General features: G+C 44.5%; 1 protein-coding gene across 1 annotated transcript; it reads left to right on the forward strand.

Annotated features, from left to right (window-relative positions):
* The first annotated feature begins 23,928 nt into the window (after window positions 1-23,928).
* VAX1 (ventral anterior homeobox 1) lies at window positions 23,929-30,450 on the forward strand. The gene is made up of 3 exons (XM_053451359.1): window positions 23,929-24,250; window positions 25,711-25,898; window positions 30,055-30,450. The coding sequence occupies exons 1-3, from the start codon at window positions 24,007-24,009 to the stop codon at window positions 30,448-30,450; spliced, it is 828 nt and encodes a 275-aa protein (XP_053307334.1). The 5' UTR covers window positions 23,929-24,006.
* Window positions 30,451-51,241: the final 20,791 nt, after the last annotated feature.

Genomic DNA, 51,241 nt, shown 5'->3' on the forward strand with positions numbered 1-51,241 from the left:
GTGTATGTTGTGTGATATAGGAGTCAGTGTGTGTGTAGGTGTATATGTGTGTGTTATTGTGTGATATAGGAGTCAGTGTGTGTGTAGGTGTATATGTGTGTGTTATTGTGTGATATAGGAGTCAGTGTGTGTGTGTAGGTGTATATGTGTGTGTTATTGTGTGATGTAGGAGTGAGTGTGTGTGTAGGTGTATGTTGTGTGATATAGGAGTGAGTGTGTGTGTAGGTGTATATGTGTGTATGTTTCTATTTTGTATCTGTCTGTTAAGTTCCTACCAATAATACCAATAATAATATAGTGATAGTTAACATTTTTTGGCATCTTTCAGAAAGTGAAATAAAAAAAGGAATCACTTGACTCGGGCACTATCTATAACATACAGCTGAATACATAAAATAAAACACGTGAGACATGAGGTCGTTGGAAAAGTGTAAGGCCACAGCGCTTTATTACTGTGACAAATGAAGAAATAAAAGAAGATATGAGATAGGTTATGCATACATCACATTTTAAAACCAGATAACATTTTGTAGGGATATCCCGCCAAATACCATGCGGAGACCGCTGGGTCGGAACACCCTACCCTGTAAAGTTCCCCCAGGGACTGAACCCGTGGAGAAACTGAAATACACATAACTGAATGGAATAACAACCAATAAAACACAGCATACCTATCTCAAAACATCCGCCATAGCTAAAATAAAATTAAGAAGGAGACAAGTAAAAAAGGGGAGGGAGGGAGGGCGGGGATTCACTGCTTTAAGCGCTGGTCAAAGTATCTGACCAGCGGCGGGAAAAAGGGGTCACCTAAATAGACAGCCAAAAAACCCCACCCAACCAGCCGGGGAACCCCATAGGGTGTCCTTTATCTGACCCCCTAAGGACTGGCAACAAGCTTTCTGTTAGACTAGGCCCAGTCATGCAGCCCTTCCTCTTAATATCCAGGGCTTGACTTGACGGAAGTCGGGATGCATCTGGCTGTGGCTCGTCTTCCGCTGCCTCCTGCTGTGTCAAGTGTTTGCATCCAGTTCTCTGGATCTTCTTCAGACCGTGGCTTAGCTTTGACTCCTAGGTCTTACCCCTCCTGCTCTGACTCAGTTTATGAGTTTGTCCTTGGTTTCTTGTGTGAGAGCATGATGTTAGAGTAAGTGTGTGAGCGCATGGTGTTAGAGTAAGTGTGTGGGGGCATGGTGTCAAAGTGTGTGAGCGCATAGTGTTAGAGTAAGTATGTGAGAGTATAGTATTAGAGTGAGCGTGTGAGCACATGGTGTTACAGTAAGTGTGTGAGATCATGATGTTAGAGTAAGTGTGTGAACGCATGGTGTCAGGGTAAGTGTGTGAGCGCATGGTGTTACAGTAAGTGTGTGGGGGCATGATGTTACAGTAAGTGTGTGAGCGCATGGTGTCAGGGTAAGTGTGTGAGCGCATGGTGTTACAGTAAGTGTGTGGGGGCATGGTGTTAAAGTGTGTGAGCGCATGGTGTCAGGGTAAGTGTGTGAGCGCATGGTGTTACAGTAAGTGTGTGGGGGCATGATGTTACAGTAAGTGTGTGAGCGCATGGTGTCAGAGTAAGTGTGTGAGAGTATAGTATTAGAGTGAGCGTGTGAGCACATGGTGTTAGAGTAAGTGTGTGAGCGCATGGTGTTAGAGTAAGTGTGTGGGGGCATGGTGTCAAAGTGTGTGAGCGCATAGTGTTAGAGTAAGTATGTGAGAGTATAGTATTAGAGTGAGCGTGTGAGCACATGGTGTTACAGTAAGTGTGTGAGATCATGATGTTAGAGTAAGTGTGTGAGCGCATGGTGTCAGGGTAAGTGTGTGAGCGCATGGTGTTACAGTAAGTGTGTGGGGGCATGATGTTACAGTAAGTGTGTGAGCGCATGGTGTCAGGGTAAGTGTGTGAGCGCATGGTGTTACAGTAAGTGTGTGGGGGCATGGTGTTAAAGTGTGTGAGCGCATGGTGTCAGGGTAAGTGTGTGAGCGCATGGTGTTACAGTAAGTGTGTGGGGGCATGATGTTACAGTAAGTGTGTGAGCGCATGGTGTCAGAGTAAGTGTGTGAGAGTATAGTATTAGAGTGAGCGTGTGAGCACATGGTGTTACAGTAAGTGTGTGAGATCATGATGTTAGAGTAAGTGTGTGAACGCATGGTGTCAGGGTAAGTGTGTGAGCGCATGGTGTTACAGTAAGTGTGTGGGGGCATGATGTTACAGTAAGTGTGTGAGCGCATGGTGTCAGGGTAAGTGTGTGAGCACATGGTGTTACAGTAAGTGTGTGGGGGCATGGTGTTAAAGTGTGTGAGCGCATGGTGTCAGGGTAAGTGTGTGAGCGCATGGTGTTACAGTAAGTGTGTGGGGGCATGATGTTACAGTAAGTGTGTGAGCGCATGGTGTCAGAGTAAGTGTGTGAGAGTATAGTATTAGAGTGAGCGTGTGAGCACATGGTGTTAGAGTAAGTGTGTGAGCGCATGGTGTTAGAGTAAGTGTGTGAGCGCATAGTGTTAGAGTAAGTATGTGAGAGTATAGTATTAGAGTGAGCGTGTGAGCACATGGTGTTACAGTAAGTGTGTGAGATCATGATGTTAGAGTAAGTGTGTGAGCGCATGGTGTCAGGGTAAGTGTGTGAGCGCATGGTGTTACAGTAAGTGTGTGGGGGCATGATGTTACAGTAAGTGTGTGAGCGCATGGTGTCAGAGTAAGTGTGTGAGAGTATAGTATTAGAGTGAGCGTGTGAGCACATGGTGTTAGAGTAAGTGTGTGAGCGCATGGTGTTAGAGTAAGTGTGTGAGCGCATAGTGTTAGAGTAAGTATGTGAGAGTATAGTATTAGAGTGAGCGTGTGAGCACATGGTGTTACAGTAAGTGTGTGAGATCATGATGTTAGAGTAAGTGTGTGAGCGCATGGTGTCAGGGTAAGTGTGTGAGCGCATGGTGTTACAGTAAGTGTGTGGGGGCATGATGTTACAGTAAGTGTGTGAGCGCATGGTGTCAGGGTAAGTGTGTGAGCGCATGGTGTTACAGTAAGTGTGTGGGGGCATGATGTTACAGTAAGTGTGTGAGCGCATGGTGTCAGAGTAAGTGTGTGAGAGTATAGTATTAGAGTGAGCGTGTGAGCACATGGTGTTAGAGTAAGTGTGTGAGCGCATGGTGTTAGAGTAAGTGTGTGAGCGCATAGTGTTAGAGTAAGTATGTGAGAGTATAGTATTAGAGTGAGCGTGTGAGCACATGGTGTTACAGTAAGTGTGTGAGATCATGATGTTAGAGTAAGTGTGTGAGCGCATGGTGTCAGGGTAAGTGTGTGAGCGCATGGTGTTACAGTAAGTGTGTGGGGGCATGATGTTACAGTAAGTGTGTGAGCGCATGGTGTCAGGGTAAGTGTGTGAGCGCATGGTGTTACAGTAAGTGTGTGGGGGCATGGTGTTAAAGTGTGTGAGCGCATGGTGTCAGGGTAAGTGTGTGAGCGCATGGTGTTACAGTAAGTGTGTGGGGGCATGGTGTTAAAGTGTGTGAGCGCATGGTGTCAGGGTAAGTGTGTGAGCGCATGGTGTTACAGTAAGTGTGTGGGGGCATGATGTTACAGTAAGTGTGTGAGCGCATGGTGTCAGAGTAAGTGTGTGAGAGTATAGTATTAGAGTGAGCGTGTGAGCACATGGTGTTAGAGTAAGTGTGTGAGCGCATGGTGTTAGAGTAAGTGTGTGAGCGCATAGTGTTAGAGTAAGTATGTGAGAGTATAGTATTAGAGTGAGCGTGTGAGCACATGGTGTTACAGTAAGTGTGTGAGATCATGATGTTAGAGTAAGTGTGTGAGCGCATGGTGTCAGGGTAAGTGTGTGAGCGCATGGTGTTACAGTAAGTGTGTGGGGGCATGATGTTACAGTAAGTGTGTGAGCGCATGGTGTCAGGGTAAGTGTGTGAGCGCATGGTGTTACAGTAAGTGTGTGGGGGCATGGTGTTAAAGTGTGTGAGCGCATGGTGTCAGGGTAAGTGTGTGAGCGCATGGTGTTACAGTAAGTGTGTGGGGGCATGATGTTACAGTAAGTGTGTGAGCGCATGGTGTCAGAGTAAGTGTGTGAGAGTATAGTATTAGAGTGAGCGTGTGAGCACATGGTGTTACAGTAAGTGTGTGAGATCATGATGTTAGAGTAAGTGTGTGAACGCATGGTGTCAGGGTAAGTGTGTGAGCGCATGGTGTTACAGTAAGTGTGTGGGGGCATGATGTTACAGTAAGTGTGTGAGCGCATGGTGTCAGGGTAAGTGTGTGAGCACATGGTGTTACAGTAAGTGTGTGGGGGCATGGTGTTAAAGTGTGTGAGCGCATGGTGTCAGGGTAAGTGTGTGAGCGCATGGTGTTACAGTAAGTGTGTGGGGGCATGATGTTACAGTAAGTGTGTGAGCGCATGGTGTCAGAGTAAGTGTGTGAGAGTATAGTATTAGAGTGAGCGTGTGAGCACATGGTGTTAGAGTAAGTGTGTGAGCGCATGGTGTTAGAGTAAGTGTGTGAGCGCATAGTGTTAGAGTAAGTATGTGAGAGTATAGTATTAGAGTGAGCGTGTGAGCACATGGTGTTACAGTAAGTGTGTGAGATCATGATGTTAGAGTAAGTGTGTGAGCGCATGGTGTCAGGGTAAGTGTGTGAGCGCATGGTGTTACAGTAAGTGTGTGGGGGCATGATGTTACAGTAAGTGTGTGAGCGCATGGTGTCAGAGTAAGTGTGTGAGAGTATAGTATTAGAGTGAGCGTGTGAGCACATGGTGTTAGAGTAAGTGTGTGAGCGCATGGTGTTAGAGTAAGTGTGTGAGCGCATAGTGTTAGAGTAAGTATGTGAGAGTATAGTATTAGAGTGAGCGTGTGAGCACATGGTGTTACAGTAAGTGTGTGAGATCATGATGTTAGAGTAAGTGTGTGAGCGCATGGTGTCAGGGTAAGTGTGTGAGCGCATGGTGTTACAGTAAGTGTGTGGGGGCATGATGTTACAGTAAGTGTGTGAGCGCATGGTGTCAGGGTAAGTGTGTGAGCGCATGGTGTTACAGTAAGTGTGTGGGGGCATGATGTTACAGTAAGTGTGTGAGCGCATGGTGTCAGAGTAAGTGTGTGAGAGTATAGTATTAGAGTGAGCGTGTGAGCACATGGTGTTAGAGTAAGTGTGTGAGCGCATGGTGTTAGAGTAAGTGTGTGAGCGCATAGTGTTAGAGTAAGTATGTGAGAGTATAGTATTAGAGTGAGCGTGTGAGCACATGGTGTTACAGTAAGTGTGTGAGATCATGATGTTAGAGTAAGTGTGTGAGCGCATGGTGTCAGGGTAAGTGTGTGAGCGCATGGTGTTACAGTAAGTGTGTGGGGGCATGGTGTTAAAGTGTGTGAGCGCATGGTGTCAGGGTAAGTGTGTGAGCGCATGGTGTTACAGTAAGTGTGTGGGGGCATGGTGTTAAAGTGTGTGAGCGCATGGTGTCAGGGTAAGTGTGTGAGCGCATGGTGTTACAGTAAGTGTGTGGGGGCATGATGTTACAGTAAGTGTGTGAGCGCATGGTGTCAGAGTAAGTGTGTGAGAGTATAGTATTAGAGTGAGTGTGTGAGCGCATGGTGTTAGATTGAGTGTGTGAACACATGCTGTTAGTGTACTGGTGGGTGTTAGAGTGAGTGTGTGTTAGTGTACAGTGTGAGTGTGAAAGCCAGGTTTGAGTGGGGACTAGGGATATCTTGATATGGGCCGTTAGCTTTAGAACCCATAGGCTGCTGAGCAGACGCTGTTTAGTAAACGATGTCATGTAGGAAAACCTGTGCAATTTCCCAGAAAAAGTCATCAAAAATGATAAAATTCCACATCTGGCCCATGGGCCGTAGGTTTGATGTCAGTGGTCATAATGAGCTTATTATACTGTAAAGCGCTGAGCACATCTGTTAGCTCTAAATATATAAAAATATAGGTAAGATATGCGAGCGATGTGTCCTCATGTCCCCGCAGATAACCCGCAGACCGTGTCCTCTCTCCCTTAACCAATATTAATGGAAACTCTCCATTCTTGGCAATTATCATACATGATGTGAATCGTTCAAAGTGCCCAATAAAAATTAATTACAAAAAAAATGATTTCATGAGGAGTTACATAGTTACATAGCGAAAGTGTCCATCGTTCACCCCGCTTCGCATTCACAAATGGTTTTTACCGTGACCCACATCTCCCAGAACATTTCTTTCCTCATCTGTGATCCATTTGCGGGTCACTTTTATCCAAACCCCATCAGTGTGAAAGTCATTATGCAAACGCTGCACTTTAATGAGATTTCCCGTTCATTTTTCCAGAAATGTGTCAGAAGCTCAGTTTCTCGAGCCCTTTCCATTATCGATGGAGAAAAGCCTAAAATCCTTCCCCTTTAATTATTTATGCACCGTGATTTTGAACACTCTCATTTAATAACATTTAACAAAAAAGCATTAGAGCGTCTGCATCATCCATCAGCAAATAAATATCCCCGCTACGTGTTTAACTATTAATGTTAATATTCTTAGCATTTCGTATCAACATTTACTGGAAATCCGGCGTGAAACACAAAACGGATCATTCTAAAGAACATAGAACAATAAATACTAAATATGACTTTATTGGTGCAAAAATGTATCCATGTTAATAAAGTGCAAAAAAGACACACGCTTTACGTTGGATGTCCTTAGTCTGACAGGGGGTTGGATAATATTTCGGAGGCTCCCCGGTTTGGAGATGTGTCCCCTCGACCCCGTAAAGGCTGTCAGTTGTGTTGAGTTCAGAGTCAAAGTGAATTCCAGCTTTTGATGGCAGAGAGGAACCATTTGGCCCAAGGCCAGTCTTAGCGCTGGGTGAGTCAGGCAGCGCCAGGAGGGGGCGCCAGCGCCAGGAGGGGGCGGCAGAAGGGGGCGCCAGCAGTCACTAGAGAAAATACCTACAAAGTGTAATCTGTATAGGCAGAGCCGGCCTTAAGTGTTCTGGCGCCCTGTGCGGACTACTCCTCTGGCGCCCCCCCCATCCCAAAGAAAAGAAAAAAATCTCCCCCCTCTGCCCCTTCTCACTATCTACCACCTCTGCCCCTTCTCACTGCCTTCCCCCCTCTGCCCCTTCTCACTGCCCCCCTGCCCCTTCTCACTGCCTTCCCCCCCGCCCCTTCTCACTTCTTCCTAACCCTAACTTCGCTCCCCCATTTCGGGATTTAGGCGTAGGGGATGGCTTTTTTAAGTAAGGCTTTTTTATTTATTTTTAACAACTTAACAGGGACGGAGTACAAAAAGGAGGCATTGGATTGGGGTTTGAAGGATAAATGGCATCTGTGTTTCCCCAGGGGTGTTTTTATTACTTTTAACCCTTATCCCATGGGGCACAGGAAGAGAGGCGGGGGCACACGCAGTATGAGCATTGTTTGTCCAATGGGCTATTATAATGCATTTTTTTTAAGTTTTAGTTTTTTATTGAATTAGTCTATCTATTTTACTATTAAAAGGTACATTTTGGAGTTTCAGGTGAGAAAGCGAGTTGTCGTAGATCTGAAATGCATTCATTGCAACACATAAAATGTACATAAAAGTCACAAACGCTCTCATGAACCTGCAAACAACATTTATTTCAGTGAATCCGTGAGTTGTTCTGTGAGTGTGCGAGGGCATGCGACCGCTCCACTCTCACTCTTTCTAAATGTTTTAATAAACGTATCTTCAAAACACCATTTAAAAATATAATGAAAGTTTTCGGGGGCAGAATAAGTACAATAGTTTTGGTTAGAATAAAGCTACAGTTTGAGTACATTCCTTTCTATGTTTTTATCCAATACTCTTAGCCAGGTTCTATACACATAAATAACAAAATCTTGTCTTTCGAGCATCTGAAAATCTGGAATTTATAATGATTTATAATGGAATTTATAATAATTTATCATGAAATTTTCTATAATTAAAAGAAATTTATTATAATTTGTAATGAAATGTATTTTCATTTATCATGAAATTTATAAAAATGTATAATAGAATTTATTATAATTTATACGAGAATTTATTATAATTTATCATACAATGTATATTGTAATTTATAATGAAATTTATAATAATTTGTAATGGGATTTATTATAATTTATCATGGAATTTATAATTTATAAGGGAACCACATGGGTTAAAGAGATGATTAAATCCTTACTAATTCTAATAATAAGGTTTGTTTCTCAGAAAAAAAAGTCCTTTTATTTACCTGGGTCCAAAATTCAAGTAAAGAGTTTAACCCTAGGCTCACCCATGTTTAAATGCCCCCTTTGCCAGGCCCCCCTGGTTCCCCCATAAACTTAGTGTGTCTGAAAAAAGGGAACATATTGACATTTTATGTGTCGACCACTAGAGGGCAGACCAGGCTCACGCAGGATTTCGTGTCTGCGCAGCATGGCGCACGGGTGCCCCAGAGTGCCCGTTATATTTTACTGGGGCCTCTCAGCTTCACACATTAGTGCGACATGTCTGGCATTTTGTGTGCAAACAGAAACCATTATAGGTTTTCATGTTTTCTGACATTTGCCCATTTTACAGCATCCCCTTCAGAGCTACACCCTTTGAGTGCCAGAGGGGAGAGCTATAAACTGTCTAAATGTCTCAGGAGCTGCGCATCCAAAAAGTGCTGGGTCTGATTTTAATCCCCTAATCTATTCCTGAGAGGTAATCCCGAATCCCGCTGAGATCTACCTCTGCCCCGAAATCAGCGGGACAGTAGGGAGGAATGACTACAGCCTGCAAATGGGTTAAATGAGCTACAAATCTCTAATTGTATTTCACCCTGATTACAATTCCATAGATCTAAAAATATACATAATTAAAGTCAATATGTTTAGAGGAAGTTGTTTGATTCATCAGCATTTCTGCCAGAGAAGAAGAAACCTCCTGCAGGTTCTTGATTAACCCCATAAACATTTCCTCGAGGCGACTCATCAAGGATTAGTTTGTGTTGATGGCAATTTCCATAAGACTTCATTTTAGCATCTTATTAATACATATAAACACCATTCTTAACTCTGGCAGAGGATGGGTTAACGATGATAAATCAGTCCCAATCGAGAGACACAAATCAGTAACCAAGGCTGAGCAGGACTTGTCTTGTCTTTGGAGACTTTCCTGTCCACCGGCAGGCATGCACCTCAAGCATTTGGAAAAAGCTTGGCCCTCACAGGCCTCTGACAAATCTGATTAGTTTTTATTTTCAGGAAATCTTGAAGTTTGATGAGTTTTAACACAAGATTATTGTTAGCTTTATGTAACAGCGCCAAATGTAACAAATCCTTTACCGAAAGAACAGGATTAGTTATATGAGCCGGAGAGTATATAATATATAATATGAGGAATATACAGGTATATAACGGGTTATAAGGACGGGATTAGTTATACGGCCGGAGAGTATATAATATATAATATGAGGAATATACAGGGATATAACGGGTTATAAGGACGGGATTAGTTATACGGCCGGAGAGTATATAATATATAATATGAGGAATGTACAGGGATATAACGGGTTATAAGGACGGGATTAGTTATACGGGGGAGAGTATATAATATATAATATGAGGAATATACAGGATATAACGGGTTATAAGGACGGGATTAGTTATACGGCCGGAGAGTATATAATATATAATATGAGGAATATACAGGGATATAACGGGTTATAAGGACGGGATTAGTTATACGGCCGGAGAGTATATAATATATAATATGAGGAATATACAGGGATATAACGGGTTCTAAGGACGGGATTAGTTATACGGCCGGAGAGTATATAATATATAATATGAGGAATATACAGGATATAACGGGTTATAAGGACGGGATTAGTTATACGGGGGGAGAGTATATAATATATAATATGAGGAATATACAGGGTATAACGGGTTATAAGGACGGGATTAGTTATACGGCCGGAGAGTATATAATATATAATATGAGGAATATACAGGGTATAACGGGTTATAAGGACGGGATTAGTTATACGGCCGGAGAGTATATAATATATAATATGAGGAATATACAGGATATAACGGGTTATAAGGAGGGGATTAGTTATACGGCCGGAGAGTATATAATATATAATATGAGGAATATACAGGATATAACGGGTTATAAGGACGGGATTAGTTATACGGTCGGAGAGTATATAATATATAATATGAGGAATATACAGGATATAACGGGTTATAAGGACGGGATTAGTTATACGGCCGGAGAGTATATAATATATAATATGAGGAATATACAGGATATAACGGGTTATAAGGACGGGATTAGTTATACGGTCTGAGAGTATATAATATATAATATGAGGAATATACAGGATATAACGGGTTATAAGGATGGGATTAGTTATACGGGGGGAGAGTATATAATATATAATATGAGGAATATACAGGATATAACGGGTTATAAGGACGGGATTAGTTATACGGTCTGAGAGTATATAATATATAATATGAGGAATATACAGGATATAACGGGTTATAAGGACGGGATTAGTTATACGGGGGAGAGTATATAATATATAATATGAGGAATATACAGGGATATAACGGGTTATAAGGACGGGATTAGTTATAGGGCCGGAGAGTATATAATATATAATATGAGGAATATACAGGATATAACAGGTTATAAGGACGGGATTAGTTATACGGTCTGAGAGTATATAATATATAATATGAGGAATATACAGGATATAACGGGTTATAAGGACGGGATTAGTTATACGGGGAGAGAGTATATAATATATAATATGAGGAATATACAGGATATAACGGGTTATAAGGACGGGATTAATTATACGGCCGGAGAGTATATAATATGAGGAATATACAGGGATATAACGGGTTATAAGGACGGGATTAGTTATGCGGGGGGAGAGTATATAATATATAATATGAGGAATATACAGGATATAACGGGTTATAAGGACGGGATTAGTTATACGGGGCGGAGAGTATATAATATATAATATGAGGAATATACAGGATATACCGGGTTATAAGGATGGGATTAGTTATACGGAGGGAGAGTATATAATATATAATATGAGGAATATACAGGGATATAACGGGTTATAAGGACGGGATTAGTTATAGGGCCGGAGAGTATATAATATATAATATGAGGAATATACAGGGATATAACAGGTTATAAGGACGGGATTAGTTATACGGCCGGAGAGTATATAATATATAATATGAGGAATATACAGGATATAACGGGTTATAAGGACGGGATTAGTTATATGGGGGGAGAGTATATAATATATAATATGAGGAATATACAGGGATATAACGGGTTATAAGGACAGGATTAGTTATATGGGGGGAGAGTATATAATATATAATATGAGGAATATACAGGATATAACGGGTTATAAGGATGGGATTAGTTATACGTCCGGAGAGTATATAATATATAATATGAGGAATATACAGGGATATAACGGGTTATAAGGAGGGGATTAGTTATACGGCCGGAGAGTATATAATATATAATATGAGGAATATACAGGATATAACGGGTTATAAGGATGGGATTAGTTATACGGCCGGAGAGTATATAATATATAATATGAGGAATATACAGGATATAACGGGTTATAAGGATGGGATTAGTTATACGGGGGAGAGTATATAATATATAATATGAGGAATATACAGGGATATAACGGGTTATAAGGACGGGATTAGTTATACGGCCGGAGAGTATATAATATGAGGAATATACAGGATATAACGGGTTATAAGGATGGGATTAGTTATACGGCCGGAGAGTATATAATATATAATATGAGGAATATACAGGATATAACGGGTTATAAGGACGGGATTAGTTATACGGCCGGAGAGTATATAATATGAGGAATATACAGGATATAACGGGTTATAAGGATGGGATTAGTTATACGGCCGGAGAGTATATAATATATAATATGAGGAATATACAGGATATAACGGGTTATAAGGACGGGATTAGTTATACGGCCGGAGAGTATATAATATGAGGAATATACAGGATATAATGGGTTATAAGGACCGGATTAGTTAGAGGCTGTAGATCCAGTGAGAAATCAAAAGCCATTTTTGAGTCAGGAAGGAATTTTAACCCTTGGAAAGGCACAATTGGAAATTACTTCAATTTTTGCTTCTGGATTGAGAGCGAGGGAAGGGGGTCCTGATGGACTTTTTTTCAGTCTAGTTGCTCTGTTACTATGTGCTCCCCATGGTTATAGGGAGTATATATATATATATAGATATATAGATATAGATATAGATATACAGCCTGCCCAGGCGAGTAGAGTTTTCGCTCCCTCATTTTACGTTTCATTTTCATGCGATATCTCGGCTTCCTCGTGTTTCTGGCTTCTGTCTCCTCCTCTCCATTCATGGGATTAATGACCAAAAAGCTAAAAAAAATGCTTACAAGTATTTTCTTTGAGAAAATGGCATTTAGGTCGTCCGACCAGCTTTCCTTTTGCCCTCAATATCCTGGTCTCTACGGTTTTTCCTGGAAAATGAAAGTATTTTGCAGTCTGGCTTCCGGCGGCTTTCGTTTTTAGTTATAGAGAAATGAAAGTCATTATTAGAATTTTCTTTCCTTCTTTACTAAATCCATAAAGAAAGAACCCCAACGCGTGATTTATATTATATAACATTTCTATACGTCCTTGGCTGGGATCCGCTTACAATAAGCTTCGTTTTATAGAGAAAGCAGAAACTAAATGTGTTTTACCAAATCTTCTTCACAATTATTGTATTGTAATTAGTATCGTAACTTAATGTTCATTTTTACAAAAAAAAAAAATTAATCCTGAAAGCCGCCACAGACGCTCGGAGCTGAATTTCTGCCGCATTATGTACCGGAGGCCACATTATATACCGGAGGTCGCATTATATACCGGGGGTCGCATTATATACCAGAGGCCGCATTATATACCGGAGGCCGCATTATATACCGGAGGCCGCATTATATACTAGAGGCCGCATTATATACCGGTGGTCGCATTATATACCGGAGGCCGCATTATATACCGGAGGCCGCATTATATACTAGAGGCCGCATTATATACCGGAGGCCGCATTATATACCGGAGGTCGCATTATATACCGGGGGTCGCATTATATACCGGAGGCCGCATTATATACCGGAGGCTGCATTATATACCGGAGGCCGCATTATATACCGGAGGCCGCATTATATACTAGAGGCCGCATTATATACCGGTGGTCGCATTATATACCGGAGGCTGCATTATATACCGGAGGCCGCATTATATACCGGAGGCCGCATTATATACTAGAGTCCGCATTATATACCGGTGGTCGCATTATATACCGGAGGCCGCATTATATACCGGCGGTCGCATTATATACCGGCGGTCGCATTATATACCGGCGGTCGCATTATATACCGGAGGTCGCATTATATACCGGAGGTCGCATTATATACCGGAGGCCGCATTATATACCGGTGGTCGCTTTGCTTGAGTATCAGGTTTTGGATTTGAAAAATATCCCCAAAAATGAATATAAACATTCTGAGCCGTCAAAAAGAGGAAGAAAAAACATAAAGTCTAAATCTGCAAAAGAATTATATCCATATTTTTTCTATAGTTTTGAGCATCAGGGGGTATTTGGGTAGGAATACAGGATTGCGGTCATTTAGCACATAGTGGCTATTATTAAATAACAGAGCCGTCATTAACCAAGAGAACATCGTCACTTATTAGAGACTGGAGAGATAGTATTAGTATTATTATTATTATGATTATTATTATTATTATTACAGGAAGTTCAAGTACAGAAACCCAGACCCTGCCGGCAGATCGGCCCCCGGCGGCCCCCGTCTAGTCTGCCGTTTCTCCTGCTGTAAAGACTCAAACCTTAATCAGTCGTTGGAGATTCAGGAGCCGTATGTCTATCCCATGCATGTTTAATCCCCTCACTGTATTACCCTCTACCACTTCTGCTGGGAGGCTGTTCCACTTATCTACCACCCTCTCAGTAAAGTAAAATTTCCTTCCATCCCATCTCAGTCTCTGACTCTCTAATGTTAGATTCCGGCCTCTTTTTCCCTCCTGTCCTTTGTTAAACCCCTTAATGTATTTAAATATCTCTCCCACCCCCTCCTTCTCTCCTCTCCCCGTCTATTCAGACTCCTCAGTCTACTGCCCCTCCCCGGGGTATTACTTCTTACTGAATCCACATAGTTAATATCTACTGCCCCTCCCCGGGGTATTACTTCTTCCTGAATCCACATAGTTAATATCTACTGCCCCGCCCCGGGGTATTACTTCTTACTGAATCCAGATACTTAATATCTACTGCCCCTCCCCGGGGTATTACTTCTTACTGAATCCAGATCCTTAATATCTACTGCCCCTCCCCGGGGTATTACTTCTTACTGAATCCGGATACTTAATATCTACTGCCCCTCCCCGGGGTATTACTTCTTACTGAATCCGGATACTTAATATCTACTGCCCCTCCCCGGGGTATTACTTCTTACTGAATTCAGATACTTAATATCTACTGCCCCTCCCCGGGGTATTACTTCTTACTGAATCCAGATACTTAATATCTACTGCCCCTCCCCGGGGTATTACTTCTTACTGAATCCAGATACTTAATATCTACTGCCCCTCCCCGGGGTATTACTTCTTACTGAATCCGGATACTTAATATCTACTGCCCCTCCCCGGGGTATTACTTCTTACTGAATCCGGATACTTAATATCTACTGCCCCTCCCCGGGGTATTACTTCTTACTGAATCCAGATACTTAATATCTACTGCCCCTCCCCGGGGTATTACTTCTTACTGAATCCAGATACTTAATATCTACTGCCCCTCCCCGGGGTATTACTTCTTACTGAATCCGGATACTTAATATCTACTGCCCCTCCCCGGGGTATTACTTCTTACTGAATCCAGATACTTAATATCTACTGCCCCTCCCCGGGGTATTACTTCTTACTGAATCCACATAGTTAATATCTACTGCCCCTCCCCGGGGTATTACTTCTTACTGAATCCACATAGTTAATATCTACTGCCCCTCCCCGGGGTATTACTTCTTACTGAATCCAGATACTTAATATCTACTGCCCCTCCCCGGGGTATTACTTCTTACTGAATCCAGATACTTAATATCTACTGCCCCTCCCCGGGGTATTACTTCTTACTGAATCCGGATACTTAATATCTACTGCCCCTCCCCGGGGTATTACTTCTTACTGAATCCAGATACTTAATATCTACTGCCCCTCCCCGGGGTATTACTTCTTACTGAATCCACATAGTTAATATCTACTGCCCCTCCCCGGGGTATTACTTCTTACTGAATCCAGATACTTAATATCTACTGCCCCTCCCCGGGGTATTACTTCTTACTGAATCCAGATCCTTAATATCTACTGCCCCTCCCCGGGGTATTACTTCTTACTGAATCCAGATACTTAATATCTACTGCCCCTCCCCGGGGTATTACTTCTTACTGAATCCGGATACTTAATATCTACTGCCCCTCCCCAGGGTATTACTTCTTACTGAATTCAGATACTTAATATCTACTGCCCCTCCCCGGGGTATTACTGACCCCCCCCCAAAAATTTTTTTTCTCAAAATGAGGCATATTTGGGGTATCTGCGCCGTCTGTAAACCCGGGACAGGTAGGTGCAATATGCTTGGAAGTTACTGGTTTCTATAGCGCCGTCATACTCCACGGCGCTGTACAAACTGCTGTTGGATTTAAGAATGAGAGGCGCGCTTTCGCTGCAGTCATTGAAGTTGCTTTTTTTGTTCAGGTGACAGATTCTCTTTAAGGTGGAACACGTGGTCGAGGCTGTCGGGGCCGTCGGGGGCCGAACTCAATGCAGAAGAAATAATGGGCATCGCAGGCGAAGGCGAATAATTCCTTCTATTCAGAGCTTTCTTTTGGCCCCGAGCAGAAACCAGTCAGTTAAACCGCGCAAGCAGCCGTGCAATTTCTACACAATTCTACACAATCTCTACACAACTCCTAATTGTGTGAGGAGCGCGGGGAGCCGAGCCGGGAAATATCAGAGGCGGCCGCCGAGGCTTTTTATTCCCCAGAAAAAGGGCCGATGGCGGAAGAGAAAGAGCGCGGCGCTCGCGTTATGTATGGGTAAACATTATTAATATGGAGCCATTGTTTTAAGGGAAAAAACGTCCCTTTTAGGCCTTTCTCTGTGCTGTACGGTCACAATGATGGGCGTTCTTCTCCTCGGTGAATAACATCTCCGCGGGGAGTCCGCTGGCTTTTCCTGACGGGGTAGTTCTTGGTGTAAAGGTTTTCTAAGCCGCTCTCTAATTAGCTCTAATTTAGTGCAAATGCTTCTCGCTTGGGCAGGAATCCCCGGCCTTCTTCAGGGAGGTCCCGGGGGCCGCTCGGCCCGGGGGCTTCCTGCTGCTGATCACAGACAAGTGAAAGCGTCGCGGCCACCCCGACCCCTCGCTGCAGCCGGGACCTGCGCCGGGACAATGGGGGCCGCCGACTGCATTCAGATCCGACCCCCCGACTGCGGCATACTGGAGGAGCGATATATTCACTTATTACAGGCAGTCCAGCCGGGGCCGGGGGCCACATCATCGCTGGGCAACAGGTGGTCTCGCGCTTTATGGCGCCTCAAATTATTCACAATCTTTAACCCTTTGAGCGCCCAGGGATAAGCTTTCAGCCCTATACCCCCAGGAGAGGCAGGAATTGACCGCCATCCCTGCCATGAATTCCATTCATTGATATAGCGCCAGCAGATTCCGTAGCGCTGTTCCAACGCGCAGTCAGTCAAATCATTTCATATCTTACTCGATGACAGACTGGTGCACAGCGAGGAGAAGCCCTGTGAGCTTACAATCTAGTCGGGCAGATATACTTCCGACCGTAACGTAAAAGCTCTTCCTTTTTTATGAGGCTTTGGGTTTCATGCAGGGACCGGGAACCTCTGGCGGGCTCCAAATCTCGTGATTCTCTGTCAGCGTTGGGATGGCTGAGCATTGTGGGATTTGTCCAGCTCCATATGTATCTCTCAGGATCGCGGGGCATATCCGTCCTTTCACCCGACGTTCACCCGACGTTCACCCGTTTCTTTTTATATTTATATATTATCGGCTACACATTCTCGTAAAAAAAGTCACGTAACATCTACAGCAAAAAAGAATAAATGACCCAATATCGCAGGATCTGAGGCCAAAAACACTGATCAGTTTTTTTAGCTAATCAGTTTGAAATGTTATTATTGTTATTATTGTTATTATTGTTATTATTATTGTCGTTTCCTTATTATTATTTATAAAAATGTTTCTCCCTGCTTGGATTATATTATAGAATTGCGTAATAGATTGTAAGCTCCTAGGAGCAGACCCCTCTTCCTGTAGCAGTCTGTATTAATCTCATTGTCAATATTTGACGTTGTTGTCAATTTCCCCCTTTCTAACGGCGCTACAGACTCTGCAGGCGCTATTTAATGAATGGAATGGAATCATACCACATATATGTTAGCGTGTGCGTGCGCGTGCTTCGCTATTTACATGTATTTGTATCTCTCCGTGTAACGCGCGGATACAGGGATGTATTTCCATATTTCTTCGCTGGAAATGACTACAATTTGGTGGCAAATAAAATGTTTAATTAGAAAACGAGGAGCCCGGATTGAATTCCTGGCCCGGATCCGGCAGCGGCCGGCGGCTTTCATGCTTCTCTGTGGAATATTAACGGCTTTGCGTCTTCAATCACCGGGAGCCTCCGATAATCACGCCGTCTCATTCTGTCCTCTAGAGAAGCGCGGTGTTTACGGCCGCCGTGTTTTCTCTGATCTATTTTACCGCTTCTTCACGCTTTGAAAATTGCTCCTTAGAAAAGCAAACAATATGAATGCAATAAACAACAGTTATGTCACTTAAGAGCGTCAATAACATCTCTCTCGCCGCGATGCCTTCATTGTGGAAAGTCAAGGTAATCACGGTGCGGCGGCGAAGCGCTCTCTAATTTCCTCTCGATGCACGGAACGTCCCTTTTTCCAGCGATTGGCGTGGAAGTGGAGGCTGCAATCTCTCACCAGAAGATTAACGGTTTAAACGGCTTTCAAAAGCTTTCCGAACCGGCCCCCGCGAGCCCATTACACACCGACCAGGGGAAACGCGCCGTTCAATCGCTTCGCGGGCCCTAAATATTTGTAAATAGCGGAATAAATATTACCAAGCGCGGGGGGGGCGGGGGCCGTGGGTCCGGCGCCGGATCCGGATTTGGGAAGCGCAGGATCGTGACCCTCGTAGGGAACCCGTCCAGTCCTTACCCCTCTGCTCAATATAACGGGTGGGCGACGGCGTCTTTGTGGGGAAATCTTAATGATTCGTTATTTCTGAAATAAATGAGATTTTATCCCGATATTCAGGGGGAAAAAAACAGAAAATGCTCCAAACAAAAAACTGCTTGTTTTCTGCACATGAACAATAAAGGGTAAAAAAAATCAAATACGGGGACAAAATAATAAAATATATATATATACACAAAATATTGACTTGGGTTTTATTTCTTTTGTTTTCATGAAGGTTTTATTAACCCCTGACCTGCGTGTCTGTGTGCGTTTATCTGTTTGATTGGGTGTCTGTGGATCTGTGTAAGCGTGTCTGTGTAAGCGTGTCTGTGGATCTGGGTAAGCGTGTCTGTGTAAGCGTGTCTGTGGATCTGGGTAAGCGTGTCTGTGTAAGCGTGTCGGTGGATCTGGGTATGCGTGTCTGTGTAAGCGTGTCTGTGGATCTGGGTAAGCGTGTCTGTGTAAGCGTGTCTGTGGATCTGGGTAAGCGTGTCTGTGTAAGTGTGTCTGTGGATCTGGGTAAGCGTGTCTGTGTAAGCGTGTCTGTGGATCTGTGTAAGCGTGTCTGTGGAAGCGTGTCTGTGTAAGCGTGTCTGTGGATCTGGGTATGCGTGTCTGTGGATCTGTGTAAGCGTGTTTGTGTAAGCGTGTCTGTGTAAGCGTGTCTGTGGATCTGGGTAAGCGTGTCTGTGTAAGCGTGTCTGTGGATCTGGGTATGCATGTCTGTGTAAGTGTGTCTGTGTAAGCGTGTCTGTGTAAGCGTGTCTGTGGATCTGGTTATGCGTGTCTGTGTAAGCGTGTCTGGATCTGGGTAAGCGTGTCTGTGTAAGCGTGTCTGTGGATCTGTGTAAGCGTGTCTGTGTAAGCGTGTCTGTGGATCTGGGTAAGCGTGTCTGTGGATCTGGGTATGCGTGTCTGTGGATCTGGGTATGCGTGTCTGTGTAAGTGTGTCTGTGGATCTGGGTAAGCGTGTCTGTGGATCTGTGTAAGCGTGTCTGTGTAAGCGTGTTTGTGGATCTGGGTATGCATGTCTGTGTAAGCGTGTCTGTGTAAGCGTGTCTGTGTGTTCTCAGCCCCCCAGCAGCCGGATTCAATGATATTCAGTCCTGGTCAGGTTGATGCCCCTCGGCCATTATGGCAGCAGCCGGACTCGTCAGCCTTCAGACGGCGCCCTCTGCAACGCGGCGGAGCATCAGGGGCATTATCTGGGGATGCAATGTGTAGAGATGTATGGGGAACCCGCATCTGTCTCGCGCCTATTAGAGCGCTCTGATTGTGTCACTTGATTACAAGCTTCCATTGGTTGTCCTGAATGATAATAGTAGGGCCAATGTAAGGAAATTTCACTTTACTGAGAGGGTGGTAGATAAGTGGAACAGCCTCCCAGCTGAAGTGGTAGAGGGTAATACAGTGAGGGGATTAAACATGCATGGGATAGACATACGGCTCCTGAATCTAAGACGAGACCAACGACTGATTAAGGTTTCAGTCTTTACAGCGGGAGAAACGGGCGACGAGACGGGTTGACAGGGTCTGATCCGCCGGCGGGTTCTGGGTTTCTGTCTATTATTTCCGGGCCGGTTCTGAAGGTCCACCCGGGTTCTCTGATGTTTTATTTCATTATGAACGTTCTAGAATTTATTCCAATCTATAGACTCGGGGGGGTGGACGGACCCCTCTGCAGTTTGTTTAAAGCTGGTGGGTGTTGTGGCTCCTCTGTTGTGTATTGTTTGGACAGAAGATAGGGTGGGCAGCGTTTCCCACCCCAGACACCTCTGCAGGAATCCAGACGCTCTCAAAAGAGGTCAACCAGATTCCGCTGGATTACAATGGACCCCAACGTCTGAACAAAAGACTACAAAGTGACCAAAATGAGGAGGAAATGCCTCGTTACGGACCCTCCTTGGCTTCAGGCAACAGGACTCTCTACATGGAGCCTGTAAGGAAAGTCTTTCCCAACCTGCCCCAGGGGACAATTGGAACCACTGAGACGTAACGAGGGTCTCCTGCAAGTGTTTACCCCCCCCAAACCTTTACTGGGAGACGCGTAGAGATAGAAGCTCCGCTGTGGCCCCTGATAATTCTGCCATTATCTCAATTCTCAGGTTAATTTGCTTCTTCCTGACTTCTTGTATTAAGTGTCACCAACTTGAATGCTTCGGAGGTAAATTCTATTCACGACAGATTTCAAAGTGCAGTAATCCCAAAGGTACAGGGCACCGACCCCGTGAGGAGATGGTTTAATATCGCAGGTAAATCTCAGATGAGTTTCCCCAATTTATAAGCTTCTAGATAATGTTCCTCATAAACGTTACTTGGACGGAAGATGAGGTTGGAGGGTCTCTCAGATACGATCCCCACGAGTGACAACAGGTAAGCGGGCTATAAATCCAGCAAGCGCTACACTTTGCTTTAAATCATTATTACTATTATTATTATTGGATGTAGTAGTAGTAATAGTATTATTAGTATTAGCAGTAGTAAAAGTATTATTATTATTATTGGATGTAGCAGTAGTAATAGTATTATTAGTATTAGTATTAGCGGTGGTAATAGTATTGTTATTATTATTATTATTATTGGATGTAGTAGTAGTAATAGTATTATTAGTATTAGCAGTAGTAAAAGTATTATTATTATTATTATCATTATTATTATTATTATTATTGGATGTAGCAGTAGTAATAGTATTATTAGTATTAGTATTAGCGGTGGTAATAGTATTAGTATTATTATTGGATGTAGCAGTAGTAATAGTATTATTAGTATTAGTATTAGCGGTGGAAATAGTATTATTATTATTATTGGATGTAGCAGTAGTAATAGTATTATTAGTATTAGTATTAGCAGTAGTAAAAGTATTATTATTATTATTATTGGATGTAGTAGTAGTAATAGTATTATTAGTATTAGCAGTAGTAAAAGTATTATTATTATTATTATCATTATTATTATTATTATTATTGGATGTAGCAGTAGTAATAGTATTATTAGTATTAGTATTAGCGGTGGTAATAGTATTAGTATTATTATTGGATGTAGCAGTAGTAATAGTATTATTAGTATTAGCGGTGGTAATAGTATTAGTATTATTATTGGATGTAGCAGTAGTAATAGTATTATTAGTAGTAGTATTATCAGTAGTAATAGTATTGTTATTATTATTGGATGTAGTAGAAGTAATAGTATTATTATTAGTAGTAGTATTAGCAGTAGTAATAGTATTGTTATTATTATTGGATGTAGTAGTAGTAATAGTATTATTATTAGTAGTAGTATTAGCAGTAGTAATAGTATTACTATAATTATGATCTGGACCTTTTACTGATATGCGGATGAAATCTCGCGTTCACCCAGCTGATGTACGTGCGATGACGTCCCTGTGCCGTCCCTGTGCCGTCCCTGTGCCGTCCCTGTGCCGTCCCTGTGCCGTCCCTCTGCCGTCCCTGTGCCGTCCCTGTGCCGTCCCTCTGCCGTCCCTCTGACGTAATCAGATTATAGCCAAATCCCCGCAAAGTCGCTGATACCTCCACTGACATGGCAGATGCCCCCGCAGCCACAGCTAGTCCTTGACCAAAAGTGCCCCAGGCAAGAAGCCTCTTTGTCACCCCATACTCACATGCCTTAATCGTCTAGAATACCACTGTGGACATCCCACAGGCGCTTCTACACAATGGGGGGTATGTTCTGGGGTGACTTCTGGTGCCCCCATTCTAGGTGCCTCAGGCAGTTACCTGAGTCACCTGGCTCTAACATGGGCTCTACCAGCAGCCAGGCACAGGATGAGCCACCAGGTTTAAATACCGGTCCCTGACCGGTTGCCGCCGTCACCTGGTGGTTGGGAAGAGATTTATCTGCAGTTTTCATGTTGCTGGAATTTCTCTGTCTTACTTTGTGTCGCCATCTGTGAATAAAGTGTTTAGTTTGTATCCGTAAAACCATAAAACCCGGGACTCTGATCTTCATATTTGCATTTAATGTTTTTTATTTCTCCTCGTAATATTACCATTTACCACCACATCTGGAAAGCTCTTCCATGCATAGAAATGGAGTAATACTTTTCGCCCACCCGATGCTGTTTAAGTAATGTAGTTCCCATCCTGTCTGTGAATTATCAGTTATGGATAAACAGGTCAAATGAAGCGCCCGGGGGCCATTTCTCGAATCATCACGGGGCATCTTTCTAATGATAACCCTATAATATATATATATATATATGTATATATATATATACCTTTTATGTGATGCAGGCCGCATGAAAGGGTTAAGGCTTGCGTTGTATGGCATATTGATAATGAATCCAATTGCAGACATTTCCTTAATAGAGACTTTAGAGAAATTTGGTAAATTTACCCCGTGCTCTCCGGCAGCTTTTCTGGCCTGCGTGGCTGTTGAGGGGTTAACCCCAGGCCTCCTTAGAACTTGTATTGAGATATTCAGTGGATTCCTTTGTCCGTCTCAGACCCAGAAACCCCTTGTGAATGAGGTTTGTGCCTCTCGCCCATTGGCAGAGACTGCTCCCCATTAGATAATTACCAACATTCAGCCCTTTATTCCTCCGCATTCCTCATAAAAGACTGAATAAGCAGAACTTCTAGGAGGGCCCTGGAAGGTGACAAGGGCCGCGCAGGCTCTTTGCAGAAGGCCATTGATTGGGATTGAGCCATTATCTGTTAATCAATGGATTTTATTGGATTAGAGATGCTGCAGGAGATGTGGACACAGGAAGGTTCTCCAGTGAGGATGGGCAGGGAAGGTCCACATTGAGTCCTTCTCCGCGTCTGTCACTCTCTGGGCTGCCCCCCTCCTCCCTCTCTATCCTTAACCTCATTTCATGGATTTCTGGGAGCCAGAAGGACCCGACTCCTAATGAACATCTTGTCAGAAACCTAAGTATTTCCTTTACAGAGACGGTTGGAAGACAATCGCCCAAGTGTCTCGGATGGAAGCCCAAGTCAGGAGGAGAAATGGAGGATTTCTGGACTCCGCCAGCCTTCTTATAACTTATTAATTTGTCTTTTCTGTTTCCTATCGAAACCAATCTATATTTTTAGTTTTCCTGAAATATTTTTGCTCCTTCTGAGCACTTTATATTATATATATATATATATATATATATATTTTTATTTTTTTTTTGCAGAAGAAGAATATAATTTGGGGTCATCTCAAAGTGCAGAGGAGCCGGGATAATTGCCCCAGCGCTGCTGATCAGGGGGTGCTTTGGCCTGGGCAATTTTAACAAAGAAAGTGTTTTTTTGTGTTTTTGTGGCTGGGATTGTGTCCTCTGGGCTGTCACTTCTTCAAATGCTGGACAAAGTCAGTCTGATTGGGGACAGGCGCTCACTAACCGTCCATTTGTGATCTGATATATTATCCCAACAATTTAGTGCATCCATGAGGTCACCTTAATGTGGAGCCTTTAAAATTACCCCTAATCAATGGCGACCCCTCCATGAGGGTAACTGGATGTGTGCAAGAAGACAAGCCCCAGATCAGCTCTCAGCCTCAGGCTGCCAGCTCGCCCAGTCCCAGCTCCTTCCAAGACTTCTTAGCAATTCCCAAGACTCATGACTCTGGACACCTGGAACCTGCTCCTTCCCTGACTCACACAGCCTAGAACCCCCCCCCTTTTCACGCCTAGAACCCCCTCTTTATTTCCCAATCTATGTTTGAAAAAGCAGGCAGGATGGAGGTGAGGGGCTCTCTAGACACAGAGGAGGGGAGCAGACTCTCCAAAACTGGGCTCAAGGAGCCAAAAGACGGCAGAGACACCCCAGGGAACCTCCCTGCCCCCTATCTGAAGGAACAGCAGGGCAGTTACCCGGCTCCGGGCTCATCAGAGGGCTGCCCGAAAAATAAAAGCAGCGGTACCGGTGACCCGGAATACTGCAGGAGGATCCTGGTGAGAGGTAACCCGTTTATTTGTTACATTAGACACATATTTGATATATTTGATACATTGTTTCCTTAACCTTCTGTAAACGATGTTTGGGGGATTTTTATCAGGAATTTGCCTTTTTAATTCGGGTTCGGTTCACTTCACTCCTCGGGCTTCGCATTTGTTGATTTTCATGTTTAACACATTGTATTTTTTTACAATAAATCAGCCAAATATTCTAAAAAGAAATCATACCTTTTCTTGGCTTTTTCTATTATATTTTTTTTTAATTCTAAGCATCAGATCTTCTTAACATACATTTTTCTCCCCAGATTTGATTGTATCGCGTGAAATAAACGAATAGAATTGTGGAATAATTACCTAGCATGAGATATTAACCGAGAAAATTTCATTAATTAAAGGGAATTATTCTTTAATTAGGTTACAAACACACGAATTCCGCATTTCCCGACGTTTCGGGCGTTTATGTTTTCTTTATGAATTCCCGATTTCTGTTACATTCGATTTATTGTAAAAAGTAAAATAAGGAACTTTCCTAGAAATTCCTAAAATGCGTCAATTACTTTTAATTCAATTTAAATATAAACCCGAGATATATTTGAGGAAATGATCCAGCGGATGATGAGTGTATTAGTGAATAATAATAATAATAATAATAATAATAATAATAATAGTTATTCTGCGTGATACTTTTATGTCCTCTGATATTTTCTGATTATTTGGGGAATTCGGAATTTCCGAATCACCGTTTTTTGCGTAATGTTGCATTTGTAGGGTCTGGTGCCTTATTGCAAATTTTAAATAATTAAGGACTAATTTATACAGACGAGCAATAATGATAAATTTAATATTTAATCAGGAAAATGGATTTTCGGCTTCTCTAAAACAAACTTAATGAATAGAAATGAGATGAGACGTAGTGGAACGGAGATTACATATCGATTCTATAGATAGATAGATAGAGGGATAGATAGATAGATAGATAGATAGATAGATAGATAGAGGGATAGATAGATAGATATTATATATATATATACAGATGACAGATGTAGATTACAAACTGATAACAGAGATATAGATAGATAAATAGATCGATAGATGATAAATAGATAAAGATAGAGAGAGAGAGAGAGAGAGATGACAGACAGAAATCTTGTTTTGGGCCATACAAAAATTGTGATTTGATGTTTTTCTAAATTTCTTTTGCTTTAATAATTTAATTTAAATAACTAATAAATTACACAAACTCTCAGAATGCTGAATATTTTCTGCCCCCCCCCCATTATTACATTAAATGGAAATAATTTTTCCTTATATTATAAATTACCCCTTACTCCCCTCCGGGACCTTCTGACCCAAGTGACCCCCATGTTATAAATGTTATTATATAATAACCTTTATTACTATAATAATCCTTAATCTATAATGACCCCTCTCCTGCCTCTGACTGAACCCTCTCCTGTCCCCCAGATGCCAAAGGCTCCATCCGGGAGATCATTCTGCCCAAGGGCCTGGACCTGGACCGACCCAAAAGAACCAGAACCTCGTTCACCGCCGAGCAGCTCTACCGCCTGGAGATGGAGTTCCAGAGATGTCAGTATGTGGTGGGGAGAGAGAGGACGGAGCTGGCGAGACAACTCAACCTGTCGGAGACTCAGGTGAGTGCCCCACAGCGGGGCAAACTGTCTGCCCACGGGGGAGAGAGGGGGAACTGCCCCGACAACAGAGGGAGAGGGGGAAACTGCCCCGACAACAGAGGGAGAGGGGGAAACTGCCCTGGCCACTGGCAGAGAGGGGGTACCAGGATAACACGATAACCCTAACCTTACAAGCCCGTGGGTACCAGCACTCAGTGGGTTAACTGTGATTCTCCCCCCCCCCCTGTGATTTGGAGAGGGAAGGATTAAACCATCACTTATCCGCCTGGCACCTAAGGTGTTAAAATCATGTACTGTATATTAACGTCTCCTCTCCATGGGGGCCGAGGACCTAGCACCCTGCATCTAGTACCCCGGATCCAGCATCCTGCACGTAGTACCCCGGACCCAGCACCCTGCACCTAGTACCCTGGATCCAGCATCCTGCACCTAGTACCCTGGATCCAGCACCCTGCACTTAGTACCCCGGACCCAGCACCCTGCACCTAGTACCACGGACCCAGCACCCTGCACCTAGTACCCTGGATCCAGCACCCTGCATCTAGTACCCCGGATCCAGCATCCTGCACGTAGTACCCCGGACCCAGCACCCTGCACCTAGTACCACGGACCCAGCACCCTGCACCTAGTACCCTGGATCCAGCACCCTGCATCTAGTACCCCGGATCCAGCATCCTGCACGTAGTACCCCGGACCCAGCACCCTGCACCTAGTACCCCGGACCCAGCACCCTGCACCTAGTACCCTGGATCCAGCATCCTGCACCTAGTACCCTGGATCCAGCACCCTGCACTTAGTACCCTGGATCCAGCACCCTGCACCTAGTACCCCGGACCCAGCACCCTGCACCTAGTACCCTGGATCCAGCACCCTGCACCTAGTACCCTGGATCCAGCATCCTGCACCTAGTACCCCGGACCCAGCACCCTGCACCTAGTACCCTGGATCCAGCATCCTGCACCTAGTACCCCGGACCCAGCACCCTGCACCTAGTACCCTGGATCCAGCATCCTGCACCTAGTACCCCGGACCCAGCACCCTGCACCTAGTACCCCGGACCCAGCACCCTGCACCTAGTACCCTGGATCCAGCACCCTGCACCTAGTACCCCGGACTCAGCACCCTGCACCTAGTACCCCGGACTCAGCACCCTGCACCTAGTACCCTGGATCCAGCACCCTGCACCTAGTACCCTTGATCCAGCACCCTGCACCTAGAAAGAAAGAAAGACTTCAATAAAATGGGCTTCACCGGGAATAGATAAGTGAGAGAGACGGAGAGAGTGAGAGACGGAGAGACGGAGAGAGAGAGAGAGAGACGGAGAGAGAGAGAGACGGAGAGAGTGAGAGACGGAGAGAGAGAGAGAGAGAGAGACGGAGAGACGGAGAGACAGAGAGACAGAGAGAGACGGAGAGACAGAGAGACGGAGAGAGAGAGAGAGACAGAGAGAGAGAGAGAGAGAGAGACGGAGAGAGTGAGAGACGGAGAGAGAGAGAGAGAGAGAGAGACGGAGAGACAGAGAGAGACGGAGAGAGGGAGAGACAAAGAGAGACGGAGAGACAGAGAGAGACGGAGAGACGTTACGGTCGGGAACAGTTTAATCTCCTCTCTGAAGAAGATGAATTTTATTCTGAAAACTCGGTAAATTTTACTTCCTAGGATTTTAGTATCATTTAATTTAACCCCAGAATGACCAGCTCACTCAGACAGATACATTATACCTTCTGGAGAGAGAGAGAGAGAAAGAGAGAGAGAGGGAGAGAGAGAGAGAGAGAGAGAGAGAGAGAGAGAGAGAGAGAGAGAGGAGGAAAAGGAAATAAAAAAAAAGCAAAAGAGAGAAAAAGAAAGCGAGACGGAAATTAACGCGTTTCTGCTTCACTTTGCTTTTTCTGTTATGGTTCTTCTGTATCCATTAATTTATCAATTTTTTTATTAATTTTATTTATAATAGTAGTAATAATAGTGATAATAATCTGTATGTAATAATAATAATAATATCAATAATAATAACAACAATAGTAATAATAATATAATAATAACAATAATAATAATAACTACAACAATAATAATAACCATAATAATAATAGTAATAATTATAATAATAATAACAATAATAATAACAACAATAATAATATTTGCATTATTTCTATTATTAATGTTATATTTTATTACTAATATTTTTTCCACAGAAAGGTATTTAAGTTCTATTTTTGGGGCAGAATCCGCTGATTTGTGTGTTACCGAATTCGGAAGATTTTACGGAATATGATTATTACAAATATTATTATTTAAGAAAATTCTGCCGTAAATAGAAAAATAAAATATTAATGAGACGGCGCAGGAATTCCCGATATTCCCCGCGCGGCGCTACGGAACGCGGCAGCGCTTTTTATAAAAGCTCCCGATTTGTCGGGCTAATTAACCCTTTGTGGAGGAGCCCGAAGGGTTCGGTGATCGGTGATATTTAGCGACACTTTCCGCACCGAATGGCGCTCGTGAAGCCGATGGTTCGACCCCAAAACGAAACCGGAGAATCCGCTGTTGTTTTTTTCCCGGTAATTTAATTTTCGGTCCGTTAGTTTTATTTTTATTTCTTTTTTTGGGTCCCCCCTTGCCGTTATCAACACCCCTCCCGTTATTATCCGCGGGGGTCCCGGGTTTTGGATTTAATTTTTATTGTCACGAAATTAACGGTTCCAGTCAGGGAATCACACAACACCCGGGACCCACAATGACACCACATACAGATTATACACATATTACACACACACACACAATATCACAACATAAACATTACACACATATTACACAGATACACAATGACACAACATGTAGATTATACACAGACACACCATATCACAACATACAAATTATACACATATTACACAGACACATAATGATGCAGCATACATATTACACACATATTGCACAGTGACACAACATACAGTTTATACACATATTGCACAGACACACAATATCACAACATACATATTACACACATATTACACACGTTGCACAGTGACACAACATACAGTTTATACACATATTGCACAGACACACAATATCACAACATACATATTACACACATATTACACACATTGCACAGTGACACAACATACAGTTTATACACATATTGCACAGACACACAATATCACAACATACATATTACACACATATTACACACATTGCACAGTGACACAACATACAGTTTATACACATATTGCACAGACACACAATATCACAACATACATATTACACACATATTACACACATATTGCACAGTGACACAACATACATATTACACACATATTACACAGACACACCTTATCACAACATACCTATTACACACATATTAAAAGATACACAATGACACAACATGCATATTATACAGACACACAATGACACAACATACTGATTATACACATATTACATAGACACATAATATCACAACATACATATTATACATGTATTACACAGACACACCATATCACAACATACATATTACACACATATTACACAGATACACAATGACACAATATGCATATTACACAGACACACAATGACACAACACACAGATTATATACATATTATACAGACACACAATGATACAACATACATGTTACACATATATTACACACACACACAATGACACAACATACAGATTATACACATAGTACACAGACACGCCGTGGCAGAACATACTGATTATACACATATTACACAGACCCACAATGATACAAAACACATATTACACAGACACACAACGACACAACATACATTCCACACATTATACCCAGATTACACAATGTTCTGGATGTGTGTTATTTATGGTTTTTTTTAACACAATTTCCAACATGTTTCATCTTTTAACCAAGTGGGTTTTGGGTTTAAAGAGGAGAGAATCGGCTTCTGAAATTCTATTTTTTCTTTTCCATCGCCATTTCAGGGACAGACAGATGGACACTGCGGGGAAGGGGGTGGGTGTAGTCGGGTCCGTGTCCCCCATGTTCTGTGGTTTGTGGGAGCCCCTCTCTTTCTCTCCTCTCCTCTCCTTTCCTCTCTCCTCCTTCTGACCCTCTCTTGCCCTCCCTCTCCTCCTTCTGACCCTCTCTTGCCCTCCCTCTCCTCCTTCTGACCCTCTCTTGCCCTCTTCCAGGTTAAGGTTTGGTTCCAGAACCGCCGGACCAAGCAGAAGAAAGACCAGGGCAGAGACTCGGAGCTCCGTCCAGGGGTCTCGGAGACGGCCGCCACCTGCAGTGTCCTCAGGCTTCTGGAGCAAGGTCGCCTCCTGTCCCCCCCTGGACTCCCTGGACTCCTGCCCCCCTGTGCTGCCCCCGGTACCCCAAGCCTGCCGGCCGCCAGCACCGCTTCCCCATCCGGCCACAGCATCTTCAGCCTACCGGTGCCGTCCCTCCTGGGCGCCCGGCTGTCCGCCAACCCCCTCAGCATGGCCGGGAACCTCCAGGAGCTCTCCGCCAGGTACCTCAGCTCCTCCGCCTTCGAGCCCTACACCCGGGGCAGCTCCAAGGAGGACAAGAAAGCCCTGGACTGAGGAGGCAGAAGGGGCTGTAGGAGAACATACTACACACTACATACAACACACTGCCTAACATACTACACACTGCACAGACTGCACACACTGCTGAGACCGCACACACTGCATAGACCGCCCACACTGCATTGAGCGCACACACTGCATAGACGGCTCACACTTTACAGACCGCCCACACTGCTGAGACCGCCCACACTGCATAGAGCGCACACACTGCACAGACCGCACACACTGCATAGACGGCCCACACTGCATAGACCGCCCACACTGCTGAGACCGCCCTCACTGCTGAGACCGCCCACACTGCAGAGACTGCACACACTGCTGAGACCGCACACACTGCATAGACCGCCCACACTGCTGAGACCGCCCTCACTGCTGAGACCGCCCACACTGCAGAGACTGCACACACTGCTGAGAGCGCACACACTGCATAGACCACCCACACTGCTGAGACCGCCCACACTGCTGAGGACCGCCCACACTGCATAGACCGCACACACTGCATAGACCGCACACACTGCTGAGGACCGCCCACACTGCATAGACCGCACACACTGCATAGACCGCACACACTGCATAGACCGCACACACTGCTGAGACCGCCCACACTGCATAGACCGCACACACTGCTGAGACCGCCCACACTGCTGAGACCGCCCACACTGCTGAGACCGCCCACACTGCTGAGACCGCACACACTGCTGAGACCGCACACACTGCTGAGACCGCACACACTGCTGAGGACCGCCCACACTGCTGAGACCGCACACACTGCATAGACCGCACACACTGCATAGACCGCACACACTGTAGATATTGTCCACACTGCAGACACTGCACATATTGCACACACTCCCCGGGATCCCCAAGGACTTAAAGGGAACTTTTACTGATCACCAGCAATTCTAGACCAAAACCTAAGGGACCCCAAGCTGTGAGCTTTCAGGATCTCCTGCCCTGAGCAGGGTTGGCCTGGAGGAGACCCCTTCGCCCCCTCTGGTCAGGCAGAGCCAGGGTCTGAATCACCAGCTGCCATGGGCTCAGTTCCCACATCACATGTCAGGGATTCCTTTGCCCCTTGGCTGGCCAAGCGTGGTGGGGGTAGTTCCCTGCAGCTGGAGGGGATTACGTTTATTATCCCCAAAGAGTTAAAATACTTGGGGGGATGCTGGCTGTGGGGCTGGGGGGCTGGGGGGGGGGGTAATTGTTTAATATTAACTAATAACCAGAGAAATGGTAGAAAACCCCAAAATCCCAGAATTAATGAACATGCTCATTGGATAAAAATGGAAGCACAATAGTAACACACACACACACCACAAACACATATACACACAGCGCATACACATTGCACACAGTCACACACATTACACAGTTACACACAATACACACAGTCACACACATTACACACAGTCACACACATTACACAGTTACACACAATACACACAGTCACACACATTACATACAGTCACACACATTACACACAGTCACACACATTACACACAGTCACACACATTACACAGCACACATTACACACAGTCACACACATTACACACAGTCACACACATTACATACAGTCACACACATTACACACAGTCACACACATTACACACAGTCACACACATTACACAGCACACATTACACACAGTCACACACATTACACAGTTACACACAATACACACAGTCACACACATTACACACAGTCACACATAGTCACACACATTACACACAGTCACACACATTACACACAGTCACACGCATTACACACAGTCACACATAGTCACACACATTACACACAGTCACACACATTACACACAGTCACACGCATTACACACAGTCACACACAGTCACACACATTACACACAGTCACACGCATTACACACAGTCACACACATTACACACAGTCACACGCATTACACACAGTCACACGCATTACACACAGTCACACACAGTCACACGCATTACACACACATTACACACAGTCACACACAGTTACACACAATACACACAGTCACACACAGTTACACACAGTCACACACATTACACACAGTCACACACAGTCACACACATTACACACAGTCACACACATTACACACAGTCACACATTACACACAGTCACACACAGTCACACGCATTGCACACAGTCACACGCATTGCACACAGTCACACACATTACACACAGTCACACGCATTACACACAGTCACACACATTACACACAGTCACACATTACACACAGTCACACACATTACACACAGTCACACACATTACACACATTACACACAGTCACACACATTACACACAGTCACACATTACACACAGTCACACACAGTCACACGCATTGCACACAGTCACACACATTACACACAGTCACACGCATTACACACAGTCACACACATTACACACAGTCACACGCATTACACACAGTCACACACATTACACACAGTCACACATTACACACAGTCACACACATTACACACAGTCACACACATTACACACATTACACACAGTCACACACAGTCACACACATTACACACAGTCACACACATTACACACAGTCACACACAGTCACACACATTACACACAGTCACACACAGTCACACACATTACACACAGTCACACACAGTCACACACATTACACACAGTCACACACAGTTACACAGCACGCAGTGGTCTCTCACAATACATTTACTGTGTAAATTCTCAGATAATTCCCATCGGACCCGAACTCTCTGGAGACGCCGCTCCTGCGCGGAGGAGACACTTCTGGATAGGGTTGATTTTGTGTTGATTGTGTTTGTAGCTGGGGATGTGCTCCGGGGCAGGGTGTGAGGGGATTCTGGGCAAAAGGGGAGGAAAAATTAGATTATAAACAATTTTAAGCGTCTTTTTGGGGTAAAATGAGTGACGTTGAAACAGCGCTTTATCCAGACGGAGGGCCCGGGCGTCTAAATCGCGTTTTACGGACACAAAGTACTTGAACCTTCAGACTGAGGCCGGCGCACCACAAGCGCACCAAATTCTGGCGTTTACAGAACACCGCGCATGTCACACACTTTACCAAATGACGTCATCGACAGTAGAATAGACATTTTGTAAGAAAAACGAGTGCGTGTGAGCGAGAGAGGCGACAGTAACTTTATTGTAAATTATTTAAGTATTAAATCTGAAAACTGCTGAAAAATGAAGGATTCGGGAAACAATCTTTGCTACTAACATTTTTTATGTCCGAGCGTGTTCTTGTGTCATTGTCGTGTGCGTGACCTATGCATATATGTATGATGTATATATGATGACAGAGTTAATGTATTTTCACACTATATTTAAACACCAAATAATTATTATTTGATTTGTGCTCTGAAAGATTTGATCACCAAATATCCGCTGGAAACCTTTTTATGTCGCATTTCGGGCTGTTTTCATTTCCCGTTAAACAGACAATAAATCGGTAAATTCCACTTTCTTTTCGTTTTATTGCTTTTTCCCTTTAGAGACAGGATAGATGTGGGCTCCAGCGCAAGCCGCCAGCGGAAGGGGTTAATAACCCTGCCAAGTTCTGCATTTACTTATTATATTTTTCTTTTTTCTTTATTTTCCATTAAAAAATGTCAAACTTTTCTGCCTTTCCTTTGTGAACGGACCGCGGCCAGAAATCCAGATTTGGCCGATTGGGTCGAGCGTCAAAAACCCGCTGGTTCTGAGAGTTCTGATTTTTATAACTCGTTCCAGGAAGGAAGCCCTTAGAAATCATCCCAAATTTACTAAAACCTCTGAATTTTATGACAGACTTTTTATTTCTGTTGGACACAAGATGCATTTTCTTATTATTTTTAGTATTATAACTATTTTCATCATTATTACTTTTTTATTATTGCTATTTTATTATTATTACTGTTTTATGATTATTACTATCACAGAAGTGACAAACAGTTGGTCGATTTATCTATTAATACAAATTATTAAAATTAATATTATTTCTGAGGACTTTCTGACGTAAAAAGGAAATGCAACAAGGGGAAGAAATAGCGAGGGGCACGGGGTGTACAGCAAGGGACATTAGTTGCAGGAAGAGGGAGGGGGTTCTGCCCCTTTACAGCGCTGGGGGTTATATTACTGTATACAGTGCTGGGGGTTATATTACTGTATACAGCACTGGGGGGTTATATTACTGTATACAGAGCTGGTGGGTTATATTACTGTATACAGCGCTGGGGGGTATATTACTGTATACAGCACTGGGGGTTATATTACTGTATACAGTGCTGGGGGTTATATTACTGTATACAGCGCTGTGGGGTTATATTACTGTATACAGCGCTGGGGGTTATTACTGTATACAGCGCTGGGGGGTTATATTACTGTATACAGCGCTGGGGGGTTATATTACTGTATACAGCGTTGGGGGTTATATTACTGTATACAGTGCTGGGGGTTATATTACTGTATACAGCGCTGGGGTTATATTACTGTATACAGCGCTGAGGGTTATATTACTGTATACAGCGCTGGGGGGTTATATTACTGTATACAGCGCTGGGGGGTTATATTACTATATACAGCGCTGGGGGTTATATTACTGTATACAGCGCTGGGGGTTATATTACTGTATACAGTGCTGGGGGTTATATTACTGTATACAGCGCTGGGGTTATATTACTGTATACAGCGCTGAGGGTTATGTTACTGTATACAGTGCTGGGGGTTATATTACTGTATACAGCACTGGGGGGTTATATTACTGTATACAGCGCTTGGGGGTTATATTACTGTATACAGCGCTGGGGGTTATATTACTGTATACAGTGCTGGGGTTATATTACTGTATACAGCGCTGAGGGTTATATTACTGTATACAGCGCTGAGGGTTATATTACTGTATACAGCGCTGGGGGTTATATTACTGTATACAGCGCTGGGGGGTTATATTACTGTATACAGCGCTGGGGGTTATATTACTGTATACAGTGCTGGGGGTTATATTACTGTATACAGCGCTGGGGGGTTATATTACTGTATACAGCGCTGGGGGTTATATTACTGTATACAGCGCTGGGGGTTATATTACTGTATACAGCGCTGGGGGGTTATATTACTGTATCCAGTGCTGGGGGTTATATTACTGTATCCAGTGCTGGGGGTTATATTACTGTATACAGCACTGGGGGTTATTACTGTATACAGGGCTGGGGGTTATATTACTGTATACAGCGCTGGGGGTTATTACTGTATACAGTGCTGGGGGTTATATTACTGTATACAGCGCGGGGGGGTTATATTACTGTATACAGCACTGAGGTTATATTACTGTATACAGCGCTGGGGGTTATATTACTGTATACAGCGCTGGGGGTTATATTACTGTATACAGCACTGAGGTTATATTACTGTATACAGCGCTGGGGGTTATATTACTGTATACAGCGCTGGGGGTTATATAACTGTATACAGCGCTGGGGGTTATATTACTGTATACAGCGCTGGGGGGTTATATTACTGTATACAGCGCTGGGGGTTATATTACTGTATACAGCGCTGTGGGTTATATTACTGTATAAAGCGCTGGGGGGTTATATTACTGTATACAATGCTGGGGGGTTATATTACTGTATACAGTGCTGGGGTTATATTACTGTATACAGCGCTGGGGGGTTATATTACTGTATACAGTGCTGGGGGGTTATATTACTGTATACAGCGCTGGGGGGTTATATTACTGTATACAGCGCTGGGGGTTATATTACAGTATACAGTGCTGGGGGGTTATATTACTGTATACAGCGCTGGGGGTTTTATTACTGTATACAGCAATGGGGGTTATATTACTGTATACAGTGCTGGGGGTTATATTACTGTATACAGCGCTGGGGGTTATATTACTGTATATAGCGCTGGGGGGTTATATTACTGTATACAGCGCTGGGGGTTATATTACTGTATACAGCGCTGGGGGTTATATTACTGTATACAGCGCTGGGGGGTTATATTACTGTATACAGCGCTGGGGGTTATTACTGTATACAGCACTGGGGGGTTATATTACTGTATACAGCGCTGGGGGTTATTACTGTATACAGCACTGGGGTTATATTACTGTATACAGCCCTGGGGTTATATTATTGATGGACTTAGAGCTCTTTTAACCCAAAATTCTTTGTTACTCGGTTAGGGTTGAGGTCAGGGTTAGGATAGCGCTCTGGACGGAGTTAGGGTTGAGGTCGGGGTTAGGATAGCGCTCTGGACGGAGTTACGGTTGAGGTCGGGGTTAGGATAGCGCTCTGGGCGGAGTTAGGGTTGAGGTCGGGGTTAGGATAGCGCTCTGGACGGAGTTAGGGTTGAGGTCGGGGTTAGGATAGCGCTCTGGACGGAGTTAGGGTTGAGGTCGGGGTTAGGATAGCGCTCTGGATGGAGTTAGGGTTGAGGTCGGGGTTAGGATAGCGCTCTGGATGGAGTTAGGGTTGAGGTCAGGGTTAGGATAGCGCTCTGGACGGAGTTAGGGTTGAGGTCGGGGTTAGGATAGCGCTCTGGATGGAGTTAGGGTTGAGGTCGGGGTTAGGATAGCGCTCTGGATGGAGTTAGGGTTGAGGTCGGGGTTAGGATAGCGCTCTGGATGGAGTTAGGGTTGAGGTCGGGGTTAGGATAGCGCTCTGGACGGAGTTAGGGTTGAGGTCGGGGTTAGGATAGCGCTCTGGACGGAGTTACGGTTGAGGTCGGGGTTAGGATAGCGCTCTGGGCGGAGTTAGGGTTGAGGTCAGGGTTAGGATAGCGCTCTGGACGGAGTTAGGGTTGAGGTCGGGGTTAGGATAGCGCTCTGGACGGAGTTAGGGTTGAGGTCGGGGTTAGGATAGCGCTCTGGACGGAGTTAGGGTTGAGGTCGGGGTTAGGATAGCGCTCTGGAAGGAGTTAGGGTTGAGGTCGGGGTTAGGATAGCGCTCTGGACGGAGTTAGGGTTGAGGTCGGGGTTAGGATAGCGCTCTGGACGGAGTTACGGTTGAGGTCGGGGTTAGGATAGCGCTCTGGGCGGAGTTAGGGTTGAGGTCGGGGTTAGGATAGCGCTCTGGACGGAGTTAGGGTTGAGGTCGGGGTTAGGATAGCGCTCTGGACGGCATTCACCATTGGTAGCTTTGTAACTAGGGTTAGGGTTTCGTGGTCCTGACCGATGCTTCCTTAGTGCCAGGCAGAGTCGCATTGTACCCGGCGGTAAGGAAGGTCTATTTATTGTCACCTGACTTACTGCCCCTGGCCCGGGGTATTTTGAAAAGGATTGATGAGGGTTTGGCTCTTTCCCCTGTGGGAATGTCTGCGGGACTCTCCTGGCCTATAATCGCTATAATGTCTTTTTTCTCCCCTCATCCTCGCGGCCCCCGGCCCGCTCCCCTCCACGTTGTGGATGTGTCGGAACGCACACAGAACCCTTGAATGAGCCTTTTGCGTTTTTGCACGAAGGTGTCCTTTAGGACGCCGGGTCAGGAAACCAAAACAGCCCATAGGAGGGGATTAAGACCAATTAACGTCCCGGCACACAAAAGCCGCTCGCGGGTGAACAGGCGTCTCGTGACCTGAACAGGGGCTGCATTTTAAACAGGGGGCTTCTATACTCGAGTTCAAGTGGACGGGGGAGGTGCGCGTTTTTTGTGTGTAATTCTAGATTCAATTCTTCAGTCATTTGGTAAAACAGGGAATTTAACTAGTTGGTTTCTGGAAGACTTTGTCAAGTGTGAATCCCCACGATGGGCGAAGATTCCCAAAAGATGGTCTCAGGGAGTCTTCAGAAATTCTCATCACAGCGAGCGAGAGAGGGAACCCAGAATAATTTGCTTAAAGCAATCCTTCACTTTATGAGTGAACACTCTTGTGTAATCCCACTGCGACACATAACTAGGTGACCAAGTAACACCGAGCCCAATGGATGTCGGGTGGAAGGCGGCTGGATACACAGAAAATACCACAATGGCGCTCAAAGCAGGGATCTCATCTTTATTTGCTTCGGCTTCAATATATTTTCTCAATAAAAATCAAAAGAAAAAACAAGAGACGGGGGAGAGAAGAAAGAGAGGGGATAGGAGAGAGACGGGGAGAGAAGAAAGAGAGGTGATAGGAGAGAGAGACGGGGAGAGAAGAGAGCGAGGGGATGGGAGAGAGAGACGGGGAGAGAAGAGAGTGAGGGGATGAGAGAGAGAGAGAGATGGGGGAGAGACGAGAGAGAGGGGATGGGAGAGAGATAAAGAGCTACAAACACCAACAAGTTAGGAGAAAGCGGCATCCGAAAATGTTTATTTAAAATGAAATCCAAGTTTTAATTGTCTGACTTTTGTCTGCATTTCAAACAAATGGTATTTTTTAAGCATTATTTCTGGACACAATCTCTTTAACTCTTAAACTTTTGGTTTTGAGAAGGGTCTGGATTATCCAGCATCCATTTCTCACAAGTCCTCCCGCCATGAAGATGAAAGTGATGTCAGTGCTTTGATTTGGTTATTGAAACACGTCTGTGCGGCATAAAAAACACGCAAGTATCTGATGGCAGCTCTAGCGCACGTTTGGGGGAATTTTCTGTTTTTTTGTCCACAGTTAGTTACCCCCGATCCGTGGAACATTTACCCCATGGCTCACTGGCTCGCTGAAGCCAAGTTTCATTCTCTCGCAGCCTTTTTTGCCTCTATACACATTCTTGCTCCATATGGTCACCAGTATCGGAAATTTTCCACCCCCTCTCCCCATCCACCTGGTGCTCGGGGCTAATTGGCAGTAGGGTAGGTGCAGACTGGAGACACTTTTTCCTTCATTCTTCACACTCGACTGCTTAACCCTTGTGTCTGGTCGGCCTTGGGGCTGATTAGAGTCTAAAATGCAGGTGTGTGAACGGCCAGGCGGGCGCTGACAGGTTATTTTGTTGCCGGTACCTAATTAGTTGCATGGTGCATGCACCCTGCCGGGCGGCAGAACAGTGTCATGGGGCCGATCTGTTCTAATTTCCTCGTGGCCAAAAGATTGACGCTTTACACAAAAAGCCAAAGCCATGAGGAATCCCGGCAGAAACAATGGCCCCCGGTTCTTCAGACGGCACAGATGCGAGAGAAAATGCTGGAAAGACAATTTGCCGAAACTGTCTGATTCCGGTGACAGCGGAATTAGCGCTTTCCAGAGTAAAAGACAAAATGGGGAAGAGGAGAGGCTGAGGCTCCCCGTTCCTCTATGCATCCGTCACGTGTTCCGTGCAACTCGGAGGCCACGAAGAGGACACCAACGTCACCAAAAGTGGCCGATTTAACACAGAGATCCAAACTAGTAGCCTGACCAGCGACAGCGTGCGACAGGAAGCCACGAACCCTCTGACCACTAGAGAGGAAGCTGTTCACACGGCCTCGGCATAGCTGGGAACTTTCCGGGTTTCGTCTGCAGACTCAGAGTAAAGAGATGCTTTCTGGGTCCAAGGTTGGTGCAAGAAGCTGCTGATCCCACCCAAAACCCTAATGAGACCAAGGTACCAAACCAAGACGTACGTTTTGGTCTTCGTCAGCCATGCCAGTGGGGTATCCCTCAAGCACGAGAGAGCCAAGAGTCCGCCGGCGTCAGCCGGACCTCCCGCTCGCATCCCGCAAAAGGGGGCTCCGGGTAGCCAGAGAGTTCCAAGGTGTGGGAAGAACACAGAACACCCCATGCGGAACTCACTGCACGCTGCACACACACACTGCACGCTGCACACTGCATACACGCTGCACACTGCATGCACGCTGCACTACAGACTGCACGCTGCACACACACACTGCAAACACACCGCACGCTGCACACACGCTGCACTACACACTGCACACTGCAATACACACAACACGCTGGACACACACTGCACGCTGCACACACACTCCACACTACACACTTCACACACAAACTGCACTACACACTGCACACACGCCGCACGCTGCACACACGCTGCACTACACACTGCACACTGCACTACACACAACACGCTGGACACACACTGCACGCTGCACACACACTCTGCACTACACACTGCACTACACACTGCACACATACTCCACACTACACACTGCACTACACACTGCACGCTGCACACTGCATGCACGCTGCACACACACTCTGCACACACGCTGCACACACGCTGCACACACGCTGCACACACACTCACTCTGCACGCTGCACACACACTCTGTACGCTGCACTACACACAACACGCTGCACACACACTGCACGCTGCATACACACTCCGCACTACACACTGCACACACACACTGCACGCTGCACACACACTCTGCACGCTGCACTACACACTGCACACACACTCTGCACGCTGCACACACACTCTGCACTACACACTGCACGCTGCACACACACTCTGCATGCTGCACTACACACTGCACACACACTCTGCACGCTGCACACACACTCTGCACTACACACTGCACACACACTCTGCACGCTGCACACACACTCTGCACTACACACTGCACTACACACTGCACACACACTCTGCACTACAAACTGCACGCTCACACTACACGCTGCACTACACACTGCACTACACACTGCACGCTCACTCTGCACTGCACGCTGCTCACACACTCTGCACTACATAAAACACGCAATCTTTCTCTGCCCTCCTTAAATATGACTGCTAAGCCTATAGCATCCATACAGCTATCAGTATTATTATTATCTTTTATTTATATAGCGCCAACAATGTACGCAGCGCTTAATACAATCCATATATTCAAGATGAGAATTGACAAACTAAGACAAACCGATACATTCTACTTGAGTAAAATAACTTCACTCTTCCCCATAAGACATAAATATGCGGGAAGGGTCGGCCGCGGCGTTAATGAACACATATTCACCGCCAGGCCAACCCGAGGACATCAACCGCCTGCCAGCTGACGGCTGATTTACACCCAACGTATACCCCGAGAGCGTCACACCGGATCATCACCCACAAATTGGGGAATAAACCACGTCAGGGAGATACACCTATCGTATTAACCAAGAGCTTCACACCGGCTCTATCGGCCGCCACCTCTCCCAATTTCCACTGTTACCGGATACCAATATTAGTCTTCTTAGCGATCCATTCCGGGCGGGAGGGACGGAAAGTTCCAGATCTTCTCCCTGCCGAATTCCTGGTTTAAAAGGAAGTAAGAAAGAGCCGCCTCTGCTTGATGCAAAGCGGTAAACATGACCAATGAATGAGCGCGACACAAAGCGTTCCTGAATAGACGGCAGTCATATCCGCTTCCCCATTGGTCTAGGAGGCCCAATAAACCCAACATTATGTTTTTATACGTACAGTTATATAATAACATCACACATAGACCTTGGAATGATTTGCTTTGACCGTGTCTGTTGGGTGCTATCCCTGTGATCTCTGGGACAGGCTTTAAGAGTCCTGTTTATATTTTTAGGGTTTGCAGGCTTTGGCTGCCTGATTTTTTTGCAGTTCTCCTTGTGGCCACAGGGGACAGTCACAGTAAGATGCGCCTCCACCAATAGTCTAAGGCAGGGGTAGGCAACCTTCGCTCTCCAGATGTTGTGAACTACATTTCCCTTGATGCTTTGCCAGCAGTATGACTGTAAGAGCATTATGGGAGACAACATCAGAAGAGCCGCAGAATGCCTACCCCTGGTCTAAGGGGACAGGTAACAATGTGTCTTCGTTAGGCTGATGATGGGTATTTGGCTGCCACGACATCCAATGATATGTCTAGAAGAACCCGCAGCAGAGATCTTGAAGGTGGGGAGGAAGAATTGTCTCTTCAGGAAGCGGGTTATGAGTATTAGGGGGATAGATTGTAAGCTTCTCTGAACAGGAAGGTTTTAGTAAGTGTTTAAAGTTAGGATAAGTAGGGCAGAGTCTAACAGAACAGGGCAGGTAACTCCGGGAATAGGAGCTGCGCAAGAATTTTCAATAACAACAATAGGCTCTACCTCATCTGCTGGGAGGCTGTTCCACTCACATACTACCCTGGGGGATTTATCTACCAGCCTGGGAGCAGAACTGGTTCCACCAGGATGGAGATGTGTGGATAGAGACCTTGCTTACTTCCTTGGGGTCTGATGTCTGCCTGTCCTTGGCCTCTTTGTCCATTCTCATCAGGCACAGGTATGACTGCGAGGGTCTCATTAATAGACCCCAGATAGCGGGTATTATTCCTTGACTGCTTCCCAGATCATTGAGGCTCCTTACACTGATAACTTTATAAGCCGTGGCCTCCTTTACGCAGAAACGACATCCTTCTGACTGTGCCATGACGCGGCTTGAAAAAAGGTTTCCGCTGACCCTCATCAGACAAGCGCCCCACCTGGGGTATTCCCAGATATTTGACATCCTGTCATTAATGAGTAACATAAATGGATAAGACTGGTGTATTTATGCTGAAAGGCCTACTTGAACTAACAATAATTAGAAAAGTGTCGGAAACGGGTCAAACGACCAAAGTTCAGAAACCGTAAAAGACAATTAACAGCCATTTCTAAAGCCGGCATTTAAAGAAAACTAAAAAGAAGCATCTGGCGAAATAACTCAAATATCCGATTCCGTAACCTGCCACCTTCACAGAGGTAAAACCGTAAAATTGACAATTGTGGCTAAAACGGCCAATTCTGCAACATTACCTGAAAAACGAGCCTGCCGCTAAATTCAAAGCAGCAGAACCAGTTAATCCCCATCTGTTTAATCCCCTTGGTCGCGCTCGTGGTTATTTTGTTAATCAGAAAAGCTCCGTATAGATTTTAAGAAGGAAGTTACTAATGGAAGGAGACTCCGGGAGGACCGGCTGAAGCCACTTGGTGCCCCCTTACTTAACACATCTGTTACCTGTAAGAACATACGATGGGCTGCTGGGTTACTACCTCCCCTCACAGCTGTGGTGGAAATGTTATTTATACAAATTCATCTGAAATAATCAGATTTTGGTTCAGGCTGCACCATTTCAGAAAAAAAGACATATGCCCTTTATTCCGCTAGGTAATCAACAGTCTTTACAGCAAGAGAAAGGGCCAGACTAGATGGGCCGAATGGGGCCAATTTATGAATTGAAACAACAAATATCTGTGACGCATTGATCAAAAAACAGTAGATTAAGAGTGTTCTGCACGGGCTAGGGATCCCCGCTCTACTGCGTGGGTAACGAATAATGACGTGGATTTGGTGGCAGTTACTGAGACCCGGTACACTGAGATAAACGACTGGGATACATGTTATACAGAAACGGTAGAGAAGGAGCCAGGGGTTCCCTTATATGCTTAAAGATTAATATTATAGAAGGTAAGGAGGAGACCTGAGAGACAGTTTGGGTAGCTTTAGAACTTGGTAACAATGTGGTTGTTAGCATTGGTGCTATATACTGGCCCCTTGGACAGGCAGTAGAGCTTGACTATCTGCTGTTTGAAGAAATGACTAAGATGTCAATGAAAGGTGAGGTTTTCACAATGGAGACTTTGATCTCCGTGATGTAAATCAGGGTCAGTCAGAAGTAGAGACGTCCTCACTTCTTCAACTTTTGGTTCTTAGGACTTTTTTTATTCAGAAACGGAGTTCATTGGTTTTTCTCACCCTCTCCTTACCTTCTCCGACAGCCACTTCCGTGTCATGGGCAGAGTCTACACTTCTGGCTCTCGTCATGAACCGTCCCGTTGTGACACCTCGAGGACCGGATTGGGAGCCATTGGGCCCGGGTCGGTTCCTGGCAGTTTCTGGGATGCTAATCAGAGGAGAAGAGGCTGTTTCTGGAAGTCGGGATCTGAGTATTGAAGATAATATGGAAAGTGTATATTCCAATGACGTGGGGACCGCAATGACGTGTGACTGCTTGCCATGCATGGCCTCCTACTAACGCCGGCAGTCTCACCTAAAGGCCCGGGACAAAACAGAGGTTACAGAACCAGAAACTAGGAGGCATTGTATCTCTTTCACAACTTATTTAATGATTTTAAAAGCTTTTGTCTGCCTGTCGACTGGATACATAACTATGTTCTTGATGCCGAGAGCCTTGCTCAGTCTGGGAAGCTGTTATTATTCTCCCCACATTAGCAGATTGCATTCATTTTCCTCCAAAGCCTTTTCATCCCAGATCCAGTTTTGAAGTGCATTCTACAAACTTTACGCGTTTGCTGTAAATAAATCATCCATTAATCTGGTCTCGATAAACCATTTCGCCTGCTCATGGCTCTCATCTACAAAGATAGTTGAGTACATAGCCCTATGACTGTCTATCTGTATAGCTAACGTATGTCAGACAGCCCGACAGAAGCCACCAAACTCTTAATGGAACTGTGTATGTCTTTCATTTTATCAGCACCATGGACAGGGAAGAGCATCCTTTAGGCAGCACTAGCCCGGCTTAGAAAAACTATGATTGAGAAAAATGCATTTTTTGTTTTTATTTCCTTTTATCTGCCAACCTGTTATGCACATCTGCCCCACTGCTTGGTACTCTGTACCCAGATATGCCTTATACCCCCATATATGCCGCTCTGCCTCCCTGATATTCCCTTTAACCCCTATATGCCACTCAAACCCCCATATAGTGCTGTTTCATGTGTTGTTTATTTGATCTATATCCTCAGTGCTGAGTTTACATGCGATTTCCAGTTGATCTATACCTGCAATGCTGGGTTTGTATGTTCTGTTGATCTATACCTGCAATGCTATGTTTCCATAAATTGTTATTGTATACCTGGAAATACAGAGTTTTTATTTCTTACTCAGTTAATGTATAAATGCAAGTGCTGTTTACATGTGTTTATTTGATCTATAGCGGAACTACAGGGAGTTACTAAAAGAGAGGTGTGGTTTATTGAATTAGGGGACAAGGGACTCTGGGGATGATTACAGCGGAGAGGACCTCATGGTAGGGTCAGAAAGAGGGAAGACTGCACTAACTCTCAGTGTGGCAATTTTTTTTTTGTGGTAGCAGAGGGAGTGATTGCATGCTAGAAGGCGTGGAGCGGGGCCCAAGGAAATGCTTTCCTGGGGTCCAATTGTTTTCAATATAAAATATATTAGCAACAGGGTCTAATCTTTATATATATTGTCAGCAGGGGCTAATATTAATATATATTGTCAGCAGGGGGTAATAATATATATTGGCAGCAAGGGCTAATATTTATATATATTGGCAGCAAGGGCTAATATTTATATATATCAGCAGTAGGGTCTAACTAACTAACTAACTGGCAGTTCAGCTTTTATCTTGAAAACATATTTCAATCATGGTCTTTACTTCAAAGAGATAAGTACATATTATGTAGTTAAAAAAATGCATGTCTAATGCATATATTATATATATATAGTGTATGTGTAGCATTTTATAATTGCCCTCCTACTTTGGTCCCTGTCCCCTCATGTGCCTCCCCCCCAATATAAAAGCGGGAGACGCCACTGTGGAGGCATAAAGTCACTGTAATACATGGTAAAATTATTTACACTTTGCAGTAGGAGAAGCCCTTATACAATATCTTACCTTTTGGTTTCTGGAAAACTCCAGACAATGGATGCCACTGTGTCCCGGCTGAAATGTGGCTGTACTCGTTCACCAGCCTCTCTGTATGTTAGCCTGTGGTGTATGACATGGTCTATGGTAGAAGCTCTTATTTTATTAGTTAGGCCCTTCTTTGAGCACCACCACACATTCTAACTCCTTTTCCTCTCCCTTGTCCTGGTACTCATCTTCCTCTCCCTCATGCAAGCATTTGTCTTACTTTCTTTGTGTTGTTCTATGTTGTTTCTTTTCCACACAAGATCAGCTCAAAGAGGTCCTCTTTTACTGTATACCGTATGGTCAAGCAGTTGAAAGACCCTCAACATCTGAGTGTGTTTCCTTGATGGGAATCAGCTGTGATTTATTTGCATAACTTCAATCAGCTGTTTCTCTGTAGCAATGGAATAAAATACAGGTGATATACTTGTTTCAGTTCACAATATGAACAGTTATTCACTTTGACTTTAGCCTATAAGTTAGGTTTAGAACATGATGTTATCTGTTCTGACATTTAGTGTGAAAGCATTAGTAAATCTGGCAGTGAAAATCCATTGTTTTGGTCTTAGTTGAGCTTGTGTGTAAAAGAAGCTCAAGCATTTTAAATTTGTGGTAACTATATGCATTTTGTGTCAAAGCAACAAGAAATGTGTTAATTGTATAGCCTACACAGACAGATTTTGTGCTGTGTAAAGAGTTTAGGAAAATGTTAAAAGTATGGAAAAATTGTCAAAGCAATCGTAAACTGTAAATGGCCGAGGTAATTCGTACCCTTCTGGTTTAAGATGGTTGGGGTAATCGGTACCCTCCTGGTAGTAAATGGCCGAGGTAATTCGTACCCTCCTAGTACTAAATGGTCTGAATAATTCGTAGTTCAGAAATGGTTGGGGAATTCACATTCCTGTTATGGGAAAAAGGAAGGACAAGATCTTGAGAGGGAAACTACTTAATATAAACCGGGGTCCGTTATTCCAGAAGCGGCACAATTCACCCATTTGCCTCCTTGCGCTTTGGGGCTAATCCAGAGTTTCATATCCCAGGCTTTGGTGTATACCATCTTACCACAAGGTAATAAAGGGAAAACTGCCTAAAAACCACTGCCGTGATTCACCGCTTGGGGGGGGGGGTCTGTGAATACGTTTCCATACGTTTATAACAGCTTTGGGGTACCTGGGCATGTTTTCGTAACATGCTTTGTTTTGGGGGCATATTTTACTAACGCGATGCAGAAACTACGGTTTTAGCTATCAAAGAATTTATAAAGCCAGTAATTTGTGTTTATTTATCCATCGCTCGCTTCTCACGTCCTCTTTTCTGCTGTAATTAGTTCCCATTTTGTGACACCCGTTCTGTTGTCTGTTATTAGTCGTTTTATTAGAACGTGCCGCTTGTGGACTCTAAAGCGGCCTTTTCATCACTCCATTGTTACAGAAAACACGAGAAAACATGTGGAATTAGGAGCAGAAAGTGTCTGATAGAGGCTGCAAATACCCACATATTGTAATCAGGCTGTTCCTAATCACTCCGGAAAACGAGTGTTTTGTTTGCTTGTTTTCCGTTGAATGAGTGCTGATTTTGCCAATGACAGTGACGCTCGACGATAATATTTAAAGAAAGGAAGTCATTTGTCCGCACAAAGGGTACCTATTACTGCAGTCCTTCATCTTTCCAGACGTAACATAAAAATCAATACTGAATATGTCTCTGAAATCCTCATTTTGGAAGCTCTGATTAGCCTTTGAGAGGAGCTTGCTTCGCACACAGACCTCTTTTCGATGTCATCGTCCACTGACCTTCGGCTGTGCAATGGAGTCGGGAGGCAGCGGTCCCTCCACCCGACTCGAGGCTTTGGAGTTCCTGAGCAAATTGGGTGTTTTTACCTGCGCGGCTTCCACAATATGAACCGATTCAGCACATTATTGAAATCAGCCATAATGAAGATAATGTACATAATTCTCCTGACCCAAAACTCATGTTCTAAGTGGTCAGGCGAGGAAATGGCCTTAATTTTCTGCTCATTATAAGCCGATACGGGATGATAATACCCCCCTCTCATTAAGACGGTGCTTGCGAAGGATCTTTTTCAAAGTTTTCACTTGCAAAACTTCTCGATTCCCTGAATTTTTAATTAAACTGTTGAGCAGAGGATTTCTGGGTTATCAGTATGACCTGAAAAAATGCTAAATGTTAGATAAAATAGAATTGCCACCTGATATAAAAAGGCGAGCTCACGTATTTATAACGTAAACCACTATATATATATATATATATATATATATATTAAAAAAAAAATCAATATTTCGCCATTTTCTGTTTTACACCACAATATAATGTTTTGAGGTAGCTGGATATAAACCATTTGTATGAGTTCTCGCTCTGTTATCTGATCCCCAATCTACAAAGACCCCGACTCATACTGCCTGTAGGGAACAATATAATGGCTCAGTCTTAATCACCCAGCCGGACACCCCGACTAGTGAAAGTCTATGGAGGGACGGGCATCAGCTCAGTGTGCTGTTTGAGCGGCAAAAGTCACCCAAAATATCATAACAATGGGAGCCTACAGATTAAGGGAGTTTATTGGGACAAAATGAGATAAAACCAGAATTCTGTCACCATCCCACATTACTGTATACGGCCCAGGGGGATATTCCTGTATATACACTCAATAGCCACTTTATTAGGTACACCTGCTCAATTGCTTAACACAAATAAGCCAATCACATGGCAGCAACTCAATGCATTTAGGCAGGCAGAAGTTTAAACCGAGCATCAGAGGGGATTTAAGTGACTTTGAACGTGGCATGTTGGTTGTTGGTGCCAGACAGCCTGGTCGGAGTATTTCCATGCACAACCATCTCTGGGGTTTACAGAGAATAGTCAGAAAATGAGAAAATATCCAGTGAGCGGCAGCTGTGTGACAGAAATGCCTTGTTGGTATCAGAGGTCATAGGAGAACGGGCAGACTGGTTCGAGATGACAGAAAGCCAACAGTAACTCAAATAACCGCTTGTTACAACCAAGGCGTGCAGAATACCATTTCTGAACGCACAACACGTTGAACCTTGAAGCAGATGGGCTACAGCAGCAGAAGACCCCACCGGGTGCCGCTCATGTCCGCTAGGAATAGGAAACTGAGGCTACAATCGCACAGAATAACCATAATTGGACAATGGAAGACTGGAAGAACGTTGCCTGGTCTGATGATTCTCGAATCCAGCTGCGACATTCGGATGGTAGGGTCAGAGTTTGCCATAAACAACATGAAAGCATGGGTCCATCCTGCCTTATATCGACAGGTCAGGCTGGTGGTGGTGGTATAATGGAGTACGGGGCATTTATGGTACACTTTTGTCACCTTAGTACCAATTGAGCATTGTTTAAATATTGCGACAGCCAACCTGAGTATTGTTGCTGACCATGTCTGTCATGGAGCTGGATAGTTCGAGCAACTACTTCCGTTGACTTGTGCTCCCTTAGCCTGGGACAACACACTCTTTCCCCGGTTTCCCATTCATTAGCCGAGAGTATAAACCAAAATGAAGACTGATTTATTTCTCACACACAGGGCTGGATATATCCAGCAAAACACACATTAACATAAAACAAGATATTGGGACACAAACCACCCCCTTAATCTTCCTCCCAGAGACAAAAGGGGCAGTAAAGGGATTAACAATATAATAGGGCAGGGGCGTCCAACATGCGGCCCGCGGGCCAAATGCGGCCCGCGAGACCTCGAGGTGCGGCCCGCGTAAGATCGGCAGCCAGGGCAACCGATCTTACGCGAGCCGCACCTCAAGCCCTGCTACTTACTTGTGGGAGGGTCATCTGGACTACACACAGAGGAAGCGGAGTTCACGTGACATCCTACTTCCTCTGTGCTTTAGCAGAGAAGGCAGAGGGAGGCCGCGCCCCCTGCTGAAGTCTGTAAGCGGCATCGAGGAGCTGCCTTGCAGGTAAGGAGGTGGGGAGGGTGTTTGAATGAGTGTGTGTGATTGAGGGAATGAATCTGTGAATGAATGATTATATGAATAAATGAGTGTGTGTGTGTGTGTGATAGCATGGATGTGTAAGTGCTGGAACCTAGGCATGATGGGACTGTGATTGCTGTTAGCAATCACACTCCTATCATGCTAAGTCAGCCAGTACATGCTGAAACCTGGCCAGCTGCCCCCCTTGTGTATTGATGCTGCCAGCAGTATGGGGTCTGCACTTACAGCCACCCTGAACCAGCATGTACTGGCTGACTTGGCATGATAGGAGTGTGATTGCTAACAGCAATCACAGTCCCATAATGCCTAGGTTCCAGTATTTACTGGATGGATGTGTAAGTGCTGGAACCTAGGCATGATGGGACTGTGACTACTGTTAGCAATCACACTCCTATCATGCCAAGTCAGCCAGTACATGCTGAAACCTAGCTAGCTGCCCCCCTTGTGTAGTGATGCTGCCAGCAGTATGGGGTCTGCACATCACTTACAGCCACCCTGTACCAGCATGTACTGGCTGACTTGGCATGATAGGAGTGTGATTGCTAACAGCAATCACAGCGAGCACAGTCCCATCATGCCTAGGTACCAGCATTTACTGGTTGCCAAGTCATATTGCTAATTTTGTCCAATTGTGTGTTACCTACTTTTATTAAAAATGTGAGTTTTTATTATTATTTTTAAAGGTGGGGGTCATTTTCGGTTTTGGCTAAGTGAACCCTGAATGTTTTGGTCCAGAATTTTCATTTTAGTTCATCCCTAGAATAAATCTAGGGAATCCTGAGTGAGAGGAAGAGTAAAGGTTTTGTGTTATTTACTTTATTTTAATCTGCATATTTTATTAAAGGCCATATTTTTTGTCACAGTGAAAAATGAGTGCGGCCCGCGCACGTATACAATTCTGATGAAGTGGCCCACTGCAGAAAAAACTTGGACACCCCTGTAATAGGGGTAAATGTCTGTAGAGGTAGAACTGGGGGGGGGACTGACTTATACAACATAGTAGTGCACCATGGGGCGGGGGGGTAGACAAACTAACACAATGGCGGTCACTCCCTGGTTGCATATCCTGGCTGTCTGCCGAAGATAATCCCCTCAGAAAGTGATGAGATGATACTGCTGGGGGTAGATACAGAAGCCTTTACAAAGCCAGGACCCATAGTCCGTAGGGAGAAGGTTGGATCTCAGGCCTCTCCAGTGTTCGAAGTGATGGAGGGTTCCGTCACAATGTACATCCCCTTATGACCAGAGTGTACTCATCTTCTGATGGCTACTTCCAGCAGGATAATGCACCATGTCACATCATCTCA

This window comes from Spea bombifrons, chromosome 11 (assembly GCF_027358695.1).
Source record: "Spea bombifrons isolate aSpeBom1 chromosome 11, aSpeBom1.2.pri, whole genome shotgun sequence".
Lineage (NCBI taxonomy): Eukaryota > Metazoa > Chordata > Amphibia > Anura > Pelobatidae > Spea > Spea bombifrons.

Coding starts and splice junctions, on each gene's coding strand:
- VAX1 (XM_053451359.1), top strand. CDS start 24,007: ATGTTTGAAAAAGCAGGCAGGATGGAGGTGAGGGGCTCTCTAGACACA. Junction 24,251..25,710: donor CAGGAGGATCCTGGTGAGAG/GTAACCCGTTTA, acceptor CCTGTCCCCCAG/ATGCCAAAGGCTCCATCCGG. Junction 25,899..30,054: donor TCAACCTGTCGGAGACTCAG/GTGAGTGCCCCA, acceptor GCCCTCTTCCAG/GTTAAGGTTTGGTTCCAGAA.